Source organism: Calliphora vicina, chromosome 5 (genome assembly GCF_958450345.1).
Source record: "Calliphora vicina chromosome 5, idCalVici1.1, whole genome shotgun sequence".
Taxonomy (NCBI): domain Eukaryota; kingdom Metazoa; phylum Arthropoda; class Insecta; order Diptera; family Calliphoridae; genus Calliphora; species Calliphora vicina.
In genome coordinates, this window is record NC_088784.1 from 12,557,192 (window position 1) to 12,629,280 (window position 72,089).

At 29.7% G+C, this 72,089-nt stretch overlaps 3 protein-coding genes across 7 annotated transcripts in view; 2 read left to right on the forward strand and 1 right to left on the reverse strand.

Moving 5' to 3' along the window:
- The first annotated feature begins 2,585 nt into the window (after positions 1-2,585).
- On the forward strand, positions 2,586-49,363 carry aPKC (protein kinase C iota type). 5 transcript variants are annotated; one of them, XM_065513898.1, is made up of 9 exons: positions 2,586-2,828; positions 2,909-3,029; positions 43,565-43,615; positions 43,686-43,771; positions 43,852-44,850; positions 44,914-45,108; positions 47,972-48,087; positions 48,275-48,401; positions 48,496-49,363. In XM_065513898.1, exons 1-8 carry the CDS (start codon positions 2,658-2,660, stop codon positions 48,360-48,362), a joined length of 1,827 nt encoding a protein of 608 aa, XP_065369970.1. In that variant the 5' UTR covers positions 2,586-2,657; the 3' UTR covers positions 48,363-48,401; positions 48,496-49,363. The 5 variants fall into 5 exon arrangements, with proteins under 5 accessions (XP_065369970.1, XP_065369967.1, XP_065369968.1 ...); XM_065513895.1 differs by lacking the exons at positions 2,586-2,828; positions 2,909-3,029 and adding exons at positions 28,389-28,919; positions 32,880-33,825; XM_065513896.1 differs by lacking the exons at positions 2,586-2,828; positions 2,909-3,029 and adding exons at positions 28,389-28,901; positions 32,880-33,825.
- A 20,021-nt stretch (positions 49,364-69,384) lies between these two features.
- On the forward strand, positions 69,385-70,329 carry LOC135959937 (uncharacterized). The gene is made up of 2 exons (XM_065511086.1): positions 69,385-69,870; positions 69,931-70,329. The coding sequence occupies exons 1-2, from the start codon at positions 69,424-69,426 to the stop codon at positions 70,327-70,329; spliced, it is 846 nt and encodes a 281-aa protein (XP_065367158.1). The 5' UTR covers positions 69,385-69,423.
- Positions 70,330-70,437: 108 nt separating this feature from the next.
- LOC135961841 (fas apoptotic inhibitory molecule 1) overlaps positions 70,438-72,089 on the reverse strand; it is a 4,213-nt gene continuing 2,561 nt past the window's right edge. Inside the window, exon 3 of the mRNA XM_065513461.1 lies at positions 70,438-70,626. Coding sequence (XP_065369533.1) covers positions 70,438-70,626 — 189 coding nt within the window. The remainder of the gene's footprint in view (positions 70,627-72,089) is intronic.

The following is a 72,089-nucleotide window of genomic DNA, read 5'->3' on the forward strand; positions in this document are numbered from 1 at the left end:
ATTTGTGTAATTAAATGTTTGCAGTAGCATTTTGTGCAAGAAAAAATTAATTTTATTCGTCATTTGTAGAATTTTGACAACCACTTGTTGATTTTTCTTTTACAAAATTTCTTTGTTTACGTTTGTTTGATAGAAAAAAAGGGAGGATGCTGTTTGTAACCTAAAATCAAACAATGTTGCCACATTTATTTAGCTGATAATAAATTTGTAGAGTACGGCCGAATAGTTGGGTTTGTCCTATAAGAAAAGTATTTTAAAAATTATTGTTATATGAAAAATTACAATATTTTATACAAATTTTATGATGCATTCCAGTAAAAAATGTTAAATGTTCAAAATGATGAGTGAATTTTTTACAAAATTATTTTTAAAATTAATGAAATTGTAAATAAAAAATTAAAAATTAAAATTCTAATTTCATTATTTTAAAAATACAACACGATCGCTGTAATTTTATGGCACACAGGTCAAATAATTTGACGTCTGAAATACATACTCTTTCTTATATTACGACAATCCAATATTATTCCCTCAATGATCTTATGAATGAATCTGTCCATGAATGAAATCTGTCCATAGTTAAAAGAAACACACTGTCCAAAATTCCTCTAAATTTACCTGCTGCCACAATACAAACCTTTTATCTCTTCATATCTGTAAATTCTATTGGTTATATGACTTAAAAATGCAGGATTTTCAATAGATGACGTATATTTCGAATGCGGTTTTTGTTTTTAATAACTTATATGTCAATTTTGAAGGGTAGATATCTGTCATATAGCCTCACTTAGTTCTTGAACATTATAGTGTAAACAACATAGTTGTTTTTGCTTCGATAATGTCAAATTTTGCGTCAACAAACCGTCCTATGCGGGAAGTTTTGTTTTATTTAATTAATTTGAAAAAATTGCCACTGAAGCACACAGATTGCTTACCGAAGCTTATTAGCGAATGTGTTCCATCGGTTTCAAAACGCCCAGGACAAGCAAAAAAGTTTGAAGACTTAGAATTAGAGGCATTACTCCATGAAAATAGTTGAAAAATTCAACAAGAGCTTGCAAAATCATTGGGAGCTACTCAAGCAGCAATTTCAAAACGTTTACAAGCAGCAGCATTCATCCAAAAGCAGGGAAATTGGGTACCATAGGAATTGAAGCCGAGAGACCTTGAAATTAGATTTTGCATGTCCGAAATGAAGCTTAAACGCGATAAAAGAAAATCATTCCACACGGAATCATTACTTGTGATGGAACATGGATCCGGTACTATAACCTAAAGCCCGGCCATCCAGCCGAATCGACACCAAAGCCAAATATACATTGTGCTAAGATAATACCCTTTATTTGGTGGGCACAAAAGGGTCTTATGTATTATGAGCTGTTGAAATCTGGCCAGACCAACAAAGGGAACCTGTATTGCAATCATGAATGCAACTTATTCGTTTGAAGCGATCATTGGCCAAATGAAACCTTAATATTTCATCATGACAACGCTCGACCAATGCCAGTTGAAAATTATTTAGAAAGAAGTGGTTGTGAAGTTTTGCCTCACCCGACTTATAGTCCAGACCTTGCCCGTCCGACCACTATTTGTTTTGAGCGAAAAAGAACGCTCTCTCTGGGATACGCTTCACTTCAGAACAGAGTATTCGAATTTTTATTGATTCGTTCTTGGCTTCAAAAGATGAACAGTTCTTTTGGCTTGGATTCATATGATGTCAGAAAGTTGGGAAAAGCTCATAGAAACGATGGCCAACACTTTGGATAAATTTATATTGTACAAATGTTTCACAATGAAGCTAAAAATTTGACAAAATCCTGCATTTTAAAGTCATACACATATTGGAAAGAATGTCGTTTCTTTAACATGAAAATAAATTTATTCGAGTAGTCGATTAATCGACAATAATATTTCGAATAAATTTTTGTTTTAAATTCAAGAATGTTATTTATTCAAATTAAAATTAAATTTTTTCTCGATTATTCGAATAAATTTATTCGAGTATTCGATTAATCGACAATAATATTTCGAATAAATTTTTGTTTTAAATTCAAGAATTATTATTTATTCGAATAAAAATTTATATTTTTCTCGATTATTCGAATAAATTTATTTGAGTATTCGATTAATCGACAATAATATTTCGAATAAATTTTTGTTTTAAATTCAAGAATGTTATTTATTCGAATAAAAATTAAATTTTTTCACGATTATTCGAATAAATTTATTCGAGTATTCGATTATTCGACAATAATATTTCGAATCAATTTTTGTTTTTAATTCAAGAATGTTATTTATTCGAATAAAAATTAATTTTTTTCACGATTATTCGAATAATTTTTGTTCGAATAATCGTTCATTCAAATTTTTTTAACTGTTTAATTTTCTTATTTTTTAGTAATTTATTTGTAGTATTTATCATTTTAGTTTTAATTTTTGTTTAAAAAAATCCTAGTTTTTCATGTATATTTTGTTTCTATATCTCTTTTTTTATTTACAGTTTAACTTTAAGTTTTAAAAAGTGCATGTCTCAAAAGAGAAAACAAAAAACCTTAGTTGTTTATTATCTATTTAAAAAACCTTTATTATAATTATAATTAAACATAATATTAAAACAAAAAACAAAAATTACCACCAACATCTCTTAACACAAACCAATGCAGAAAATGCCCTCACAAATTCTACCAGATGGCGATGCGGCTGGTAATGAAATCAAAGTTAAAACCGCCTACAGTGGCGAAGTAATGATCAGTTATATTAAGGAGAACATAACCTATGAAGAGCTTTGCTATGAAATACGTAAAAATTGTCGTTTTTCCCTGGATCAAGTGAGTTTGTATTTGGATTTTTATTTTGAGATAAATAAAAAACTATAAATTAATTTTGTTGTAAATTGTTTATTTTAAAGCCATTTACCATTAAATGGGTGGATGAGGAACATGATCCCTGTACGATATCAACACAAATGGAATTGGATGAAGCCATACGTTTATATGAAATGAATCATAATCCGGAGTTGTTAATACATGGTAAGTGGCTAAGTATTTCTATATTTATTTTAGTTATTTTTTTTGTAAAAAATAAGAGAAAAGAAAACGAGTTTTAGTATTAATGTTTAAGAAAGATTTACATAAATATCAGCAATATTAAAAATTTAGGAAAAATTAAAGAAACAAGAAACTTCAATATATAAAACAGTCTTATAAACAAATATTTGTTATAGAAACAAACACATTTCTAAAGCAAACTAACTTTTTTCTATAGAAAACAGTCTTGAGAAGACTTTTTTCTACAGAAAACAGTCTTGAGATAACTTTTTCTATATTAACCAGTCTTGAGAATACATTTTTCATAGAAAACAGTCTTGAGAAGTCTTTTTTCTATAGAAAACAGTTTTGAGAAGACTTTTTTCTATAGAAAACAGTTTTGAGAAGACTTTTTTCTATAGAAAACAGTTTTGAGAAGACTTTTCTCTATAGAAAACAGTCTTGAGAAGACTTTTCTATAGAAAACTTATTGAGAATACTTTTTTCGTAGAAAACAGTATTGAGAAGATATACAGAAAACCTTCTTGAGAAAACTTTTCTAAGGAAAACAGGTTTAAGAAGACTTTTTTCTATAGAAAACAGGCTTGAGAAAAAAAACAGGATTGAGAAGACTTTTCTATAGAAAACAGTCTCGAGAAGACTTTTTTCTTTAGAAAACAGTCTTAGAAGACTTTTTTTTTATAGAAAAAAGTCGTGAGGATATTTTTTCTATATAGAACAGTATTGAGAAGTTTTTTTTCTATAGATAACATTCTTGAGACGACTTTTTTTTATAGAAAACAGGCTTGAGTAGATTTTTTCTCTAGAAACCAGTCTTGAGAAGACTTTTTTTATAGAAAACATTCTTGAGAAGACTTTTTTTATAGAAAACATTCTTGAGAAGACTTTTTTCTATAGAAAACAGTCTTGAGAAGACTTTTTTCTATAGAAAATAGTCTTGAGAAGACTTTTTTCTATAGAAAAGAGTCTTGAGAAGACTTTTTTCTATAGAAAATAGTCTTGAGAAGACTTTTTTCTATAGAAAAGAGTCTTGAGAAGACTTTTTTCTATAGAAAATAGTCTTGAGAAGACTTTTTTCTATAGAAAATAGTCTTGAGAAGACTTTTTTCTATAGAAAATAGTCTTGAGAAGACTTTTTTCTATAGAAAATAGTCTTGAGAAGACTTTTTTCTATAGAAAATAGTCTTGAGAAGACTTTTTTCTATAGAAAACACTCTTAGAAGACTTTTTTTTATAGAAAACAGTATTGAGAAGACTTTTTTCTGTAGAAAACAGTCTTAAGAAGACTTTTTTCTATAGAAAACAGTCTTAAGAAGACTTTTTTCTATAGAAAACAGTCTTAAGAAGACTTTTTTCTATAGAAAACAGTCTTAAGAAGACTTTTTTCTATAGAAAACAGTCTTAAGAAGACTTTTTTCTATAGAAAACAGTCTTAAGAAGACTTTTTTCTATAGAAAACAGTCTTAAGAAGACTTTTTTCTATAGAAGACCTTTTTCTTTAGAAACAGGTTTGAGAAGACTTTTTTTATACAAAACAGGCTTTAGAAGACTTTTATTTAGAAAACTGTCTTGAGAAGACTTTTTTCTATAGAACACAGACAAACTATGTTCAGAAGACACTCTAGAAAAGTGTCATCAGAAAACAGTCATCTATGAAAAACTGTTTTTAAAAGGCTGTCATATATAGAAAACTGTCTTCAAAAAACACTGATATATAGAAAACTATCTTCAGATGATACTCAACTGTCTGTAGAAGACACTGATCTATAATAAAACTGTAAAATTCTTCCATAGAAAACTGTAAAATTTTGTTTCACCATTTTTTTTTTAATAATGAAATTAGCGAAATCTTGTAATTATTTTGAATGTAATTTCCCAACTTTCCAAAAAAAACAACATATTTCTATGAATTTACAAAATAGTCACGATTTCCTTATTGACAACATTTCCTTGCAGTATAACAAACTTTTTCCCTTATAACCAATGTGTGTTTGCGGAAAAAGAAAACTTTTGCTTAAAACTTTTTATTTACAATTTTAAGCGTAATTTAATTTTCTACTTATTAACAAAAAACACATATCAAGATAAAACCCAGAGTTTCTAACAGATTTCTATACATTTGATATTCTTTTTCTTTCACATTTATTTTTCCAGCAAGAGAACATATAAAAACTTGCTTTTACTAAATATCTATACAAAAATATATAAAAAAAATTTACCACTTTAATGGTTTTTACTAAAATCACAATTTATGTATGAGTATGTGCTGCTCTTAACACACAAATACCAGCAAAACAACGAAAAATATCAGGGAAAATGTTTTGGATGGAAAAACTATTGTGGTCCGTTAGACAATGAAGCAAAACGTGCAGTACATTGTAGGTTTTTATATCAGAAAACACTACATTTTCCCATCTAACACACACTATCTTTTGCTCTTAATAAGTGTAAATGTATGTATGAGTTTAGTTTTATAATAATTTATTTGTTTTACTGCAAGCTGCTGCTTGCTTGCTCTGTATCCTAGATGCGGAAATGCGTCTGATGGTGATGATGATTATTATTATGATGTGCTACACTTATTCATTCTAAGCTTTATTCTTCCGACACACAGATTTTATTTTTTGTGTGTTTTTTTATTCTAATCAGCAAAAACTCTCTGCTTTTCTTTCTCTTTACTACTAATGTGGCTTAAAACAATAGATTATAAACCATAATGCTAAAGTGTAACTAAAAACTAGTTAAAACAATAGAATTTTTGTTTTAAAAGAATTTTCAACTTCAACACCGTATTTTTTTTATTTTAGCTGTTTGACTTTAAAAGTTTTGTTTTTGGGGTAATTTGGATTTTGCTCGTGGCTTGTTTAAGTTTCCTTAAATAAAACTGTTAGATTTTGTTATTTTCTTTTGGGTTTTTAACCCAAATAATTTTTGCTTAAATTATTAATTTTAATGATATGAAATTATAATGAAAGTGTAATGTATGCAGCAGCTTTATAGGATTTAAGATACAATTTTTGTGAAGCATGGAAGGAAGGTTAATTTATAATTGACTTAAAGAGACATTTAATACTTACCCAATGACAGTTTTCTATTGAAGACTGTCTTGAGACACTTACTACAGTCCTGAGAAGACTTTTTCTATAGAAAACAGTCTTGGAAAAACTTTTTTCTATAGAAAACAGTTTTGAGAAGATTTTTTTCTATAGAAAATAGTCTTGAGAAGACTTTTTTCTATAGAAAATAGACCTGAGAAGACTTTTTTCTATAGAAAATAGTCATGAGAAGACCTTTTTCTATAGAAAACAGTCTTCAGAAGACTTTTTTTCTACAGAAAACAGTCTTCAGAAGACTTTTTTCTACAGAAAACAGTCCTCAGAAGACTTTTTTCTACAGAAAACAGTCTTCAGAAGACTTTTTACTATAGAAAACTGTCCTGACAAGAATTTTTTCTATAGAAAACAGTCCAGAGAAGACTTTTTTCTATAGAATGCAGTCCTGAGAAGACTTTTTTCTATAGAATGCAGTCCTGAGAAGACTTTTTTCTATAGATAACAGTCTTGAGAAGACTTTTTCTATATAAAACAGTATCGAGAAGACTTTTTTCTATAGAAAACAGTCTTGAGAAGACTCTTTTATAGAAAATAGTCTTGAGAAGACTTTTTCTATAGAAAACAGTCTTGAGAAGAAAACAGTCTTGAGAAGACTTTTTTTTATGGATAACAGTCTTGAGAAGATTTTTTTTTATAGAAAACAGTCTTGAGAAGACTTTTTGCTATAGAAAACAGTTCTGAGAAGACTTTTTGCTATAGAAAACAGTTTTGAGAAGACTTTTTTATAGAAAACAGTTTTGAGAAGACTTTTTTATAGAAAACAGTCTTGAGAAGACTTTTCTATAGAAAACAGTCCTGAGAAGACTTTTTGCTATAGAAAACAGTTCTGAGAAGACTTTTTTCTATAGAAAACAGTTCTGAGAAGCCTTTTTTCTATAGAAAACAGTTCTGAGAAGACTTTTTTCTATAGAAAACAGTTCTGAGAAGACTTTTTTCTATAGAAAACAGTTCTGAGAAGACTTTTTTCTATAGAAAACAGTTCTGAGAAGACCTTTTTCTATAGAAAACAGTTCTGAGAAGACTTTTTTCTATAGAAAACAGTCTTGAGAAGACTTTTTTTTATGGAAAACAGTCCTGAGAAGACTTTTTTTTGCGGAAAACAGTCCTGAGAAGTCTTTTTTCTATAGAAAACAGTCCTGAGAAGTCTTTTTTCTATAGAAAACAGTCCTGAGAGAAGAAAAAATTATTCCACTCAGTCTTGAGAAGACTTTTTTCTATAGAAAACAGTCTTGAGAAGATTTTTTTCTATAGAAATGGGTCTAGTCAAGAAAGTTTTCTATACAAAATTTATTTTCAAGACAGTTTTCAATAAAAATTGTCTTCTTAAGACATTTTTCTATGAAAATGTGCCGTTTCTCAAGACAGATTTCTATGGAATGGAATCTTCTCAAGACAGTTTTCTATAGAAAGTAGTCTGATTTGATTCAGGTACATTTTCAAATTATTCCACTCAAATTTCTCTGCAAACCTCAAGCTCTGTAAGCTTTTTAATCAAATTATATTTATATATATTGTACGAATACGTATTACACAATATATAGTTTCACTTTATTAGTCCTTTGGTTGTATTTACATTTCCATACATGGAAACAATTTTTTTTATTTGTTGTATTCTCATATGGAAAATATTGTCGGTGGTAACAACTATAATGCAGTACAAATATGGAGGATGATATGGTTTTGTTGTTTTCATACTTCCTCTTCATTTTTTTTCTTCATATATTTTTTCGGTGTTTTTATAGTGTAAACGTACGTACACACACGTTGAGTACAATGATGGCGTTTAAACGTTTAAGGTACGAGCGAGTCAGTCAGTCAGAGTTAAGACTACTTGTACGTTGACAGAATACGTTAAGATAAAAACAAATTACTGGCTGGTTGTTGCTGTTATTGTTTTATTTTTGGGAAATATATATATGAATATTCTTTATTTTGTGCACTATATAAATGAAGATGAATACTTTTATATGTAACCAAGTTACCGGGTTTATGGATCCTCTTTTCTTTTCTCATGTTTTTCGTTTTATTTTGCATACATGCTGTAGTTGTTAGTATGTAAGAATTTTACTCTTTATATGTGTTTTTTTTTTCATTAATGTAAAAACTGTGTTAGTGGGCAGATTAAATATTAATTACAATGAAGTAGAAAAAAAGAAACGAAAAGGTAACGATGCTTTCCAGAGCAGAATAATGAAAATTTTATTTAATTTTATTTTTGGTAACGAAATAATCACTTGTGTAGGTAGTTGGGGCCATAATTTCAAGAGGATTTTATCCACAATATAAATATTTACAAAGGCTACGTGTGTCTTCATTTAATGTTAACAAATATTGACAATTAAATGTATGTAAGTATGAGAAAACTGTCTTGAGCAGACAATTTTCTATAGAAAACTGTCTTGAGCAGAAAATTTTCTATAGAAAACTGTCTTGAGCAGAAAATTGTCTGCTCAAGACAGTTTTCTATAGAAAATTGTCTTCTAAAGACAGTTTTCTATAGAAAATTGTCTGCTCAAGACAGTTTTCTATAGAAAATTGTCTGCTCAAGACAGTTTTCTATAGAAAATTGTCTTCTGAAGACAGTTTTTTTTATTCGAATTTCTTTATTCGAATTAAGTCTTCCGCAAAAAATGTTTAATCGGTTAAACTTTTTGTTAGAAAACTTTATTCGATTAATACAAATTTACAAAGTAAATTTATCAGTATAATAAAAAAAAATTGTGTGTAAAACTTTATTCGATTAAAACAATTGCATTCGATTATATTTTTGAAAACTTTATCCTATTAAAAATGTTTTTTAGAAAACTTTATTTTTAAAGTTTAAAAAATGTTTGTAGAAAATTTTATTCGATTAATTTTTTTTTATAATACTGATTAAAAAATTCAGTAACAAATTTTGTATAAAAAAAACTTTATTCGAATAAAATTTTTCTATAAACAAAATGTTTATATAAAACTGTTTATGTAAAACTTTATTTGATTAAAAATATTGTATAGAAAACTTTATCCGACTATTTTTTTTGAAAACTTATCCGATTAAAATTTTGGATAGAAAACTTTATTCCATTAAAAAACTTTTATTGAAAATTTTATTCGATTAAATTTTTTTTTAGAATACATACTTTATCCGATTAAAAATTTCTGTAGAAAACTTTAAAATTGTTTTAAGAAATGTATTCCAAATAAAATAGATCTACTGAATGAAACCTTTATTCGAATAAAAATTTTGTAAACTGTTAGAAAACTTTATTCGTTTAAACATTTTCTCTTAAAATTGTAACTAATTAAAAATCTTAACTTTTATTCGAACCATTCCATAGAAAATGTATCCGAATATAATTTTTTATAAGAAATATTCGATTAAAATATTGCATAGAAAACTTTATCTGATTATTTTTGTTGAAAACTTTATCCGATTAAACATTTTTTTGTCGAAAACTTTATTTGATTAAGCTTTTTTATAGAAAACTTTATTTGATTAAGCTTTTTTATAGAAAACTTTATTCGATTAAAAATAGAAAATTTTATTCGAATACAAATTTTCTATAGAAAATTTATCCGAATAAAATTATTCGATTAAAAAAAAAATTATGTATAACTTTATTCGATTAAAACTATTGTATCCGATTATTTTCTTGAAAACTATATCCGATTATTTTTTTGGAAAAATTGTTTTGAGAAAACTTTTTTTCAATAAAAAACTTAAATCGTTTTTTTTTAAATTTTATTCGTTTAAAATTTTTTTATAGGATACTTTATCCGATTAAAAATTTCAGTAGCAAATTTTGTATTAAAAAAACTTTATTCCATTAAAAATTGTATTCGATTAAAAATAGAAAACTTTATTCGAATATAATTTTTATATTGGAAATATTCGATTAAAAAATTTATATATACTTTATGCGATTAAAATTTGTTTATAGAAACATTTATTCGATTGAAAAATTTGTTGGGAAAAATTTTGTCGATTAAAATTTTTTTTAGAAAACATTATTCGATTAAAAAACTTTTATAGAAAATTTTATTCGATTAAATTTTTTGATTAAGCTTTTTTATAGAAAACTTTATAAATAAAAAATAAAAAATGTCGATAAAAAATGTTTAATCGACATTTTTTTATATAAAAATTTTATTCGATTAAATTTTTTTATAGAAAATTTTATTAAATTAAAAATTTCTGTAGAAAATTGTTTAAAAAAAAATATTCCAATTAAAATAGATTCGAATAAAAATTTTCAGTTGAAAATTTTATTCGATTAAATTGTTTTCAAGAAAATTTTATTCGATTAAATTTTTTTATAGAAAATTTTATTAAATTAAAAATTTCTGTAGAAAATTGTTTTAAAAAAAATATTCCAATTAGAATAGATTCGAATAAAAATTTTCAGTTGAAAATTTTATTCGATTAAATTTATTTGAACAAATTTATCCGATTAAAATATTTACCGGTTAAAATTTTGTTATTTTAATATTTGTTTGTTATTAATATTTGTGAAAAATATTGGAGAAAACTTCGATTCGATTAAATATTTAATCAATGAGTTTTGCTTAAATTTATTACCCTCGAAACTAGTTCTAGAGCAAACTAAAACTAATTTTCTCTGGAACCATTTTAAAACTAGTTATTTCATCAGTGATTTTTGCTTGAAATTGTCATGCTTGTAACTAGTTGCTAAAAGCAGTTGAGACAATATTATTTCTTTTGTTACCCTCATGGAAAGCCCTGACTGTCGCTGTAGCTTTTTAAAATTGGTATTAATTAAAACACAAAAAGCAAACAAACAAATTGAAATGAAATGTAAATTCATTCTTTTGTTTCATATTTTTTTTTTTAAATTTCACATACATCCTATAATTCTTTGGCCATGTTTGACAGAAATATATGTATTTTGTTAATTTCTTTTTTAGCTTTACAGCGTTTTAGTACGTTTGTTTTGTTGTTTTTTTCGTTTTGTTGTTGTTGTTTTTGACAGGGTCTTTATGAAAAAATCATTTACACCTACGGCATAATTTAGGAAGCTGCTCTTGAAGAGGCATTGAAGAGGAATAATAAAATTCTACACTCGTTTAAACCGGAATAAAAATCCATTATTGTCAGTCGTTTTTTTGTATTGTATAGTTTGTTGTTTTTGTTTGATTTGCAGTTGGTAGGAATAAAAGAGAGAGAGAGAGAGTGAGAGAGAAAAGGTCCTGCGCTTTAAAGGTTTCTCTTGTTTAATTTATATTTATTTTGTTTTGTTTTAAAAGAGCTAGTTATTTTAATTTAGAAACCTGCGTGTAATTAGCAAATCCCAGCTGATTTCAGAAAATTTGTGTTTTTTTGGTGTTTTGTTTTATTATGGTGTATGGCAATGCTTTTCTTTGTTTTCGCTCTCTATCTCTCATTCTCTCTCTCTTGTATTTCCTTGCTATAACTTACTGCTATAGCCTTAAGCTTTGGCAAACGAAAAAAACACCCACTTTTCTTTAGAAATGTTTTTCTTTGCTTGTTTGTTTTTCATCTTGGCGTGTGTCCTTTTTAGGGTTTTTTTTTTATTTTTTTACAGTTTTTACTCTGAACTTGCGCTACACTTGACAAAATTTGTCCCGGTAGTGACAGGAAGTTCATCATATTACCATTATACTCGTTCTAAATGTTTTCCATACAGGGCTAGAGCAAAATATTTGTGTAACATTGTGTTGTTGTTAGCAGCAGCAACAAACAACATTTTGCTTTTCTTGATGATAGCAATGATGATGAAGATAATTATGTATAAATATTGCTCTGGCGGGCTGGCTGAATGGCTGGGTGGCTTTTGTAAGTTTGTATGATGGTTGTTTTGTAAAAGTCACTTTTAAATAGAGTCTCCTCGAAATGTACACAAAATGAGAGCAAGTTTAGAGAAAATTACAACAATATATTGACATTGAATCTAAGATTCAATGTTGTTTTTGTTGCCTGGGAGCATAAGACTTAACTGTAATGAAGGAAAAACCATTTTTATATGCTTTTTTTTGTTGTTGCTGTTGTTTTCTTTTGATATCCTGCCAACAAAATCCAAAAACTCATACTTTCTCCTTTGGAACAATTTTCATACGGTTTTTGCTGGCTAAAACGCTTTTAGTAGAGTGTTTGTTTTTGTGTGTTTCAGTATTTTTAGCTGACGTTTTTTTTCCTACTTGCTGTAATACTCTTTAGCTGCTATTGCCAGCCACTAAAACGGAACACTCGCGCATAAGATTTTGTGGAAAATAGACGTCTATTTTTAACTGTTCAATATTAATATTGATATATAATTTTATTTGAAAAAAAAATTTGTGAAAAAAAGAAACCAACTGTAAAAGGAATTATTAAATTTAACAAAATTTATTCTAAATTCTAAAATATTAAAGAAACAGCTATCAAAATTACTACAAAATTTAATTTAATTTTCAATTATAAAAAAAATCTTAGCCTATATTAAGGCTCACATAAAATATTCATTATTAAAGCATATAAAAAGTGTGTGTGAGCGTGTTTTTTTTTTGGTTTTACAAAACATAAAGTGTTAAAGCCTATTTTAAGTGCTTTTATTTAAAGTTGTAAGTTTTTTTTAAAAGGTAATTTAAATTAAACAGCAAAATGCCTTAAAAATCATACAAAAAAATAAAAAAGTAAAGAACAAAATGAATAAAAACCGAAGTGAAAATTTAGTACTCCGTTTTTATTTTATGAATCGATAAAAGGCTTAGTCGTTTTAACATTATAGGAAAAAAAACTCCACCCAAAACTTAAACCATTTTTTTTTGGAAAAAATATATAAAAAAATAAATGTTCTAAAAACTTTATTAATTTTTAGTTATTAAATTTATTATTTTTAAGCAGTTTTTATATTAAATTTACTACATGTTGTAAATATTTCTCTCCCTGAAGCAAAATCATTTTAGCTTGTTAATAACTAAAATCCCTTAGAGATTCATTTTCTAGTACTATTTCATGTTTTTCCTAGCATATCTGTAAATTCGTTACATTCTCACATTTACTTGTAACATTTAACAGCGACAGTTAATATAAAACCCAAAAATACCATTGCCTACATGTAGGCTTTATTATTTTTTACATATTGTATAGGTTTTTTTAGGGGTAACAGCAAATTAACCTTAATCACAACACTTCTTCCATACATAGTTTTGTAATTAATATAAATATTAATTAAAAACCATAGCATACCTTAGGGATTGTTTTATCATTGTCATGGCATATGACATTTACAAAATTGCATCATACATACTACTATGATGTATTTGTTTTTATTTATTTTTTGTTTTATCAAAACTTGAAATAATATCTGACATTTCATTATTGGAAACAAAGCAAACAGTATTGTCTGGGGATTTTATTTATTAGCAAACAGCAAGCCTCCTAGTTCAAGTGCAAAAAGGGATATACTTTATTCGAATACATACTAAGTTTCTATATGTAATCAATTAAAGATGTTCAGTAGAAAACATTATTCGAATAACATTTTTTTAACGAGAACTTTATTCAAATATCAAAAATTAGCTTTAGAATACTTTATTCGAATAAAAATTTTCTTAGAAGACATTATCCGATTAAAAAATGTTCTATAGAAAACATTATCCGAATAAAAAAATTTAAATTTTCAAAATTTATCCGAATAAAAAATGTTCTATAGAAAACACTATCCGAATATATATTTTCTAATAAAACGTTAAACGAATAAAAAAATTTTTCTTAAGAAAATTTATCCGAATAAAAAATGTCAATAGAGAATGTTATCCCAATAAAAAAATTTCAATAGAGAACTTTATCCGAATAAAAATTTTCTATAAAAACTTTTTACGAATAAAAAAAAATTCTATAAAAAATTTTATTCGATTAAAAAAATGACAAAAAACTAAAACGTTAAACGAATAAAAAAATTTTCAAAAGAAAATTTATCCGAATAAAAAAATGTCAATAGAAAATGTTATCCCAATAAAAAATTTTAATAGACAACTTTATCCGAATAAAAATGTTCCATAAAAACTTTATACGAATAAAAAAAATTCTATAAAAAATTTTATACTTTATAAATAAAAATAAAAAAATAAGAATAAAAAAATTTTCTAAAGATAATTTATCATATTATATGATAAATTTTCTTAATGTCAATAGAAAATGTTATCCCAATAAAAAATTTTAATAAACAACTTTATCCGAATAAAAATTTTCTAAAAAAAATTTATCCGAATAAAAAAATTCTATAAAAAATTTTATTCGAAAAAAAAAATTATAAAAAACTAAAACGAATAAAAAAATGTCAATAGAAAATTATATCCCAATAAAAATTTTAATAAACAACTTTATCCGAATAAAAATTTTCTAAAAAAATTTTATACGCATAAAAAAATTCTATAAAAAATTTTATTCGAATAAAAAAATTACAAAAAATTTTATACTTTATAAATTTTTTTTATCGAAAATTTTATCCGATTAATTTTCTATTCGAATAAAAATTTGTTTTAGAAAATTTCATTCGAATACAAATTTTCTATAGAAAACATCCCAATAGAAAACTGTATCCGAATATAAATTATATATAAAAACGTTACACGATTAAAAAATATTCTATAGAAAACATTTTCCGAATAAAAAAATTCAATAGAAAACTTTATCCGAATAAAATTTTTTTATAAAAACTAATAAACAATTTTCTATAGAAAACTTTATACGAATACAAAATTTTTTATAGAAAACTTTATTCGAATAAAAAAATTTCAATAGAAAACTTTATCCGAATAAAAATTTTGTATAAACAATTTTATTCGAACAAAGATTTTGTGTAGAAAATTGTATCCGATTTAAAAATATCTATAGAAAACTTTATTCGATTAAAAAACTTCTATAGAAAACATTATTCGATTAACAATTGCCTAACAAAAACTTTATCCGATTATTTCTATAGAATATTAGTTTAATGTTTATCCTAATTATATTTCGAAAAAGTTATTCGAATAAAAAATTGTCTGTAAATTATTTCTATGGAAACATACGATTACAAATTTTGTACAGAAAACATTAATTGAATACAAATTATCTATAAAAAGCTTTAGCAAAATAAATATTTCCAAAAGAAATTTTTATCCGAATAAAAAATTGTCTACAGAAAATTTATAGAATTTTTTATTTATAGATTTTCTAAAGAAAAATTTATCCGAATGAAAAAATTTCAATAGAAAATTTTATCCGAATAAAAAATTTTTATATAGAAAACGTTATCCGAATAAAAATTGCAAATAAAACACTTTATTCGAATAAATTTTATCCGAATAAAAAATTTTCCGATTAAAGATTTTCTATAGAAAATTTTATTTTTTTGTTATTAGAAAAGTTATCAGAATAAAAATTGAAAAAAAAAATCTTTATTCGAATAAATTTTATCCGAATAAAAAATTTTTGTATAGAAAAGTTATCCGAATAAAAAATTGTTTATAGGCGAAAGTTTTCTATAGAAAATTTTTATTCGGATAAATTGTCTACAGAAAACATTATTCGAATAAAAATTGTCTATGATAACCTAATACATATTTTATATAGAAAACTTTATCCGAATAAAAAAATTTCCGATTAAAGATTTTTCAATAGAAATTTTTATTTATTTTGTTATTAGAAACGTTATCCGAATAATAATTGTAAATAAAAAACTTTATTCGAATAAATTTTATCCTAATAAAAAATTTTTCGATTAAAGATTTTCTATAAAAATTTTTATTTATTTTGTTATTAGAAACGTTATCCGAATAAAAATTGTAAATAAGAAACTTTATTCGAATAAATTTTATTCGAATAAAAAAAGTTTTATATAGAAAACGTTATCCGAATAAAAAATTGTTTATAGTGGAATGTTTTCTATAGACAATTTTTAATCGGATAAATTGTCTACAGAAACTTTATTCGAATAAAAATTGTCTATAATAACCTAATACAGATTTTATATAAATTTTATAAAAATGTTCTCTAGAAAACTTTATTCGAATAAAAATTGTTCAATAGAAAACTTTATTCGAATAAAAAATATTCTATAAAAACTTCAAATAAATAATTGTCTATAAAAAAGTTTATCCGAATAAAAAAATTTACTAAAGAAAAACTTTCGCCGAAATTTTACAATAGAAAACATTATTCATCCGTTATAATATTTTCCAAGAAAACTTTATCCAATTTGAATAAAAATTGTCTATAGAAAACTTTATTGGAATAAAAAATGTTCTCTAAAAACTTCAAATAAAAAATTGTCTAAAAAAAGTTTAACCGAATAGAAAACTTTATTGGAATAAAAAATGTTCTCTTAAAACTACAAAAAAACTTTATAAAAATAAAAAAAATGTTTTATAGAAAACTTTCTCTGAAATTTTTAAATAAAAAACAATGTTTATCCAAAAACTGATGTCTACTTGTAGCTGATGTCTACCTAGTTAAATAGTTCAATCGCTTGCCATATAATCCTGTCCACTACCGTTTATTAATCGTTTGGTCTGTAGATCCCTTAGAAAGTGTTGCACAATAACTCCAATAAGACTGGAAGTAGATGTTGAAACATTTATCTTTGCAAAGTAGACGATCATGCTCGCTCCAGAATTTCAATGAGTCACAGCTTAAGCTGACCATTACCGTTTATTAATCGTTCTGTCAGCAGATCACTTAGCAAGGGGTGGAGAAGCTCGAATAGAAAATTGCTCAATCACAAACTTTGAAGCTATTGCTGACAGACTTCGCCTTATCGCATCTCTCTTTGATCACAATAACTCCAATAAGACTGGGAGTTGATGTGGAAACATTGATCTTTGCAAAGTTGACGATCATGCTCGCTTAAGAATTTTAATGAGTCATAGCTTAAGCTGTATGACCATGAACAATTTCGCTCTGATATTGATATGTCTCTGTCTTCGCTGTTTCGACGTCAACAACTGCTGATGAAGCTTAGATCGGGACTTTTCCGTATGCGGTTTTTGTTTCAAGATCTTCTCTTTTGAAGTTAAAATGGAGGATCTCGTGCATCGAACTTCTTTCAAAATCTCTCTTTGATCACAAGAACTCCAATAAGACTCTGGAACTAGATGTCGAAACATTGATCTTTGCAAAGTTGACGATCATGCTCGCTCCAGAATTTTAATAAGTCACAACTTAAGCTTTATAACCATGAACAATTTCGTTATGGTATTGATCTGTTTCTGTCTTTGCTATTTTGACCTCAGCAATGGTTGTATAGCTCCAGACTTCCGTATGCGGTTTTTGCGCTTCTCTTTTGGAGTTAAAAGGCAGGATCTCGTGCATCAAACGTCTTTAAAATCCTAAGAGAACAGTTGTAGTCCGCAAGTCTTCATCGTTCGTTTTTGTAAGGTTTTGCCTGGGTGATTTCATCATAGACTTCCAAATTTTTGCTGACATTTACTGCCTTGCGCGGATTAAAGATAACAATGAGTACGTCCGTGTGGGTGATCTCACATTTTATACTCTAAAATTTATAAAAATTTCAATTTGAAATAAAATAAATCTATTATAAATTAAGTTTTTCTCCAAAATCCTTGAAATATCCATTCATTTACAAAACTCACAATAGTTTCTTACATTATTTAAACTTATACTTATTAAGAAAGAAAAAAATAAAAACGCTTAAAATCAAATTTTCAGTTCCAGCCATATTAACTATTGTTAAAGGTCGTTTATAAAGTTGCTGCCATCGTCGTTCCGTTGTTGTTATTATTGTACAATTGTAATGCATACTTTCGCTTGTTTTTGATGTTTAAAATATATTGCCTACTTAAAGGCTGCGTTATTTAACTGCTGTTCTATTTGCTATTGTGTGTATTTCTTTTTATATTTTTGGTAGTAGTTCAATTTTTTTCCTTTTAACTTTTCAATAAAATATTTTCTGAACTAGATCTTTACATCACTTAATCATCATTATTCACTTTTTCTTTATAAGAATTTTATGATATTTTTTATTTCGTTATTCCTTATTATTTATTTTTCTCTCGATTTCTGTTATTTATTCTACAGCTTAACGTTTTTCTGGTCGTGGTAGGGAGGGAGGTGTTGAGGGGGGGTTCCTTGTAATTTATACACAAAAAACAGCATTTAACATAATTGCTGCATACTTTTCGGGTGATTGAGGGATTTTTTTCTTCATTTAGTCCTTTGTTTATGAATATTTGTTGTATTCTTTAATTTTTTTGTGTGTGTGTTTGTGTGTTCGTTTTACAATTTTCTTTTTTTTGTTAAAAACTTTTGTTCATTTTGGTGTAAGAGCAGCAGTTATTTGAAGGTTTTGACGTCAATTGTTATATTAACCTGGATATAAACGATGCCAATGAAGCTAAACGAACAAAACAGACAAAAAGCACACACATACAAAGAACAACAACTGAAAAAAATTGGCAATTAAGATAAAATATTTTTTTTTAGGAAAACCTGAGAGTTTTTTTTTGTTGGACTTAAAAGTTACAACACAAATTGGTCAAAGTAATTAAATTGCTTACCAATGTAATGTAATTTAAAAGAGTTTTTATATAAAATTTAATTAAAAATTCTATATAAATCATAATTTCATTTCTTTAAAATTTCAATTTGATTTTATTTTTGTAGGTTTTTCAACTTAAATTTGTTTAAATTTTTTATATATTTTTATGTTTTTTCTTAAAGTATTTTTTTCTTAAATTTAATATTTATTAATTTTTAATTTGTTTTATAACTCTCTCAGTTTTTGTTGTTGTTGTTTTCTTTGCTCTTGTATCTTGTGATTCTAGTTGAGCATAATTGTTTTTGGTTTCTCTCAATCTACTTCCGCTCTTACTCTCTTTTTTTATATAAATTTTTCTAACTTTTATTGTCCAAAGTTGTAGAGTTGGGAAATCAGAAATGGTACCAAAAGATACTTTTTATTTACTTGGGTTGTTATAGTTCTACTGGTGTCAAGATTTATATTCTAGGGAAAAAATCGGTTGATACAGCTATCGATTGATTAAATATCTTTGTCCGAATGAAACTTGGGTCGCGTAGATCAAATTGTCGTGGGAAAAAACTTTGGTATTTTTTTGTTTGGACCAGCACCAGGGGTTGACTGCTACTCATGCAATGCATTGTGTTGAACTAGGAAAATATGTTATGGGAGGGAGGATAGAGGGAGTAGTATTTGCGGACATTTGATTTGAATTTTCCTGTATTGAAAGTGACAGGAAAGACTTCAGCAGGAAGCTTATTTCACATACTGAATGTACGGCTAAAGAACGAATTTTCCAAGTAATTTGTTGTGCGATCTACTGCCCAGTCAATCACGAATTAATAAGTCCTTACCGAAGAAAGTGTAGTGCGTGAAAAACTACGAGTTTTGTGAGCAAGTTCCCTAATTTTAGCAGAGCACACAACCGATCCACTGTCCAGTAAACCACGAATTGATAAGCCCTTGCCCAAGAACGTGTATTGCTTAAAAAACTACGAGTTTTGGGAACAAGTTCCCTAATTTCAGCAAAGTCTATTCCATGTTAGTATCGGTAGAACAGTAAAACACAACCAACATTGCAATGATCTTTCTGTGAGTCAATAGAGCAGAATACCCTACTGTCACATATAAGCACCTTCGCCCTCTTCTGTACGCGGTCGAGTAGCTCCAAAATAGACTTCGAAACACCGACCTATACATGAGAGTTGTATTCCATTTTGGGTCGGTTTAAATAGTAAGGAGATCAGATGGAGTGAAGTATTTCCTATAACGTTTTAGAAAACCAAGGCACTTGAATGTTTCCTCGACACTAGAATCATGAGCTTCTTATTCTTGAATTATTTTATTAGCATCAGCCATAAAAACAGAACAAGCAACATGATTCGTCATGCGTTTGTGTATTAACATACAACATTGAGTCTTGCGTGCATTAAAATCGACTCTATTCGCACAACCCAATTCCAATATTTTGCCTCATTGCGCCAATCTCCGACAGGCTTGGTCTATAATTGAATGAATATGAATGGCAAATGTTGCGGACATCTGTAAAAGAATAGATAGGGATGGAAGTTTGACGTGTCATTGTTCCGAAGGACCACTGAGATTAAGCTCTTTATGTCAGCGTGTCACAGATAGGACTTTCATAATGGAAAATTTTGATAAATGATCTCGTACGAAAATCGTGCGAAGAAGCATTGCAATTATACATGTACTCTTTATAATACACATGGAAAATGTACATGAATGAACCCGCACGAATTTGGTTCGAAGGACCATTTTAATTATACTCTTTACTCACGTGTTAAACCAGCGCCTATCGCAGACATTAGTCAGTGGTATTAATATTATCAATGTTCTTTTGTTTTAATAATCCACACTGAAAGTCGTAACGTTCAGGAACATTTCTAGTTTTACCAGCATTCCACAGTGAATGAGACTTTATCGACAAAAGTGGAAGTAAGTTTAACGAAGTATTACCGCAATGATATGACTTTCATAATGGAAACTATTGATAAATGATGCCGTGCGAAGGAGCATTGCAATTATACATGTACTCCTGTCTTTATAATACACATGGAAACTGTACATGAATGATCCCGTACGAATTTGATTCGAAGGACCATTTTAATTATACTCGTTACTCACGTGTTAAACCAACGCCTTTCGCTGTAAAAAATTAACGCTTTTTATAGCCAGCAGTGGTATTAATTTTATCAATGTTCTTTGGTTTTAATAATACACACTGAAAGTCGTAACGTTGAGGAACATTTCTTCTAATTAGTTACTTTGTTTTTAGTAAAGGATTCATCTAGTTATACCAGACTTGGAAGAGACTTTATCGACAAAAGTGGAAGTAAGTTTAACGATGCGAAGTATTACCGCAATTATGCTAATTTATCAAAGTAGAACCGTGGCAAGGAATAGTCTATACTGTAAAAAGGAAATGATAGACTATCGGTGAAAATCTTAATAAATCTTTAGAGGAAAAATTCCTCCGAAAGACCATCGAGTTTCGATGAACCAGCCTTGTCTTAGAAATCCACATTGAAATTCATAATATATCAAGACACGAAAATTTTTACAAATAAATTCCATTATTTACCTTAGAAAGCGACCTATACTCGTTTAACCAGGTTTACATATGAGATGGGATTTGTTAATAGAACATGCTAGGCAAACGTACAGATGCATTTTTGTGATGAAAAATTATGACGATATAATTCGTCCGAAGGACCATCTCAGTCATGCTCGTCTTACCAGTTATTCACCCCTATCGGCAATAACATGTGAAATTTTGTTCCCATGAAATATTCATTTCCCTCGAAGGGAAAATTGCTATCGGGAATATCATGATGAACTTTACATTCACAATAGTTGATTTTGTTCGTAACAGCTGTTTATTGTTTACAAAATTCCATCTAAAAATTTCACAACAAGGGGAATTTTGTTCACGTGAACAAAGTTGATGAACGAAAAAAGGAAAAGGGAAAATATTTCATGTGAAATGTTGATTCGCGATAGGGGTGATTAACACACAAACTCTCCGTCCCATATGTGGGATTCATATTCCATTTTCGGACGAATGAATCTAGCGTATATCCTATGAAGGTCGGAAGGGGAGAAATATGTCCGACACCGTCTTAAGAAACCCTAGCACCTAAAAGTTTCCTTCGCAACATCGAATATATGACGATTACAGCGGACGTCACGCTGTATTCTCGTACCTAGAATCAAAAGGTTATCTGAAACTCCAACAGTTGCGTTACCCATAACAATTGATTGCGGTGAAATTTCAAGAAGTTTGTATATCAATATGCAGCACTGAGTTTTGTGTGCGTTAAAATTAACTCGATTCAATTCAACCCATCTGGAAATTGTTATAAGGTCACGATTTATCGAGTCATCCATATTCATTCTTGAGAGTTTAATCTCAGAAAGAGTTGGTCTATGGTCAAACGAATATGAGTGACAGATATTACTGTCATCCGTGGAAGATTAAATTGAAAATTAAAACAAGTAAGAAAGTATGGTCGGTCAAGCCCGACCATATAATACCCTACACTAAGTAAAAGAGCAAAAACATTTTTCTTTTAAAATTTCAATAATTTATATTTTTGAGTGATTTTCGGAAGTGGGCCTTATATGGGGGCTATGGCCAATTATGGACCGATCATTTTGTGAGTATACCAACATTTTTAAGCGATTTATGCACGTTAAAGTGATTTTCGGAAGCGGGTCTATATGGGAGCTATGACTAATTATGGACCGATCGTAACAAAATTTGGTGACATGATCATAGATAGTTATATAGTTTCCTATATACAGGCTTTCAAGGTCAGTGATTTGATGTAAATAAAAGATTATTTATATCATTTTCAATATAATCCGACGTTTCGTTGGTATTATTTCCAACTTCTTCAGGGATTGAATTTTATTTTAATCTGGTAACATTATAAATATACAAAAGGAAAATTCTGGTCAATAACAACAATAATTATAATCTACATATTCAACAAATTTACTTACATATAATCTTTTTTGTCAAGTTTACATCATTTATAAAATATATCACAGTTTTTTTTTTTGTTTTTTGTATAAGTGGACAACACAACACAAAACTTAAAAATATTAAAATAAATGTATGCAAAAATAAATAAAATATCACAGTAAATTTGTCTTATTCGATCACAGTTGTTGTTATTACTAAAATATTGCAATGGTGTAGATTGCATTTGTATTATCTTTATCCTCTTTTGTATTTATTGCACTTTCTGATTTTTGCTGTATTCTCAAGCTCTCCAACGTATATCTCTTATTTTCCCTTTTTTCCTTATCTAAAATCTTCACTCTCTCAAAGTTTGGTTTGTGTCCGTTTTCAATGCAGTGTTGTGATAGTGCAGTTGATTGTTTTTCTCTCTTTATGTCCGCCTTATGTTCATCTATTCTCACGCCTAAATTTCTCTTTGTTGTGCCAATGTACACTTTCCCACACACCTCACTGTCTCCGCCATCACATTCAATTTGATACACTACATCACCTTGTTCTCTGCACTCAATCTTCGTCTTTGTTTGTGTAAATAAGCTGTGTATTGTTCTGTTTGGTTTATGTGCAAATATTATTTGTTGGTCTTTTATCATCTCTCTCAATTTGTTGTTCTCAGTTAGTCTTGGGATAAAAGGTATACTGTAATATTTGGCGTTGCCAGATGTGTCCTCTTTGTCATTTTCCCGTGAAGAATTATCATTACTCCCATTTTTGACCTTAATTATCAGTTTATCCACTAGATCATTTGGAAAGTCATTTTTCTTTAGTATAATCTTAATTTTCGCCATATTTCCTATTTCAAATTGTCGGTCACTCATCTTCATAACTTTGTTAATTAGATTCATCGCTGTATTCATCTTTTGTCTCATGGGTTGTGTTGAGTGGAAATTCAATAATCGTCCAGATGCAATTGGTTTCATATACCAATCTGTTATTATCCTCTGGTTATTCCTATGTATTCTCATATCAAGGTATGGTATAGAGTTGTCCGTTTCTCTCTCCAGCGTAAATTTCAACTTGTTGTGATATGAGTTAAATGTCTTTAGTATCATGTCCTCATCCTCATATTTTATTATAGCAAATAAATCATCGACATATTTTGTGATGAGTTTTATTTTAATATTTTTCTCCTGTAGCTCCGCTAATGTTTGATCCAGTAGGCAGTCCAATATTATATCAGCAACTGTCGGTGATAAAGGGTTTCCCATTGGCATACCATATGTCTGGTGGTATAATTTGTCGTCATGTACAAAATAATTATTGTCATTCAAGCAGAATTGAAGTATCTTCAGAAATTGTGTTCTTGGTATTTTGGTGTGATTCTGTAGTGAACTCCATTTTGCCATAATATTGCTTATAGCTAGGTGTATAGGTATGTTTGTAAATAACGATACCACGTCCAAAGATATAAGGATCTCATCTTCGTCCAATGTAAGTGTATCCAGTTTCATCTTTAATTCCAGGGAGTTCCTTATATTATATTTTTCCTGTATAATATTCTTCAATATCTTCCCAATATGTTTCGATAATTCGTAACAGGGTACTCCTACCGATGATGATATTGGACGAAGTGGATTGTTTAGTTTATGGATTTTAGGAAGTCCATAAAGCCTGGGGGCCGTTGCTGCGTTTGATGTTAATACTCTCTTATCATAAATACTTATATATTCTTTCTTATATAGGTCCATAATAAGATTGTTGTTTGCCCTCTGTAATTTTTGTGTCGGGTCTATCAAAATTCGTTTGTATGTGTTTCTATCTTTCAATAACTCATCCATTCTCTCGTAGTAGTCCTTTTTGTACATTAAAACTGTCTTGTTTCCCTTGTCTGCTTTAGTTATGATTATCTTATCCTTATATCGTTTCAAGAATCTTCTTGTATCGTCATAAATGTTTAGTATGAATTTATCTTTGTCATTATTCTTCATTGTTCTTCGGTGCGTCATAATTCTGTTTGCTATCTTAGATCTGATGATATCCTTTTCTCTATCATCCGTGAGGGTTTGTACCCATTGTTCCAAATCTGCTATCAATCCGATCGTAGAAAAATTCCCGTTACTGATTGGTAAAGCAAATTTTGAACCTAGAGAAAGAATCCATTTGCTATCATCGGGAATATTTATTGTCGTATTATTAACAAACCATTCAGGGTTGAATGTTATGTTATATTCCTTAAATTTTCTCTTCTTCAAATTTTCAATCTTGGACAAATGTGATCCCTTATTCTCCATGGTGATATTTCTATATCTAGATTGTTGTCCCATCATAAAGGATTCGTATTCATTCCCACTTATGGATCGTGTAATTAGTCGTCTCATTTCAGCCATCTCCTTCTTCAAATCATTCAAATTGTAATTTGTTTCCCTAATTTCCAGACTCAGTATCTTCATGTGAAATTTATGTTCAACCTTATATAATTTCTGTGATATCCTCGTCGATGTGAATAACTGTCTTGTGATCTTCGTCGTGTTTATCAAATGTGTCGGTGTAAGACCCTTCTTCCTGCAGGTTAACAGATATTTAAGTCGTTCAGTTTGTTTTCCTAGCTTTTTCATACTCCTACAATATCTCTTAAGTAATAAGCAGGTGTCCACGTTGTACTTTTGCTTGATACGATTAAAAAAACTCATCTTATTGCTTGTTAAACAATCAAATTCGGCGGGCCCTCCGATTATTTTATATGTATAATTGTTAATCGACCTTTTCTTTAATTTTCATAGATAGTTATATAGTTTCCTATATACAGGCTTTCAAGGTCAGTGATTTGATGTAAATAAAAGATTATTTATATCATTTTCAATATAATCCGACGTTTCGTTGGTATTATTTCCAACTTCTTCAGGGATTGAATTTTATTTTAATCTGGTAACATTATAAATATACAAAAGGAAAATTCTGGTCAATAACAACAATAATTATAATCTACATATTCAACAAATTTACTTACATATAATCTTTTTTGTCAAGTTTACATCATTTATAAAATATATCACAGTTTTTTTTTTTTTGTTTTTTGTATAAGTGGACAACACAACACAAAACTTAAAAATATTAAAATAAATGTATGCAAAAATAAATAAAATATCACAGTAAATTTGTCTTATTCGATCACAGTTGTTGTTATTACTAAAATATTGCAATGGTGTAGATTGCATTTGTATTATCTTTTGTATATATAAAACTTATTTGCAGCGAAATTTGTGTAGATACATATATAAATTAAACATTTATGACCGATAAAGTCCAATTTCGAGAGGACATTTGTATGGGGGCTAGGTGAAATAATGGACTGATTTCAGCCAGTTTCAGTAGGCCTTATATGTACCAAATTTTATCGAAATATCTTCAAAATTGCGACCTGTACTCTGCGCACAAGGTTTACATGGATATCCAGCCAGACGGACGGACATCGTTTCAGAAAGTGATTCTAAGTCGATCGGTATACTTTAAGGTTGGTGTTAGACCAATATTTTTGGGCGTTACACACATCTGCACAAACGCATAATACCCTCCCCACTATGGTGGTGTAGGGTATAAAAAGGGAAGGAGAAAGAACAGAGCCCTGGGGGACTCCAGAGCTCAATATGTCTATAGGAATCTTTGGTCTATAAGTTCCGTTATTCTTATCCGATATTCTCTTTGAGAGCTTCCAGATTACGCGGCTTGTTCTCATAGACTAGCGATTTTAAAAAAAATCCTAAAGAAAAAAATCGGTATTGGCTTCCTGAAGGAGAATCTTCAAAATATTGATTTATGTTGAGGCTGAGTGCTGTCCTCTGTGGAAACATTTATTCTCTGGTCCCAATTCATCAATTTCCAGTAATAAAACCTCGTTGACAATGATTCTGTATCCCTCACCAGTCCCAGTATCCGTCGTTCTCGAATAATTAGGTCCGATGACATCTCCGGTGTAAAACTTTGATAATGGATTCTCAGAGCAAAATTTGTTTGTTTCATGATAAATTTCGACCGTAATTCAATATGATTCCGTTTTTTCAGCACCAGAACACTCAAATGAAATTGAGAAATTTAATCAATTCTTTAGGATAGTGAGATGATTACTAGATCCAATCTGTCGCATTCAGACATTCAAAAAAGTCACACAATAGGGTTCCCATTATCTCAGATTGTATATGTTGGTCTACAATTCAGTGTCTTTATATATTTGGACAGAGAAGAAGAAAATGCTCTTATGGATGACAACCGAACTTCAGCTGGCTTGTCAAAGGGCAACCACAAATTTCTGAGTGCAAATTTGGTAACAGAAAATTATAGCTCCCAGTTGTAATACTATTTTGAGTCATTTATGACACGATTCTCAGGTCCATATCCCGAAATTTTGATGATAATTAATACATGTCCGTAAGATAGTTTTAAGAACTTTTGAATGTTTATGTATATCAGTTCTTAAGTTCTTAATTTTGTAAAAATTCCAAACGGAACACCAACCTTAACCTTACTCAAGATGAAGGGTAATGGATTCCAAAAAATGTACTTAAAACTTGAAAAGTACTTTAACCCAAAAAAGTGTTTTTTGCTTGGAAAATGTAACAACTTTTTGAAAACTATAAATTTCTCAAACTCATTTCCTCACATAAGCTCTCACTTCAACTTTCTTTCTCTCTCCAACTCATTTAAATTGAGCAAAGTTTACAAAACTCTCTTTATGATTTTTGGGGGATAATTTTACATCATCTCTCTCTCTGGAGACTAAGTAGTAGTATGTGTTTGTTTTTTCCACAATGTTGACTTTTCATTTGACATTCCTTTACAACACTGTGCTGTGTGCGAGTTTTATGTTACGGATTTCAAAAAAATCAGCTCAACAACAACGACAACAACAATATTAACAACAGTGGCAGCCAAAGGAAGGAGTAGCAGGAGCAGTGGCAACAACAACAAAAACAGTAATAACATCTGCAATGCATTATTAATCGTTCGAATTGTACCTCTTCTTATACTTTTGACTTTGCCAACCGCAAAATATTTGTGTGTTTTTTTTTTTTTTTGGATTTAAAATTTTTGTATTCTTGCTTGTGCTCTCCTTCATCTTCAGCGTCTTTACCATCAACCACATTACTCGTACTTGTTTATTGTAATCATTTATCACCACAGCCACATCACTGAATGGATATTAAAGGAAGAGGTATCCAACCAAACGAAAACTACTTGAATTTGAAAAGAGAAGATTTCACAGATTTCAATCTGTGTAGCAAGCAGTACATAGATTTATGCACAACATTATTATTTTATTTAATTTCAGTTTTTATTATTTCATTTCTTTTGCCTTACTTATGTTGTATTGATAAAGTGAAAATTTGGCTGGAACAAAAATATAATAAAAAGAGAAAATATTGAATCAAAAAATATGCAAAAAAAAGAAAGAAAAGTGGTTTAAGTGCCAAGATGGACAAAATGTGAATTTTAGTTTTATTGTGAGTGGTGTTTTGTAATTGCATTATATCTATAGAAAAAAAAGCCAAAGAAATATTACACAATTATTAGTCTACCAAAAAAAAGGTGTGGTTTTACCAACAAGAAAACCCCTCAACATAAAAAATGAAAATCTTAAATTAATATTAAAACAACAGCAAGAAAAGCTAAAAGGAAATTATAACTAAAGAAAACAAAACTAAATGAACTCAAGGAATTATACAATTTAGTTTAAGCAAAAAAAAAAAATAATAAAAGAAGCTGCTGCTGCACTTAAGCATCTTTGTGGTTTGAAACGCTTACAACAAAATACAACATAACATAATTGTAAAACATGGCTTGGGGTTATTGGAGTGCTACCACGGTGGATCGTGGTCGTTCTCCACGCCGTAATACCCAATCCACACCTTTACCCATCAACCTACAACAGCCCGAGGAAGAACCTTGTGTTACCACCACCACCACAGCTGCTGCTGCAGCGGCGGCGGTAACACAACCCTCTACAACTACAAATGCCTCGAACACATGTCCTAACACACCCTCGGGCACCCAGGCCAATTTATGCTATAGCCCCACATGTCGCAGTCGCTGCAGTAGTCCGTGTCCGGGCAGTCCTTGTCCCGGCAGCCCTTGTGGCTCTATAACACCGCCTCCGCCTCCGCCTCCGCCACATCCACTAACATCGTCACAACAGTATCTACATCAGCATTCGAATAAGAATTGTCCAGCTGCTCAGCAAATGTTTGCAGCGGACGATTATCCTTCGCGTCGTCAATCGCTGGATCGTTTGGATAGTCCTCAGGTATGGACTTATACTAAGGTATCGTAAATTGTTCCCCCCCTTCGTTAATGAATATAATAATTTATGTCATTTTCTATATTTAACTACTATTTAAAAATGGATGAAAAGAGTAGCGAAAAAAGCAAGAAGTAATAACGGTTCTTCCTTTCTTCGAAATTTTATAAATTTTAAGGCATACTTTTAGGCAGTTAACTTAATTTATTTACAGCCAAAACTACCAGTTGATTTTAGAGAAAATAACGGCAATTTTAAATAAAGGGTCTTTCATTAACCGATTCCTATCTTTAAATTTATGTGTGAATGTGAGATATCGAAATTTTTGATTCCTTTGAAAGGCCTATCTATCGATGACATTATGTATGGAATATAACATCGTGAATATGTTCGACGCGGCTTCGAGGGTGGCGCACATCCGAAATATAAAATTTTCCATGACTCTGGCGCATAATCAGGTTGAATTTGCGCGATGGCATGGATTATGTTGGCTTTGAGGGCCGCAGTTTGTGGCTTATTTGCATAGACCCGCGACTTAATACAATGAGCTGTGTGCACCGTAGCGCCATCCTGTTGAAACCACATGTCGTTGGTGTCCAAAAGAAGTTGGTAATCGTCCTCATATAGTGTTGGCCATTGACGGTGATGGCGTAGCCAAGTCGTTCACAAAGAAATATGGACTTATGACGCCGCCACCAAAGATTAACTTTTTCTGGATGCATCTCATGTGGATTGGTATCGTCTTAAATTCGAGAATTTTGTTTGTTGACTTACACTTTCATCCAGAAATGGACATCATTGAAGATGATTTTTTGATGAAAATTAGCGGAGCGTTTCATTTGCACTTGTTGTTGAATGATATATCCATGCATGGCGATTTTGGCAAAGCGTACTGAATAAATGAAAGCCAATTTGACAGATGTAGCTTTAACAATATGGCCGATATCAACTGTCAAAAGAAAAATTATTTATATTAAATTATTAATTTAAATGAATTTACTTTTAGAAATAATTTAATTCTATTAAATATAATAATGAATTCATTATAAATGAATTTATAAATAAAGTTGTAGTTTTGAAACAAGGAATCAAAATTGTATCGTTGAAACTTTATTAAACTCAAAAAGCTCTCAAAACAGATCAGAAGATTTTGAGGGAAAAGGGGAATTTTAAAACAAGAAATCGTTGAAATTTCATTAACAAGTAGAGTTGTACCGAATATTAAACTTAATTCTCATAAAATGCGACTTTATAATCAGCTTTGCCAGATTATAAAATAGAGAACTGTATAAAATTCATAGCGAATATGTAGAGTTATACCGAATATTCGTATACCGATTAAGTGGATACATTAAGAAATCTTATGAATGGAAGCATCGTCTTTTGTAAACATTCCTTGATGTAAATTTCGGTATTTATAGAGCCCTTTTGTAACAAATGTTTGGCTTCTTTTGCTTTTGGGTCCTAAACTTTTCTACAACATTCCCTCGAGCATCAGCAACATAAAAATATTGTCCCGGAAGCTGGTCCCAGTCTTGCTGGCCCTGTTTTTCTTAGTGAGTAAGACTTATTCTTCAGACATTAACAAGTAGAGGGAGGGGTGCCTCAGTAAAGATTGTCAAACATCAGGGTTCCTTCTTTTGCATGGGCGTCTGTAATAGGAGAGAAACTGTAAAATGTCCATTGTCCGGCATTCTTAGTCTTGTTTTTATCGATTTAACACACCAATTACTGATTTAATATCAGCCTGTCTAAAGCCCAGATATCTGTTAGTATCTGAACAAATTTATTGTACTTTTAATAGTAGATATTTAATCAGTAAGAAGTGTGAGGAAAATTATCTGTAATGCATTTCCCCAAAGTGATGAATGTTTCGCTATCACAACAAAAATGGATTAAATAGCTTTTTGTGGTGATAGTTATAAATCTGAATATCCCTGTCAGATATTCGTTAGTAACTGACTCAATTCGCTGTTCGTTTAATATATGATATTTCAGACTGTAGGTAGAGTCAATTAAAACTCTCCTAAATAAAGTTTAATTTAACGCACTTATTTCGTGTATTTATTCCTTTAATCATACAAAATTTACTTCTCTCCGTCATGCATGATGATTATTTTTGGCTCTTTGGTAATCACACAAATTAGGAATTAAATAGCAGCCATGACTATCGGTATAAAACTGAATGTCCCTATTAGAACTGAATCAATTCCCTATTATTTTAATATTTGGTCCTATTTTTATACCCTTCAGCTTCGTGAGAAGGGTATATAAAAGTTTGTCATCCCATTTGTAATTTCCACAATATAATTTTCCGACCCTATAAAGTATATATATTTTGGATCGATTAAGCCATGTCCGTCTGTCTATCTGTTCGTCTGTCTCTTGAAATCAAAGCCCACAAATAACTTACATACACGATTCATACATTAATATCTCCGGAATTCTTCCGGCTCGGTTGCTATTTAAATTCGAGAAAATCGGTCCACAAATGGCTGAGATATAAGGAAAAAACCAGGACAACCTCGATTTTTGACCTATAACTGGATTACCAAAGATATCTAATTATAGACATTTCAAAGATCTTTGCAACGACGTATATAAGACCATAGTTGGACCTACAATGGGTCGAAATCGGAAAAAATGTTTTTTAACCCGAATTTTTTTTCACCAAAAGTTTTTTTTCGCTAAATATTAAAATAAATTGAAAAAAAAATTTAATTTTAAAACAATTCGAAAAATTTTTTTTCCTAAAAATGAAAAAAACAACTTTGAAAAAAATAAAATATTTTGTTTACCTAAAAATATTTAAAATTTTTATTTTGAAGTATAATTTGGTGAAGGGTATATAAGAATCCTGTAACTGTTTATACGAATGAAACTATGAATGTCTCGCTACATCAGGTTTATACGCCTGGAAATCGTCATTCTAAACTACCAAACATTTTGTCCTTTTAAGCAGAGTTGGGATTTTATTGATTTAAGAAATATTTGAAATAATAAACTATTTTAAATTTTCACTCCTTTTGAAATCAATTTGGAAATGATCATTGTTTTTTTTTTGGAGAATTTTAGTTTTGCTTTATTTTTATCTACATGTGTAGACGAAATTTTAACAAAATCGGACATATAGAATTTTAAAAAATTCTATTGGCAACATTGATTTCAATATAAAGATAATTATCCTAAAAGTATGCTACAAAATGAATATCAATATTATTGCGAATGAATAAATATTAAATTTTTGGTAAAATTGTAGCTTTTTTAATAAATGATTGCCTAATTATCCTAAAAGTATGCTACAAAATAAATATAAATATTATTGCGAACTATCTTTAAAGTAATTAATTTTAGTGCTGCCCACTTTGAGGCTGCTAAGGCTCGATTAAACAAATAGTTTTAAATAAATAATAAATCTTAGGTAAAGTGTCTACAAAATTCATTTTAATGTTTTTGCGAAAAATTATGAATTTTATATTAATGTGCTGCCCACTTGGAGGCTTAATAATTATTTTAAAATAAATTATAAATTTTGGCAAACTGCTGCCTACTTTAAGGCTGGTGTGATTTATAAATGCCTATTTTGAGGCTTGTCTCGTAAAATAACAACATTTAAATATAGAAATTTCCTAAAACAGTTAACATCTTGCTTTTTTTCAACTCTTTTCAAACTTTTAAGCATCACTTCATAACTTCTCTTCATACTAATTTGGATATAATTTTGTCTGTTGTTTTTTATACTTTTTTTTTTAAAAACAATGCGATTTTGCAAAATTTTTCATGGCATCCTGCATTATTTAATCCAAAAACAAAAAAAAAATTCTATTGAAAATATAAACTTGTTTAAAAACTGGATCATGCCTTTTGAAAACCTTGTACTATTGTTAATCATTAAAACTCATTGGACACCACTCCACTCCACAACACACTTTAACTTCATCGCCTGCAAAACAAACGTTTTATTTTGTGTTTAAATTACAAAAGTCCAAATATTTTGATATACAGGCCAATCAACTATCAGACATTATGTGCCGCGGTGCGGTGGTCTCTTCCATACAATCAGCCAATAATACATTGACGCGTGGCGTCTCACTGCACAGTCGCAGCGGCAGTGCCCATGGCAGCATACATGGTGGCGGCAGTCATCATGGCAGCCATGGTGCGGTGGGACCGGGCAGTGCCCACGGCTCGATGGGCTGTTTGCAGGGCAGCACGGGCCATCTGGTGAATGTGGTGCACGGCAGCAGTGGTAGTGTGGGCATGTTGGCCGGTGGTCCTATTGACACGGGCGATTATGATGTACCACATCCACATCCTTATACACATCATTATATGCAAACATCATCGTCGATAACACCGCCACATTCCACTATGAGTTTGATAGGCTCTAGGCCAGGATCAGCTGGTCCATGTCCGGGTCATGATTCTGGCTCCGATTCTAGCCAAGGTTGCGGCTCCATAATGGCCAGCGGTGTGGGCGGTCACATTGGTCATATGTCGGCACATTTGGTGGGCATGGCCGGCGGTCATCATCATACTCACAGTGGCGGCAGTGGTTCGTTGGGACGTTGTTCGAGTCGCTGTCACAATACCACCACTACTACCACCGATGATTCAGGGGGCGGTAGTGGTGGTAGTGTTTTTGGCAGTGGCCCCTGTATGGGGGGCCTAGAGCAGGCCACATCTCATCAGCATCATCACATCGTTAGGCACGGCAGTGCCGGCAGTGGTCTCAATGGTTGTGGCAGTGGTGGCAGCGGAGGACGTAACAGTTCTCTCAGCACCATACACAATGGTCATGGCCATCATCAATATCATCACGAGTGCATACATTATGAACGTCTGCCCATACCAGTGCCCATACCCACTGTGCCAACTACACATCAGCAATTGCAATCGGAGGAGGAAATTGAACCGGCGTATGCAACAGGTAAACGTATGTGAGAGAATTGGTAAATTTCAATAAATTATGTTTTTTTTTTTGTCTTTTTTCGTTTCAATAATGTTTAATTGTAGCTAGTTTAAGGTTTTTGATTGATAAGTATTTTTTCTGTTAATTACTCATTCTGTTGTTGATTATTTGTTGTTGTTATTACAAAATAGACCATTCTTTATTTTTGTTTATTTGTTATACTTTACTTACCTTCTTTCTTAATTTCCATATTTGTTTGTAATTGATAACAAACTGAACTGAACAAAAGAACTGTGTTCCTTCCGCCATAAGCCTATGTAGGGGCTAATCTTATCTATTAAAGGTAACTGGGTATATTCCCCTACATTTACTCTTATTATTATTATTTACTCTTCTCTCTTGCTAGAGAGCCGGCTGATAACAAAAAACAAAAAAAAACAATATAAACTAAACATTTGTGTCGTCATTTTCCTGCATAATTTATTCAGTCTATTTTCTACATTTTCATTAAACAGTTTTAATTTATAATGAATTGAAAACAATTTTTTTGTTTAATTGAAAAATGTGTTGAAAATTTAGTTTTTTCTTTTGTGTGTTTTTGAAAAATATTTGTAATAATTAATGGCTGCATTTGTTAGAGAACATTTCATAGAGAAACGTAAAGTAATTATTTGTTTTATTAACAAACTTATTAACAGAAAATAGAAAAAATATAGTAAAATTATTCAAGTGAAAACTGCAACTAGAAAAAATCTAAACGTATAATTTATTAACACTGAGTTTTCAATAATTTTCAGAGTGATTTTCCTAGAAATTCATTGCTAAAGTGAAACTAAATTGTGGAAAAGCCTAATTATTTTATATAAATCTATATTTAAAGTGATATACTAACCAGGATGAACGAGTCCTTTAAACATTTGCAAATTAATTTCCTCTATAACAACAATTTATTCTAAGAATTGAAAGCAACTGTCTACAAAGTGTCATAATTTTACCCAATAAGAATTTTTACTGGAATTCAAGTTGAAAGCAAGTGTAATTCAAGTCTTGAATTATAGTGAAGCAATTGAATATAGTTTTTATATCAATATGAAAAATATAAAAGTTTTCAAATGTTTTTCAAGTTTAAAATATAATTAAATTTGCATTCAAGTCAAATTCCAACAAAATTTTCAAATGCTGGAATTTTTGGTGCTTTGGTGCTTATTGGGAGGATTCACACTGTTTTCAGCCGGGATATACTAACCAGGAAATCTCCTGTCTGCAAATTTGCTTGCCATCTGTTCAGAAATGCTACCGGAAAATAATTTTTAAGAGTTTGAATGAAAATCACTCTAACATTATTTGAAAACTGAATGATTTTCATACAAACTTTTGAAAATTCCGATTGTGTTTCTGAATTAGGGACTTAATCACTTTATTTTTTTGTTGGAAGAAAAGGAGAAATTCGTAAAAGATGACCTTTGTACTCAAAAGTGTCTTGACCTAGATTTAATAGACTTGTCTCCAATGCCCCCAAAAATATGCTTCACTTTTTTTTATTTATTTGATATCAATAACAATATATTATGCATAGATATAGTAATTCTTTTTATTATTCATTGAACTTTGATATCTGCAAAATTTCCTGCTTTTTGGATTATAAAAATAATTCGCGTCACAATCATATTTAACTTTTCTTTTTAGTCACTTTTATTTTCTTCGTAAAATAAATGTTTGATTAAATTGTATTTCATTTTAAAGTTTAACAAACTTTTTTTTCATTGTTTATCAAATTTAGTTTATTAGTGTTATTATATTCTTCATATAAATTGTTATTATTATATACTCAATTATATTAGAATATTTTATCTTTGATATTTTCATACTAAATCCCTTATATACAAAAATTGAATAAATCAATGCACAGTGGTTTAGAAATATTTTAGCTTGGATATAATTCGGTAGTTCGTGAAGGATTGAATATATGCAAATGAGGTTTTTCAGTCCTTGATACTTTGATGAACGGTATATATTTCTCTTGGTTAATATTTCTTTCTTGTATAAAAATATAATTCTAGGTTGGAGAATGATATAAGTTTGCCATACCGTTTGTAATTCTGGTTGGTTACAGATATTGGAATCGATATAGCCATTATGGTGGGTCACCCGTATATGAAGACATTTTTTAAATTATAAATATTTTCATGTCACCAAGTTTGGCTGCAATCGGAAATTATTTTCTGCCTCCGGTTTCATGTTGAATTTTTAAAAAATGTAATTAAAAAAGGCAATAGAGCATGATATGCAAGTTTATTCCAGATAGCTGTATTTATTTGTAAAAATAGAAATCAATTGTAATTACATATAACATATTAAATATTTAGAGAAAAAAAGTACTACAAAAATGTTGTTTTGTTTCACAAAGTTGATGTTGCTTTACTCTGCTTCGACTGCTCTCTTTAACGCCTGAGTATGATAGGGGCTGAAATAGCTCAATTCCTCCGTTTTTTTTTCTTCTTCAATAAACAGAAGAAGATTTTTTTCATCTTCGGATTTTAATATAGGTGATTCAGTAATATTTTCAACCCATTTCAAAAGGCCATAGTATGACGTAGCATTAAAATTTATCGTTGGTATCCGAAACAGCCGTAATTTATTTGACGATGTGAATCTACTTTTCAAAATTCAATGGACAGCTAATTCACGAATATGTTGTTGGGGATATGTTAACATTACAATTAAAAAGTTTTCAGGATGTGCTAACTAACGGTTTATTTCAATCACTGGCCCGACAAACCTTTAAAGTTGTTGGTAAATATCTTCTAAGTTTGATTAGTTCAAAAAGGTGTCGAGGTCCGTCTTTACAGCTGGGAAGAGTTTTTATAGAAAACCACACAGGAGCGTAAACCTTTTCAAAATATATTGCAAGAGTTGTTAGATTTGTTATCAACTGAAATATATAGATTAAGGTCTGCACTTATATCTTCTACGCAAAGCTCTGGTAAGTTCGTGGGAATTGGTTGAAGCTTCACTATTGGCCTTTTTTAAAGTTTTCAAGTTCTTTGCCAATTTCTCCTAAAAATGTTTGTGGTCTTGATGTTCCACCATCAATATGTTGAAACAGGTATCTGAATGGCAGTTCATTCATATGCAACATACAAATATTTTTTCTAATAAACGAATATTCAATTAAAAAATTTAGTATGCAAGAAAAAGATTTAAATGGTAGTAATTGTAATTGATCTGTTTCTTCACAATCTGACTGATCATATTCATGTTCAGATGCACTGCTCAATATATATATCTGGCTACTTATAGTCATTTGTGTAATGCAAGTACATTTCAGAAAATCTTTGCACTTACATGCCGAACTATCAAACAAAGTCTTGCTTTCACAAAGGATCTATTCCAACTTTTCTTTAAGAATTTTCGGGTGAGACTTTAAAAGATTTTTACATTTTAAATGATATGTTCGTATCATAACCTTCATTCGTCTAACAGATACTAAAGCTATTGACGATTTCTCTCATATTTATATCAGTTTTCCAATAACGATGGCTTCTATTTCTTTATATGTTGGCTCTTTTTTAGTTTCCCTCTGATATTTAATGCTAAGTATGGTCCACTCATAAAATTTCATAAGATCTGCATAGGTTGGCAATATATTATTTTTTAAATTACACAAAACAAAAAAATAAGGGACACTTCCAACTATTCCACTTCTCGATTATGAAAACCAAATAAATAATAGCACTTTCCCCTAATCTATCGAAATATGTAGAAAACTCGATTTTTAGGGTATTTCTATAAAAAAAGTAATATGTAAATATCTGTTCTGCTGAAATGTAACAGTAAGAATCCGGATTTGAATGGTAAAAGTTTATATTGGTATCAGTAGTTAATATTATTTCGCATAAAAATTTATTATTAATGTGGTGTAAAAAATTTACTTTTTCCAAAAATTCAATCGCGATCCGGAGGCAGTAAAACTTAAAACAATGCAATAAAATTTTAAATATATATTAGCTACACCATTTGGCACATTTTTATCTCTGAGCCTTTCAAAAATGTCCGTCTGTCAGTTGAAATCAACATTCCGAAGGCCCCAAATAAATTTCATACATGAGATTTAAGCAAACGACTACCTCGATTTGTTACCTATTTTTATACCCTTCACCTTCGTGAGAAGGGTATATATAAGTTTGTCATTCCGTTTGTAATTTCCACAATATAATTTTCCGACCCTATAAAGTATATATATTCTGGATCCTTATAGATAGCGGAGTCGATAAAGCCATGTCCGTGGGTCTGTCTGTCTGTTGAAATAACTTACATACACGATTCATACATCAATATCTCCGGAATTCTTCCGGTTCGGTTGATATTTAAAAACGAGAAAATTGGTCCACAAATGCCTGAGATATAAGGAAAAAACCAGGACAACCTCGATTTTTGACCTATTTCTGGATTACTAAAGGTAGGGTCACACATGACAAATATTTGACGAAAAAGACGTAACCACTAAATAAAATACATTTGAATTCTTTTATTTATTGTCAAAAACTTATTTTACTTAGGATGATTCAAAACAAAAAAAATTGTTTTATTTTATTTGATTCTGTTTGATCTTACAAAACACTTGTTAGAGTAAACACGTCAAACAAATGTGTGCTAAAAAAAGTGGTTACGCTTTTTTGAGTAAATATTTGCCATGTGTGACCCTACCTTAAGTCATTAATATAGACAATATGGATATCTAATGATAGATATTTCAAAGACCTTTGCAACGACGTATATAAGACCATAGTAAATTGGGCCTACAATGGGTCAAAATCGGAAAAAATATTTTGTAATCCGAATTTTTTTTTTACCAAGTTGTTTTTTTTGCTAAATATTAAAAAAAATTCTAAAATCAAAAAAAATAATTCGAAATTTTTTTTTTCCAAAAAATAAAAAAAAAGAAGAACTGGTAAAAAATTAAATTTTGTTTACCTAAAAACATTTAAATATTTTATTTTGAAGTATAATTTGGTGAAGGGTATATAAGATTCGGCATAGCCGAATATAGCTCTCTTACTTGTCTTACTTACTTGAGGTCGGGTCAATAAGTCCGTGGCTTTTCGAATAAAACAGTAATTTTATTTTTCAAAATGAGAGATAATTTCTTTCCGCCGCGTCTGATGAAATCATCAGGTTTGGAAACAAGAAATAGTCACTCGAGGCAAAAACCCGGAGAATAGGACGTTGGAGGGAGCAATTCGTAGCCTAATTCTTGGATTTTCATTGCCGTGGTGAAAAATAACTTTTTTCTTGGCATTTTTTTTTTTTGAAATCCTTATTAAATCGAGTAAGTTGGCATAATATTCGCCATTGATTATTTTACCCTTTTGAAGGTAGTAAATGTGGATTATACAATAAAAAAAAACGGTCGCCATGACAAACCCATCTTGGCCTCTTTGGCACCGATTAACCCCGAATAAATCCAATGTTTTGACTGCTGTTTGGTCTCTGAAGTATTGTGGTGTACCCACATTTCGTACACGGTTACGAAACGAAGCAAAACGTCGTCCATATTGCGGTTGAACAACACCAAACACTCCTGCGAAGTTGTCCAACGATTGCGTTTGTGGTCGATTGTGAGCAAATGCGTAAAGCTTTCTCATACTCAAGTGATCATTCAAAATTGAAACCACTGGGTCGTGTGAGATTTATAAGGCTTCCGTAATCTCTCGCACTTTCAATCTTCGATCAGCCAACCTAATCCATATAGTGAATTTTTTCAATTGTTTCGGGTGTAGAGATCTCAACTGGGCGTCCAAAGTGATCGGCATCTTTCGTAATTCAGTAAACCTTTTTTTTTACCACTGAAATTGATGGTGCAGAGTTCTCATATTATTTATCAAGCTTAGGCTAGGTTTGAGTGATGGATTTTTTTCCCCAAAAAATAATGCTTAATGAGAGGACGAAATTCTATTTTCCAATTTCCCAATTCCTCAAGTCAAGAGGTAGTCTGCTATCAATGGCTGTAAAACACAAACTAAATGACGCAGCTTGTTTAAATTTAGAGATTAGAGATCTGAGAGATGCCTGTTGGCAGGAGCAGTGTTGCCTTTTCAGTTAAGAGCCGGTGAAGGGTATATTAGATTTGAATATAGCACTTTTACATGTTTGTTTTAAGTCTAATTTAAGATCTGCTTTCAAACATTTTTATTTTCAAATCAATCTCAAATTGATTTCTAATGAGATAATCAATTCTTTGTTTAAGTTTAAGAATGTTTGGAGTATTATCAATATAAACTGACTTAATTTTTAACTTTTATAGAAAATGATTTGAATAAAATAAATTTTTTTTAATATAAAATTGAGCAGACTTAAAGCGGCCTAACTCTTAAACATAGAGAAACATAGAGAGAAAGAAAAAACTGAAAATAATCACACATACGAGTGTGGTTTTTGTTTTCACATTGTTTTGTTTACTAATACTGTCTTAACACTTTGGTTTTTGGCAACTGAGTTAGGTCTTTGAGAGAAAAATTTCCAATCTTAAATGCAAATATAATTTTAGGTTTGAATATAACTGGAGTAAAACAAATTGAGGTAAACCACATTTATTTAACAATTTTTCTTTTCAAATCCATCTCAAATTGATTTTAAATGAGAAAAATGAGGTTTGAAAACTGTTTGAGAATTATGATGTTTGATATCAATTGAAAATATTGTTCGTCTTTGGGTTTATTGGGTGATTGTTCTTATTCTTATTTCCCTCTTGAGGAGACTTCAAAATCGTTTGGGAATAATGTGGTTTGATGTTGATGTTGTTGTTGTTGTGGCTGATAATGTCATAATATATGTATGTATGACTAGGCGCGATCACTGCACGATCACTTGAAATAAATACGTACATATGAATAAAATTGAGACTGTATTTCATTGTGTATAATAGTATGTAGTAGCAAGAAAAGTATTGGACAATTTATTAAACAATTAAACTGTATTGTATTTGTTTATTGCCCATACATATGTACAGTCATGGCTGCTCTCCTTCTTCTTCATCTACATCTGAACCAATAATTCCCCAAACAATAAGAACGAGTAGTGAGTATGATTGAGCATGAGTGAGTGAGTGTGTTGGCTTCTCCTGATGTTTCATACATATAAGTATTTTTGTTTAGGGGTCTCTTTTCACTTTTGATGACCCATTCTATACAGTTTTAACGAAAATTTTCGTCAATGCACAGTTATTTATTGTAGATATAACGGGCGACGGTTCTAAATTTCCACTCTCTATTACTAATCTTAAATGAAAAGAAAAAAAAATTTGAAAAAAAAAATATAAAAACAATAATTCTAATCTTTAGTGTTTTTGTTTGATTTCAATAATAACAAAATAATAAATAATAACTAATATTTACCTTTAGAATTATGATTTGTGGCTTTGATGTGTTTAAAAATAAACAAAACCATTTTTGTGTGTGCTAAATAGTATTTTCACAAAGATTTTAGTTTTAAAAAAGTAGATTTCAAACGTTTTTCTTTTTTTGTCTTTAATTGAAAAACCACATCACAAAGAGTTTGTAATTTTTTTTTTGCTGTGAAATTTGTTTGTTTTTTAAACAAATTTGTTTTTCTCTATATTCATAATGATTATTTGGAGTGGAATTTGTGATGCAGCCACCATTTATGGTGTACAGACTTCAGCATTTTTTATGTGCGGCGGTGCTGGTTGTTAGTATTTATATTTTTATATTCATATTTTATTTTAAGCTATTAATTTGTTTTAAATTCAATTTTTTTTTTATTATTTTCTTAATTTGTTTATGAACTTTATTTAAGCTTTTGACCTTTTTGCTGTGTAATTTATCTCTTTTTTTTTGGTTGTTGTTTTGCCTGACTTCTTTTTCAAAAGCCATTTCATATATTTCATTTACAATATATCTAAATATTTTTTATGACCTTGATTTAATCTTCTGCATAAAATATTTATATTCAATTGATATTTAATTTTTTGTGGTTGTCAGTTTTTTTTTAATTTTTTTATCATTTAAAATTGAATTTTTTTTTTATCATTTGATAAAATGCTAATTGTATTATTGGGATTTTTCTTATAGTAAAACAAAACAGCAGTAGGAATTTTGTGTTGCGTTTTATTTATTTACTTTAGTTTCATGATTTATTTATGTTTATTTCTTGTATAAATAACCAGCATGGGATTTTAAACAAAAGCAATCAATGTATTGGAAAAAATGCGCTGTTTGCCTTCCCAGTTAACATTCTGGCTTGATAGCAAATTGAGAATGATTTTGAATCATTCCAATTTCAGTTCTAGTTCAGTTCTAGTTCCGTTCAGTTCTAGTTCAGTTCTAGTTCAGTTCTAGTTCAGTTCTAGTTCAGTTCTAGTTCAGTTCCAGTTCAGTTCTAGTTCAGTTCTAGTTCAGTTCTAGTTCAGTTCTAGTTCAGTTCTAGTTCAGTTCTAGTTCAGTTCTAGTTCAGTTCTAGTTCAGTTCTAGTTCAGTTCTAGTTCAGTTCTAGTTCAGTTCTAGTTCAGTTCTAGTTCAGTTCTAGTTCAGTTCTAGTTCAGTTCTAGTTCAGTTCTAGTTCAGTTCTAGTTCAGTTCTAGTTCAGTTCTAGTTCAGTTCTAGTTCAGTTCTAGTTCAGTTCTAGTTCAGTTCTAGTTCAGTTCTAGTTCAGTTCTAGTTCAGTTCTAGTTCAGTTCTAGTTCAGTTCTAGTTCAGTTCTAGTTCAGTTCTAGTTCAGTTCTAGTTCAGTTCTAGTTCAGTTCTAGTTCAGTTCTAGTTCAGTTCTAGTTCAGTTCTAGTTCAGTTCTAGTTCAGTTCTAGTTCAGTTCTAGTTCAGTTCTAGTTCAGTTCTAGTTCAGTTCTAGTTCAGTTCTAGTTCAGTTCTAGTTCAGTTCTAGTTCAGTTCTAGTTCAGTTCTAGTTCAGTTCTAGTTCAGTTCTAGTTCAGTTCTAGTTCAGTTCTAGTTCAGTTCTAGTTCAGTTCTAGTTCAGTTCTAGTTCAGTTCTAGTTCAGTTCTAGTTCAGTTCTAGTTCAGTTCTAGTTCAGGTTCTAGTTCAGATTCTAGTTCAGGTTCTAGTTCAGGTTCTAGTTCAGGTTCTTGTTCGGGTTCTAGTTCAGGTTCTAGTTCAGGTTCTAGTTCAGGTTCTGGTTCAGCTTCTTGTTCGGGTTCTAGTTCAGGTTCTAGTTCAGGTTCTAGTTCAGGTTCTAGTTCAGGTTCTAGTTCAGGTTCTAGTTCAGGTTCTAGGTCATGTTCTAGTTCAGGTTCTAGTTAAAACTTTTTTTTCACCAAACATTTTTTTCAATTCAAATTTTTTCCACCAACATTTTTATTCATCATAAATTTAAATCAAATTATATTTAGTAATTATAATTATAATCAGTTGCATAAAAAAATGTAAATATTTAAGCTAGAGATTTAACTTTGAAATGAATTAGGTTGGAAAAATCAAACGTATTTCAAATTAAATTCAGTTCAAACTACTTCTTTTCAGACGACAATGCTATCCTATTAATAGGCCGGGTTTTTAATATTCATAATCATATTTAAGGTCAATTTACTTATATTAATTTAATTTCAAACACTAAAACTCGTTGTTTTCTCTTTATTTTTTTAAATATAAATTAAAACTATTTCATTTTATAAAACAAAATAAAATGAACAAATATTAAAAATGCATGAACGTTGATCAGTTTTTTAAAAATAAATTATTTCCAACAAGAAAATAAACAAACATTTCTTCTTTTCCTTTTATCAATAGTTTTTCCAAATGTTCCTGCAGCTCCTGGTCTATTATGTGACGGTGAAGATCGTAAGTTACTTACACATAATTTCAAAACTTAAATAATTCAATTTTTCTCTGTTATTTTTCCATACAACAGGCAGCATTTATCGACGGGGTGCCAGAAGATGGCGCAAACTGTATAGGGTTAATGGTCATATATTCCAAGCTAAACGTTTTAATAGAGTAAGCACAATTGTTTTCCTTTTATTTATTTTTATTAAATTTAATTTGTTGTTCATTTTTTTTTGTATTCATTCATTTAGCGTGCATTTTGTGCTTATTGCCAAGATCGCATCTGGGGTTTGGGACGTCAAGGTTTCAAGTGCATACAATGCAAACTGTTGGTACACAAAAAATGTCATAAATTGGTGAAGAAACCCTGTTCGAACGAAGATGTCAAACCGTTGGTGCCCAAGGGTGTCGACGATGACTTCTCCGAACAGCTACCACAAATGCCACCACCCATACCCGACTATCCACCCATACATCCGGGTGCCGATGAGTCCTGCATCTCCTCGGATCCTGAGTATATGGCCTCGGCATCGAGTGGCGGTGTGGGCGGCCATATGGGCTCGCAAAATAAAGAGGAAATCGAAATGGGATCACAGCGTCAATTCTCGTTGGATGATTTCGAGTTGATACGTGTCATTGGTCGCGGCAGTTATGCCAAGGTGTTGATGGTGGAGCTGAAAAAGACTAGGCGCATTTATGCCATGAAAGTTATTAAAAAGGCCTTGGTAACCGATGACGAGGACATTGATTGGGTGCAAACGGAGAAACATGTTTTCGAAACAGCCTCAAATCATCCATTTCTGGTGGGTTTACATTCGTGCTTCCAGACGCCATCACGTCTATTCTTTGTTATTGAATTTGTGCGCGGCGGTGATCTTATGTATCACATGCAACGTCAGCGACGTTTGCCCGAGGAGCATGCCCGTTTCTATGCGGCCGAAATCAGTTTGGCTTTGAATTTCTTGCATGAGAAGGGCATTATCTATCGTGATCTGAAATTGGACAATGTGTTGTTGGATCATGAGGGTCATATTAAACTAACCGATTATGGCATGTGCAAAGAGGGTATACGTCCCGGTGACACCACTTCCACATTCTGTGGCACACCCAATTATATAGCTCCAGAAATTCTAAGGGGCGAAGATTATGGTTTCTCCGTAGATTGGTGGGCCTTGGGTGTCTTGCTGTATGAAATGTTGGCGGGTCGCAGTCCCTTCGATATAGCCGGGGCTTCTGAAAATCCCGATCAGGTAGAGTTCCTTGGCTTTTTTTAAAGAATTTGTTTATAATTAAATTATATATTTTTTTAATAGAATACTGAGGATTATCTGTTCCAAGTGATTTTGGAGAAAACCATACGTATACCACGTTCTTTAAGTGTTAAAGCTGCTTCGGTACTCAAAGGTTTCTTAAACAAAAATCCAGCCGATCGTTTGGGCTGCCATCGTGAGACCGCCTTTATGGATATTAAAAATCATCCCTTCTTCAAGGTTATCGACTGGGAAATGGTAAGTTTGTTATGTTATTTATATAACTTTCTTTTCGTTTATAACAGCCGAGTGAAATTTTGATGATTATAAATATTTTATTTGTTTTACTTGATTATTTGTTATGATTTTTATAATAATGTTTCAATTATATGTGTCTGTAATAAAACGCAAAAATCAATATATATCTATATACATACAAACAAACATATATGAAATTCCCCCCAATTTATAAGATTGCACGTAAGGAAGTACCACCACCATATATACCTACATTTGATCCTGGCGATCCTTTTATGACAACAAATTTTGACATTCAATTTACCAGAGAACCGGCTGAATTGACGCCAGATGATCCGTAAGTTTATTTGTTTAGTTGAACTGTGTGTGGTAAAGATTTTATAGCCTTCACACAAAACATGTTGTTTAAACAGCTTCCTTAATATTCGTTATTTTTTTTTTCTGTCTCTCTTAAATAACTTATAAACTTTTTTAAATGAATGTCTTAAAATGTGTTGAATGTTTGTGTTGATTTCTTTAAATTTTTTAGTTTCTTTACCTATTTGATTTTCTAAAATATTTCATTTCTTAGCTGGGTTGAAGTACTGATTCAAAAAAGAAGATTTGGGTCTTCAATTTTTAAATTTAACATTCAATTTAGATGAACAAATATACAGTGTACAGTGCTTAAGTATTTCAGTTAAATTTTGTTTTCTTACACAATGTTTTTATAGATATTAAACTGATTATACAAATAAATTTAAAACTTTCTATTAAAAAATAAAGAGAAATTTGAAAAAATTTTCAAAATTATATATTTCCACCTTTAATTTGATTCGAATTTTCTCATAGGAATACTTTTTGTATTCAGTAGTGTGTGGCATGGTATCTAGTTCAGTTCTAGTTCAGTTCTAGTTCAGTTCTAGTTCAGTTCTAGTTCAGCTTCTAGTTCAGCTTCTAGTTCAGCTTCTAGTTCAGTTCTAGTTCAGTTCTAGTTCAGTTCTAGTTCAGTTCTAGTTCAGTTCTAGTTCAGTTCTAGTTCAGTTCTAGTTCAGTTCTAGTTCAGTTCTAGTTCAGTTCTAGTTCAGTTCTAGTTCAGTTCTAGTTCAGTTCTAGTTCAGTTCTAGTTCAGTTCTAGTTCAGTTCTAGTTCAGTTTTAGTTCAGTTCTAGTTCAGTTCTAGTTCAGTTCTAGTTCAGTTCTAGTTCAGTTCTAGTTCAGTTCTAGTTCAGTTCTAGTTCAGTTCTAGTTCAGTTCTAGTTCAGTTCTAGTTCAGTTCTAGTTCAGTTCTAGTTCAGTTCTAGTTCAGTTCTAGTTCAGTTCTAGTTCAGTTCTAGTTCAGTTCTAGTTCAGTTCTAGTTCAGTTCTAGTTCAGTTCTAGTTCAGTTCTAGTTCAGTTCTAGTTCAGTTCTAGTTCAGTTCTAGTTCAGTTCTAGTTCAGTTCTAGTTCAGTTCTAGTTCAGTTCTAGTTCAGTTCTAGTTCAGTTCTAGTTCAGTTCTAGTTCAGTTCTAGTTCAGTTCTAGTTCAGTTCTAGTTCAGTTCTAGTTCAGTTCTAGTTCAGTTCTAGTTCAGTTCTAGTTCAGTTCTAGTTCAGTTCTAGTTCAGTTCTAGTTCAGTTCTAGTTCAGTTCTAGTTCAGTTCTAGTTCAGTTCTAGTTCAGTTCTAGTTCAGTTCTAGTTCAGTTCTAGTTCAGTTCTAGTTCAGTTCTAGTTCAGGTTCTGGTTCAGCTTCTAGTTCAGGTTCTAATTCAGGTTCTAGTTCAGGTTATAGCTCAGGTTCTAGTTCAGCCTCTAATTCAGCTTCAAGTTCAGGTTCTAGTTCAAGTTCAGGTTCTGGTTCAGCTTCTAGTTCAGGCTCTAGTTCAGGATCTAGTTCAAGTTCTAGTTTAGGTTCTAGTTCAGGTTCTAGCTCAGCCTCTAGTTCAGCATCTAGTTCAGGTTCAAGTTCAGTTTCTAGTTCAGGTTCTAGTTCAGCCTCTAGTTCAGCTTCTAGTTCAGGTTCTGGTTCAGCTTCTTGTTCAGGCTCCAGTTCAGTGCTAGTTAAAGTTCAGTTATAATTCCTTCCTTTGACGAATAGTTAAAATGGTTGCTTATTATTATATAAAGTGCTTGAAATAGAACCTGTTACGAGATTAGTTCTGTATAAGTGCGTTTACCTGTAGGGGAAGGATAGAAACGATTTAAATTTTGTTTAATTATACTTTTTCTTGAATAGATTTCGATTATCGATTATATCTTTTTAGTTTTTTTTCAATTACAACTATTTGCAAACATTCAATTGACATTCAATATATTACTCTAAAACACAATACTACTACTGCTTTTAATTGAGTTTCTTTAAATAAAACCAAAATGAATATAAATGTTACTTGTTTCTAAATATAACTATTTTAAATAATCTTAACCGGAAGCATGTTTATAAACCCCAATCCCATTTAATTTTATAAACAAAATGAATGTCTGGCTTTAAACCATATTTATTAAGCAAACATATAAATGTTTACATTAAGTCTACTCAAAAAGGTCAACTACTAAATCAAATAGGGTATGTTAAATGGATCATAAACAAATTCAATATAAAAAACAATTACAAATCATCTTCCTAGTGCATTCACATAAACAAAAATCTAAGAATATCTTTTAAACTTTTAATAATCATCAATTTTTCATTATTATGTTTTATTATTCTTATATTTATTTTCCAATTAAGTTTGAAAATTTTTTATTTTTATATTAATTTTGTTACTAAATTGTTAAATTTATTGTTTTATTTTTATTAATTTTATAAAAAAAATTCCTCATTCATTCATGCTTTACTTTCATGTTCATAATGATTAAAAATCAAAAACAAAACAAAAAAAAAATTGCTTCAAAATAAACAAAAGCTTGCCTATAAGCAAGTTACACCACCATTTAAGCCACGTTTAGATTCAGATCGTGATTTGGCCAATTTCCCACCAGAATTTACAGGCGAAGCGGTACAATTAACACCAGATGATGAGTAAGTTGTAGATACAATATTTCTTTTGGTAGATTTATTTTGAAAAACTAATAACTAATATTTAAATGTTTCTTTTAATATTTTTAAAATATATTATAAAAAAAAAACTAAATTTCAGTGCTTTTTGGGGTTTTATATTAATTGTTTTTTTCATATCTTGTGTTTTTATTTATAAAAAAAATTATAGTCGTGTTATTGATAATATAGATCAATCAGAGTTTGAAGGTTTCGAATATGTTAATCCATTGCTAATGTCTTTGGAAGACGAAGTTTGACATCACGAGTTTTGTGACTTACATCCCTATAATATGCGTGTAAGTATTTACATAATATGAGTGATCTTCAGCTGGAAGATCAAACATTCTGCAGTTTAATTAAAATATGTTTTTTGTTTTAAATTTATTGCAGCTTTATGGCGAAGATTCCAGTGACTACGATTCAGTTGCTGATGATTTAAGTTTATTACGTTTAAATGCTCCTAATAATAATTTAATTACACATTTAAATAATTATACTAATAACGATCACCAACAACCACAACAGCCACAACAACAATTACATCAACATCATCATTTACATCATGAGCAATTACATTCGCATGATCCTCAATATCAAGAACAACATCAGCAGCAGCATCATCCACAACAACAACAGCAGCAACCACAACAACATTCACATAATGGTAACAATAATAATACACATAATGCAAACAATAATAAAAGTTTATTACAGCACATGTTTTGCCTTCCATTAAACTAATCTAAACGAAATATTGAACAAAAAACCAAACCAAAATCAAACAAAACAATATGTTCTATTAACAACTACTATTAACAACTAAACAGCAACATCTACCCGAACATCATGAATTCAGAAACAGAAAGAAAGAATGAAAGAAAGAAAAGTATTGAAATTCTAACTATAACTACTAACTACCATTGTATTTCCATACTACAAAAACAAAACAAATTCCATTTATCATCATTTTAAACTAAGAGAGGAAGGACACTTTAAAAGCAAAATAGTAAGAAAACAAAAAATCACTCAGTATAAAAAAGATTTCAAGAAAGTAACAAAATATATTAAATATTTATAATAATAATAATAAAACAAAACACACAACAACAAAAAAAAGTATGTAATAATAAAACGTTAACGTAAAAGACATGTATGTACACATTTTTCTATTCCACAACAACGCATTAACTCTTAAGATTATATAGATTCGTTTATAATGATGCATAATGAGCCTAAAGTTTATTAAGAACAAAACAAATTACAGTATAAAATATTTAGTTGTAACGATACATATTATTATTATTGTTATTTGAAAACAGTTCTAGAGTTAAGTTAAAAAAATGAGACTAAAATATATAAAGCTTTGAAAATTTACTGAAATCTAGGAAAATTCTAGTTCAAGTTCTGTTCTAGTTCAAGTTCAAGTTCAAGTTCAAGTTCTGTTCTAGTTCAAGTTCTGTTCTAGTTCAAGTTCTGTTCTAGTTCTAGTTCTGTTCTAGTTCTGTTCTAGTTCTGTTCTAGTTCTGTTCTAGTTCTGTTCTAGTTCTGTTCTAGTTCTGTTCTAGTTCTGTTCTAGTTCTGTTCTAGTTCTGTTCTAGTTCTGTTCTAGTTCTGTTCTAGTTCTGTTCTAGTTCTGTTCTAGTTCTGTTCTAGTTCTGTTCTAGTTCTGTTCTAGTTCTGTTCTAGTTCTGTTCTAGTTCTGTTCTAGTTCTGTTCTAGTTCTGTTCTAGTTCTGTTCTAGTTCTGTTCTAGTTCTGTTCTAGTTCTGTTCTAGTTCTGTTCTAGTTCTGTTCTAGTTCTGTTCTAGTTCTGTTCTAGTTCTGTTCTAGTTCTGTTCTAGTTCTGTTCTAGTTCTGTTCTGTTCTAGTTCTGTTCTAGTTCTGTTCTAGTTCTGTTCTAGTTCTGTTCTAGTTCTGTTCTAGTTCTGTTCTAGTTCTGTTCTAGTTCTGTTCTAGTTCTGTTCTAGTTCTGTTCTAGTTCTGTTCTAGTTCTGTTCTAGTTCTGTTCTAGTTCTGTTCTAGTTCTGTTCTAGTTCTGTTCTAGTTCTGTTCTGTTCTAGTTCTGTTCTAGTTCTGTTCTAGTTCTGTTCTAGTTCTGTTCTAGTTCTGTTCTAGTTCTGTTCTGTTCTGTTTTAGTTCTAGTTCTGTTCTAGTTCTGTTCTAGTTCTGTTCTAGTTCTGTTCTAGTTCTGTTCTAGTTCTGTTCTAGTTCTGTTCTAGTTCTGTTCTAGTTCTGTTCTAGTTCTGTTCTAGTTCTGTTCTAGTTCTGTTCTAGTTCTGTTCTGTTTTAGTTCTAGTTCTGTTCTAGTTCTGTTCTAGTTCTGTTCTAGTTCTGTTCTAGTTCTGTTCTAGTTCTGTTCTAGTTCTGTTCTAGTTCTGTTCTAGTTCTGTTCTAGTTCTGTTCTAGTTCTGTTCTAGTTCTGTTCTAGTTCTGTTCTAGTTCTGTTCTAGTTCTGTTCTAGTTCTGTTCTAGTTCTGTTCTAGTTCTGTTCTAGTTCTGTTCTAGTTCTGTTCTAGTTCTGTTCTAGTTCTGTTCTAGTTCTGTTCTAGTTCTGTTCTAGTTCTGTTCTAGTTCTGTTCTAGTTCTGTTCTAGTTCTGTTCTAGTTCTGTTCTAGTTCTGTTCTAGTTCTGTTCTAGTTCTGTTCTAGTTCTGTTCTAGTTCTGTTCTAGTTCTGTTCTAGTTCTGTTCTAGTTCTGTTCTAGTTCTGTTCTAGTTCTGTTCTAGTTCTGTTCTAGTTCTGTTCTAGTTCTGTTCTAGTTCTGTTCTAGTTCTGTTCTAGTTCTGTTCTAGTTCTGTTCTAGTTCTGTTCTAGTTCTGTTCTAGTTCTGTTCTAGTTCTGTTCTAGTTCTGTTCTAGTTCTGTTCTAGTTCTGTTCTAGTTCTGTTCTAGTTCTGTTCTAGTTCTGTTCTAGTTCTGTTCTAGTTCTGTTCTAGTTCTGTTCTAGTTCTGTTCTAGTTCTGTTCTAGTTCTGTTCTAGTTCTGTTCTAGTTCTGTTCTAGTTCTGTTCTAGTTCTGTTCTAGTTCTGTTCTAGTTCTGTTCTAGTTCTGTTCTAGTTCTGTTCTAGTTCTGTTCTAGTTCTGTTCTAGTTCTGTTCTAGTTCTGTTCTAGTTCTGTTCTAGTTCTGTTCTAGTTCTGTTCTAGTTCTAGTTCTGTTCTAGTTCTGTTCTAGTTCTGTTCTAGTTCTGTTCTAGTTCTGTTCTAGTTCTGTTCTAGTTCTGTTCTAGTTCTGTTCTAGTTCTGTTCTAGTTCTGTTCTAGTTCTGTTCTAGTTCTGTTCTAGTTCTGTTCTAGTTCTGTTCTAGTTCTGTTCTAGTTCTGTTCTAGTTCTGTTCTAGTTCTGTTCTAGTTCTGTTCTAGTTCTGTTCTAGTTCTGTTCTAGTTCTGTTCTAGTTCTGTTCTAGTTCTGTTCTAGTTCTGTTCTAGTTCTGTTCTAGTTCTGTTCTAGTTCTGTTCTAGTTCTGTTCTAGTTCTGTTCTAGTTCTGTTCTAGTTCTGTTCTAGTTCTGTTCTAGTTCTGTTCTAGTTCTGTTCTAGTTCTGTTCTAGTTCTGTTCTAGTTCTGTTCTAGTTCTGTTCTAGTTCTGTTCTAGTTCTGTTCTAGTTCTGTTCTAGTTCTGTTCTAGTTCTGTTCTAGTTCTAGTTCTGTTCTAGTTCTGTTCTAGTTCTGTTCTAGTTCTGTTCTAGTTCTGTTCTATTCTAGTTCTGTTCTAGTTCTGTTCTAGTTCTGTTCTAGTTCTGTTCTAGTTCTGTTCTAGTTCTGTTCTAGTTCTGTTCTAGTTCTGTTCTAGTTCTGTTCTAGTTCTGTTCTAGTTCTGTTCTAGTTCTGTTCTAGTTCTGTTCTAGTTCTGTTCTAGTTCTGTTCTAGTTCTGTTCTAGTTCTGTTCTAGTTCTGTTCTAGTTCTGTTCTAGTTCTGTTCTAGTTCTGTTCTAGTTCTGTTCTAGTTCTGTTCTAGTTCTGTTCTAGTTCTGTTCTAGTTATGTTCTAGTTATGTTCTAGTTCTGTTCTAGTTCTGTTCTAGTTCTGTTCTAGTTCTGTTCTAGTTCTGTTCTGTTCTGTTCTGTTCTGTTCTGTTCTGTTCTGTTCTGTTCTGTTCTGTTCTAGTTCTGTTCTAGTTCTGTTCTGTTCTAGTTCTGTTCTAGTTCTGTTCTAGTTCTGTTCTAGTTCTGTTCTAGTTCTGTTCTAGTTCTGTTCTAGTTCTGTTCTAGTTCTGTTCTAGTTCTGTTCTAGTTCTGTTCTAGTTCTGTTCTTTTCTTTTTATTCTATAACTCGCCTGTGAGGGTTGTAGTTCCATTTTGCAATTGAAGGGTTTTCCTATAATAATCTTTCAATATGACAGAATAGCGAATACCATTGACGGAGACATGGGGTCAAAAATATCACTTCTAACAGAAATGTGATTAAAATTTATTGATTTGAATAAGATGTGATATTTTCGTGGATGATGACTATAGCCATGTTACGGTCAATGGCGTTCGCTCTCTTGCCATGTTGAAAGATTATTTTTGGTTCAGTTTTTGAGGATGCAATTGAGTCTATTGGAAAACATGAGGGTTAGTTGCTGTCCAATATCTGTTTGACAGATATTTTGACATTGCTACATCATTAAGCTTAAGAGTTTATGGAGTTTAGCTTAGATCTATTTGAAATAGTTTCAAGAAGGTGGCTATTGAAAAATCAAACCAAAACTCCGTTTTATTAATGTGTCATTTGGGTTAATATGCTGATTAAATAAATTACAAATAATATTGTTTTGGGATTGTTTTGAAGCCTGGTATTAAAGTAGATTCAATTTAACAAGATCCATTTGTGTGTTGATATCAAATTTCTAAATTAAAATTAGATAACTTAAGGAGCTTAATTTCGGAAATTTCAGCAAAATCTATTTTTTAGTTGAATTAAGAGTCCTCAAAGTTCTTAGAAACTTAGGACCTGGGAAACAAGTTTAACATTTTTGTATGAATAATTTTAAATTTATTTTTCGGGTCATACACATTTCTAAATTCTCTTTCTTTTTTAGCCCAGAACTGTTTTCAAATAATTCGTGAAAAATTTAAAACAAAACAAATTCTCTTTCTATGATGAATTAACTGAAAAAAATGAAGTATATAAAGGACTTTACTAATGCAATAGCTTATGATTAAAAACAACAACAAAAACAAAAAAAACTAATAAGTTTTTATATGTTACAAATTATTATTAAATGTCTGTATTATTGTGTGAGTATTTTTTTTAAAAAAAACTAGTTTAAAAAAAAAATTAAGTATATAAATAAAAATCTTTATTCTAAATAAAAACAAAAAACAAACAAAAAAAAAAACGTTTTCCGTCTCAATATTTTAATTAATTTATAAAGTTTAATTGCAAACAAAATCTATATATTTGAAAGCAAAACAAAATTATACCCCCTTGTATTGTTTAATAAGACTCTAAAGTAAATAAATTAATAAAGATTTTGAAACAACATTCCTTTTAACAACTATTTAACTTTTAAAACTAATTTAATAGTTTATATTCTAATTATTCTTTGTTTCTATGTGTATGTACTTATAACAAACAAAAAAATCATTTTAAAGTTTTGTTTTTAATTTTTATGTTCTACATATATATGTTATTATTTAAGATTACTTCATATATACATAATATATTTTTTTATTATTTTAAATAAAAAATCATCTATTTCTCATTAAAGAAAATTAGTTATACCAAAAATGTTTATGAAATTTTATTAAAAACAAAAATTGGCTGTATGTTAAATATAAATATCCTTCACTTTAGAAAAATATCTTCAAAAAAAAAAGAAAGCTGAGTTTTAAATCGTTAGCGAGGTAATTCAGTTTGTTAGATAGGCGATTGCAATTGTAATGTGTTATAAATTTAAAATGTGTTTGTAGTTTTTTTAGCAATTGAATAAAATAAATAAGGAAATAACATTGAATTTGTTGTTGCGAGTTAAACAAATAAAATTCGAGAACATTTCATTTGATTTCAATAATAAGAAAGAATCAACTCAAATTGTGTTCGAGTAGGGTACATATCTGTCATTTATTTTCACTTAATTACTTTGTGTGTAATTTTTTAAGTCATGGAAATATAACCATATACGGACACCAGTACGTGATAAAAGACTAAAAAGAAAAGATCCTTGTCTCCCAGTTTTGACCAAAGTCATGCACTTTTTTTTATGGGCCCCCAAAGATTTGGTTCCTCGGTTTAATTTTTGCAACAAAGTGATCATTTTCTCAGGCTCATATCTTGCAAAAAATTCGGAATTTTGAAAAAAATTCATCTTCAGGATAAAAATCGCAAAAAACTTTAAAAAATTCAAAATAAATTTTAAAGCAGCCTGAGAGTATGCTTTAGTTTATAATAATTTAATAGTTTATGGCCCAAAACACATAATTTCTTACTAACTTATATTGACCTACCTAATCGGTGTTAAGAATCATTCCTAGGAAATTCGTATGTTCTAGAAAGTTGTTTATTGGGATCTTATGTACATTTTTGTAGTTGATTGTTTCCTTGAATTTTGAACGGTTTGCTACCTATGAACCTGAACAGGGGAAAAAAGGAAAAAAACTAATTCTTTAATTCTGAGAAAATGATTACTTTTTTGCAAAAATTACACCGAGGCTCCAAATCTTTGGGGGCCCATAAAAAAAGTGCTTGACTTTGGGCAATACTGGGAGACACGGGACTTTTTTTGGTCTTTTATCACGTAGTGGAGTCCGTATATGGTTATATTTTTTCATGTTGCACTGTGTTATTGAACATTATAGTGTAAACAACTTAGTTTTTTTTGCTTTGAAAATGCCGAATTTTGTATTAACAAATCGTCATATGCTAGAAGTTTTGCTTTACTTCTTTAATTTAAAAAAAAAGTGCCGCAGAAGCACACAGATTGCTCACCAAAGCTTATGGTGAATGTGTTTCATGGGTTTCAACCTACGAGAGATGGTTTGTGCGGTTCAGAAGTGGTGATTTTTACATGGAAGACAAAAATAGCCCAGGCCAGCAAAAAAAAAGTTTGAAGGACAAGAATTGGAGGCATTACTATTCCATGAAGATTTTTCAAAACTGAACAAGAGCTTTCAAAATCATTTGGAGCTACACATTCAGTAATTTCAAAACGTTTGCGATCAGCAATATTCATCTAACAGCAGGGAAATTGGGTACCATACGAATTGAAGCTGAGAGACCTTTAAAGACGATTTTGTATGTCTGAAATGCTGCTTGAACGCTATAAAAGAAAATCATATTGCACCGAATCAAAACTTGCGAAGAAAAACTGGTCCATTACAATAACACGAAGCGTTAGTGATCGTATGTGAACCCCAGACAACCACCTGAATCGACACCAAAGCCAAATATCCATGGTGCTAATGCAATTCTCTGTATTTGGTGGCAGCAAACGAGTTCTATCTATTATAAGCTGCTGATAACATCACAGGGAACCTGTACCGAACTCATCAGCTTCGTTTGAAGCGATCATTGCGGCTAAACATGAAACCGCAATATTCCATTATGACAAAGTTAGGCAACATGTTGTAATAATACCTGCTAAAAACTATTTATAATGAAGTGGTTGGGAAGTTTTGCCTCAGTCTCCTTATAGCCCAGACATTGCCCCGTCCGACTACTATTTGTTTCGATCGATGCAGAACTCTCTCTCTCTGGGATACGCTTCACTTTGGGACAGAGTATCCGATATTTACATTTTATTTGGCTGAAAATATTTTTAAAAGATTTTTGCTCGTTAAAGAGATTTTCGGAAGTGAGTCTTATTTGAGAGCTATGACTATTTATGGAGCGAATTAATTTTTTTTAAATTGTTTTTGAAAATTAAAAAATTTTTTTTTTCGAATTTGTTAATTTTTTTTGAAATTGTTTATTTTTAAATTTTTTTTTTGAAATTTATTATTGAAACAAATTTTATGAAAAAAAAAATTTTGGGTAAAAAAATATTCGGGTTTAAAAAATATTTTTTTTCCGATTTTCATCCATTGTAGGTCCAAATTACTATAGCCTTATATACATCGTTGCAATGGACTTTGAAAAATCTATCATTAGGTATCCATATTGCCTATATTATTGACTTAGTAATCCAGATATAGATCAATAGGACAAAAATCGAGGTTGTCCTGGTTTTTTCCTTATATCTCAGCTATTTGTGGGCCGATTTTAAAAAGCTACCTATCTACAGCGGATATATTGATGTATAAATCATGAATGTAAGTTATTTTGGGGCTACGGAAAGTTGATTTCAACAGGCAGACAGACGGACGTGGCTTAATCGACTCAAAAATTAAATGAAATTTTACAATAATATAGATTTTTGTTTTGTTGAAAATAAAAAAAGTTAAAACAAATTTAGAGATTTTTAATCAGGAATCCCGTAATTCCTAAAAAAGTGTTGAAAAATTCCAAAAATGAGAATATTTAGTTTATAGGCTATAATATCCATACCAGGGGTGGGGTTATCGGAACCATTTACAGAATAATTAACAACATATTGGACCATCTAAAATGGGTTACTATATTTTGATATAAACTAAGCGATTTGAGAATTTTTGCCCTAAAGTTGAATTTTATATAAAAAATAGGAGTTTTTTGGATGGACCTGGTCCCCGCGGTTTCAATAAATTTCAAATTTGTTTTCATTTAAAATATTTAATGTAAAATTAGCTTTTCAAAAAGTATAAATTCCTAATATATCTTCTAAGAAATTTTTTAGATAATTTAAAAAGCATAAAAGTACTTTTTTCCCCAAAAACTAGCGAAAAATTTACTTTTTATACAATTCACCTTCGTGAGAAGGGTATATATAAGTTTGTCATTCCGTTTGTAATTTCCACAATATAATTTTCCGACCCTATAAAGTATGTATATATATTCTGGATTCTTAAAGATAGCGGAGTCGATGTCTTCGGGATCCAAAACTTCAATAATTCTTTCAGACATGCTTTCGATAGGTTTCCTATTTAAAATCAGCAAAATCGGTCCACTAATGGCTGAGATATGAGGAAAAAAAACAAGGAAAACCTCGATTTTTGACCTATATCTGGATTTCTACTTAAGTCATTAATATGGACAATATGGATATCTAATGATAGATATTTCATAGACCTTTGCAACGCGTCGTATATGATACCATAGTAAGTTGAACCTACAATGGGTAAAAATCGTGAAAAATATTTTTAACCCGATATTTTTTTTCACCAACAAAAAATTTAAAAAACAAAATTTTTTTTAAACTTTAAAAAAAAAAAATTTTTCACCAAAAAAAAAATTGAAAAAACAAATTTTTTTTAAAATTTTAAAAAATCCCGATATCTCCTGGATCCAAATCTTCAATAATTCTGTCAGACATGCTTTCGAGAAGTTTCCTATTTAAAATCAGCAAAATCGGTCCACTAATGGCTGAGATATGAGGAAAAAACCAGGACAACCTCGATTTTTGACCTATGTCTGGATTTCTAAGTCATTAATATAGACAATATGGATATCTAATGATAGATATTTCATAGACCTTCGCAACGCGTCGTATATAAGACCATACATAGTAAGTTGGACGTACAATGGGTAAAAATCGGGAAAAATATATTTTAACCCAAAATATTTTTAACAAAAAAAAAAAAATTTAAAAACAAAACTTTTTTTAAAATTTAAAAAAAAAATTGAAAAAACCAAAATTTTTTTAAAATTTAAAAAAATTATAAAATTGAAAAACAAAAATTTAAAATATGTAATTCGAAAAAAAAATTGCCAACAAATTGAAAAAAAAGACTGGAAAAAAAAATTAAAATTTTGAAAATTTAATTTTCCAATATTTTTTAACCCGACATTTTTTTCACCAAAAAAAAAAAATTGAAAAAACAAAAATTTTTTTAAAATTTGAAAAAAAAAAATTTTAAATTTAGAAAAAAAAATTTCCAATAAATTTAAAAACAATATTTTAAAATATGTAATTCGAAAAAAAAAATTGCCAAAAAATTTAAAAAAAGACTGGAAAAAAAATTTGGTTTACCTAAAAATATTTAAAATTTGTATTTTGAAGTATAATTTGGTGAAGGGTATATAAGATTCGGCACAGCCGAGTATAGTTCTCTTAATTGTTTAAATTCAAATGCATATAACTTTGGAGTCAGTCACGATTTTAAAACAGTTCTTTTTTTGGTTTGAAATATACATTTGTTGTTTGTTCAATAAAATAAAAATGGAGAAAATCGGGAAATATTTGGTCCAGCTCTTATCAAAACACTGGAGTAGGGTGGGTAAAAATTTTGAAAATTTAATTTTCCAATATTTTTTAACCCGAAATTTTTTTTAACCAAAAAAAAAAAAATTAAAAAACAAAAATTTTTTTTAAAATTTAAAAAAAAAAAATTTTAAATTTAGAAAAAAAAAATATCCAAAAAATTTAAAAATTCAAAAAAAAAATTTCTAAAAAATTCAAAAAAAAACTGGAAAAAAATTTTTTTTTACCTAAAAATATTTAAAATTTGTATTTTGAAGTATAATTTGGTGAAGGGTATATAAATTCAAATGCATATGACTTTGGAGTCAGTCACGATTTTAAAACAGTTCTTTTTTTGGTTTGAAATATACATTTGTGGTTTGTTCAATAAAATAAAAATGGAGAAAATCGGGAAATGTTTGGTCCAGCTGTTATCAAAAAACTGGAGTAGGGTGGGTAAAAATGTTCAAAATTTAATTTTCAAATGCGAATATTTCCTAAGTTATAAGAGATAATTGATAGCTACGAACGAGGTTTTTGGTAGTAGTGCTCGAAGAGGAGATTCTATTTGTGTATTTTTTTTCCAAATCGTTTAAAAAATTGAAGATTCCAGAGGTGTCCTACTTTGGGGACCACTGGCTGCACTCCTGGTGGGTCCATGCTGTCGAAATTCAAATCTTAAACTCATCAGCACTTCTTTGCGCATATCAAATTTCATACAAATCGAACTAAGGGTTTAGAAGTTATATATTTAATTCCACATAATTTAATTCCGGCGTTGATCCACAAATCCATTGGATTAAGTGAAGTTGGATTAGCTGGGCAGTTGAATACAGTCTAATTTTAGATTACCTAGAACTAATTTGTGCAAAATTTTATCAGGACTGCTCAAACAGTATTCCGGGGGACATTTGTGTGGGACCTAGATGAAATCATGGTCCCATATTGCCCATTTTCAACACCAAACAAATCTTATCAACGGAGAGAATTTATGGACAGACAGATGGACGGACGGACGGACGGACATAGCTGGATCGTCATAGAATCTTATGAGGACCTCGAATATATACACAAATATGGGTCTGTGAAAACGGAATGATAAAATCAATATATCTTCCATCTTTTTATATGGTGTATATAAAAATGTTGATATTTTTAAATAAATTTTAAGAATTTTCTAGGGCAATGATCAGGGGCAATTATATGTATATGTTATGGTGGAGGTTATATTTACATAAAATATTTTCAAAATTTAAATTATGTATATTTATTAAGGCCATGTTCTGTAAATCGAGATTTTTCAAAACCAAATTTAATGAAACGAAATAAATAAAACGAAAAGATCTTGGGTTCTATGAACAGATACGATTTACAGAGCTGGAACATTTATTATGTTTACCAACAAAAAAAGAAATACAAAAAAAGTTAATATAAATTAAAATATATTTGAAAAAAAACACACATAAATTTAATTAAATATAAATGAAAATAAAAGAAAGAAAACAAATTAATAAACTGTGTTGTTTGTTACTGCATTATTAAAACAAAATAACAAATAAATTTATAGTTAAAAAATTTTTAGCAAAAACCAAGAAAAAAAAAAGAAACAAAAAATCAAAGCACCTTTGTAAATGATGACTTATATTTATTAAAAATTAAAAAAGCAAAAAAAATAATTTAAATGACTTAAAACTTACAAAACATTTTTAAAGAAAAGGGCACTTAAAAAGCAAGACCAGTGAAAAAAGCCAAGTCTTTTTTTTAACTCAAGTAGTCAAGTAATCTAAAAGAATTATATTATATATATATACACACACTAAAAACAAAAATAAACAAATTCTAAACTTTAACATTTAAGATTTGAAAATTTTAAACAAGAAAACAAAAAACAAAAAGCTTTACTGAGTATTATTTTATTACAAATTTTGATTTTTATTTAAGTTCTCAAATTATTACAAATATATTAATCCCTGTCCCTTTGAAACCTAAAATCTAACATTTACTTTATAGTTTTGTTTTGTTTTTTTCTAGAAAACCCGAATAAAAGTTTAGGAATTTCACCATAAATTGAAGTAATAAAATTGAACAGAAAACCATTAATTAATAATGAAATAATTAATTATAACAAACAATAACAAAAAAAAATTGTTATAAAACAATAATATTAACTTGAAATAAAAACTGAAATTAAGTCATACAATATAAATTGTATAAAAGTGTTTTATTTGAAAAATTAATTTGAAAATCGGATACAAAAGTGATTACAACTTTCCTTGGATTATTTAAAAGCTCCCAGCTAGGTTAGGTTGCATGGCCAGCCACTCATCAAGCAGCTCACTTGGGAAACGGAAAAAAATAACCATATACGGACACCATTTCGTGATAAAAGACCAAAAAAATAAAGACCCGTGTCTCCCAATTTTACCCAAAGTCATGCACTTTTTTTTATGGGCCCACAAAAATTTGGGGCCTTTGTTCATTTTTGCAAAAAAGTGTTAATTTTCTCAGGCTCATATCTTGCAAACAGTTTGGAATTTGGATTTAATCTCTGAGACAAAGTTGTAGCCCTTGTCATAAAGAACAAAAATTGTGCACATATCATAATCAAAAAAACTTCATCTTCAAGATCAAAATCGCAAAAAACAGGGGCCTCGGTGTAATTTTTGCAAAAAAGTGATCATTTTCTCAGGCTCATATCTTGAAAACAGTTCGGAATTTGGATTTAATCTCTGAGACAAAGTTGTAGCCCTTGTCATAAAGAACAAAAAATGTGAACATATTAAATCAAAAAAACCAAATCTTCAAGATCAAAATCACAAAAAACAGGGGCCTCGGTGTAATTTTTGCAAAAAAGTGTTAATTTTCTCAGGCTCATATCTTGCAAACAGTTTGGAATTTTGATTAACTCTCTGCGGCAAAGTTGTAGCCCTTGTCATAAAGAACAAAAATTGTGCACATATAAAATCAAAAAAACTTCATCTTCAAGATGAAAATCGCAAAAAACCTGGGGCCTCGGTGTAATTTTTGCAAAAAAGTGTTAATTTTCTCAGGCTCATATCTTGCAAACAGTTCGGAATTTGGATTTAATCTCTGAGGCAAAGTTGTAGCCCTTGTCATAAAGAACAAAAATTGTGAACATATTAAATCAAAAAAACTTCATCTTCAAGATCAAAATCGCAAAAAAACTGGGGCCTCGGTGTCATTTTTGGAAAAAAGTGATTTAATCTCTGAGGCAAAGTTGTAGCCCTTGTCATAAAGAACAAAAATTGTGCACATATAAAATCAAAAAAACTTCATGTTCAAGATCAAAATCGCAAAAAAACTGGGGCCTCGGTGTTATTTTTGCAAAAAAGTGTTAATTTTCTCAGACTCATATCTTGCAAACAGTTTGGAATTTTGATTAACTCTCTAAGGCAAAGTTGTAGCCCTTGTCATAAAGAACAAAAATTGTGCACATATAAAATCAAAAAAACTTCATCTTCAAGATCAAAATCGCAAAAAAACTGGGGCCTCGGTGTAATTTTTGCAAAAAAGTGATAATTTTCTCAGGCTCATATCTTGAAAACAGTTCGGAATTTGGATTTAATCTCTGAGGCAAAGTTGTAGCCCTTGTTATAAAGAACAAAAAATGTGAACATATTAAATCAAAAAAACTTCATCTTCAAGATCAAAATCGCAAAAAAACAGGGGCCTCGGTGTAATTTTTGCAAAAAAGTGATCATTTTCTCAGGCTCATATCTTGCAAACAGTTCGGAATTTTGATTTAATCTCTGAGGCAAAGTTGTAGCCCTTGTCATAAAGAACAAAAATTGTGCACATATAAAATCAAAAAACTTCATCTTCAAGATCAAAATCGCAAAAAAACTGGGGCCTCGGTGTAATTTTTGCAAAAAAGTGTTAATTTTCTCAGGCTCATATCTTGCAAACAGTTCGGAATTTGGATTTAATCTCTGAGGCAAAGTTGTAGCCCTTGTCATAAAGATCAAAAATTGTGAACATATTAAATCAAAAAAAACTTCATCTTAAAGATCAAAATCGCAAAAAACTTTCGAAATAAATTTAGAAATAATTTTTATTTTAAACCAGCCTAAAAGTATGCTTTAGCTTATAATAATTTAATAGTTTATGGTCCAAAACCGAGCCGGAAGAATTCCGGAGATATTGATATATGAATTTGGGGGCTTTGGAAAGTTGATTGCAACAGACAGACAGACTTAAGAAAACTTCACAAGAAAAAGTCTAACGCGGTCAAATCGCACGATCTTGCTGGCCAGAAATGGTCCTCATCGTAAACTAGACGAACGTAAACTTCGAACGTTGCCCGAACAGAACACACAGTTTGTTAAAACAATTTTATCATTTGAATCATGGTGAATAAATGACAGCCAATTCGACAGATGTAGCTTAAACAATATAGCCGCTATCAACCAGCAAAGTTCGATAGTTCCTATTGAAGACCCTTTATTAAAAATGCTTACAAATATACATATTTTTTATTATTGTAGAATTCTTTGTAGAGTTAGGTTGTGATTATTTCCGAATTGAAAAGTCATAAAAAATGAAAATAGTATTGACTCATCGTTTGTAATTTTTTATACAACTGTAAAAACTTAAAGTGTATGGGCATAATAACCAACGAAAATTAGGGAAATCTCAGGGAAATATCCTAGTACAAAGACATGGTTGTAATAGAAAATAAACTCACGAAAATTAGGGAAATCTCAGGGCAATATCCTCGTACAAAGCCATGTATATAAAAGAAAATAAACACAATTTGATTTGATCAATGATCAGTTGGTCAGCAAACGTTGCAGAGTAAGGTTGTGATATTTTTAAATTAAAAACAAAATAATAGTTTTATCAAGTTCACAAAAAGTTTATGATAATAGCGTAAAGTTAGTGTGTTGGTAAGATTGTTAACTTTTTATACAATACAACTGAATGAATGATATATATATTAGGGTGGCCCTATAATGAGAGTTTACTTTATATTAAGACAACATTTCTTACAACGTTTGTCTTAGATCTTGCCGCTGTTAACATGGATCAAAAGATTAAAAGGAACTTGTTAGGATTTATGGATTTTTATTATAATACTTATTTAATATCATATGTATGTATGAATGACAATTAAAAGAAAATTTCATAGTTTTAACAAATAAATAATTTGTTTGTCCTTTGACCCCGCTTAAGTAGGACAATAGTTTTGATAAAAATGATAACTTAACATAAAGCTAGCATTCATATTATGGGCTCAGAGAGAAATATACAAACTCTTCTGCCTATCAAAGACCTAACTCAGTTAACAAAAACCTAAATGTTGAGAATGTATTAGTAAATAAAACTATGATGGGGCCTCCCTAATATATGCACATAGAAAATACGATCAGTCTCATTACGTGCTTGCTAAAGCAAGGTTGTGCGTTTTTCTTAATAAATAAAAAAACATGTAAGAGTTTTATATATTTTGCTAATTTTTAGTTTAAATTTAGCTAATATTTACACCACATTATTTGAACAAAATGTTTTCAACTGCTAAAAGTTCGCCATAATAAAATTATTTAAAATTTATTAGTATTACAAAAAAAGGGAAATCCCATTTTAATATACTATACACAAACTTCAAATAAAAAAGCACACCAAGAAAATATTTTAAAATCGGCTGTTATCTGTTATTGTGAAATTGCTGCAAAATTTTGTAGTAAAAATATTTTGTGTGTATATAAAACAGCTCTGTAAAAAGCAGAGCTGTTTATATACAAATTCTTTTGAGAAAATTACAATAATTTTTCATTGATAAAGTGAAAAAAAATTAAATGTTTTAACCTAGGGTAACACAGAGACGAGACGTAATTATCAAAAACCTAACTCTCGCAAACAATAAAATACAAGTTAATCAATATATTTTGTTGTTGTAGCAGACATATGAGTTGTGTTATTTTTTGTTTGACAATAATTCTCTATGGTTGTGACGCTCTCAACTAAAATGAACAAAAACGATATTTTTTAGCGAAATTACCAACAGGCAATTTCTTAATTTATCTGTGTTACACTAACACAATCACCCCTATCGTGAAAAACATGGGAAATTTATGTTCCCATGAAATATCCATTTCCCTCTAAGGGAAAATTGCTATCGTGATATTCCCCTGAACTTTTCATTCACAATAGTTGATTTTGTTCGTAACAGCAGTTTATTGTTTACAAAATTGCATCTAAAAATTTCCCATGTTGGGGAATTTTTTCACGTGAACAAAGTTCATGAACGAAAAATGGGAAAAGGGAACACATTTCATGTGAAATATTAATTTGCGATAGTGGTGAATGTGTCTGTTGTCCGCCAAATAACTTACATAAATGATTCATACACCAATATATCCGCTATAGTAACGCTTCAGTTGCCATTTAAAATCGAGAAATTCGGCTCACATTTCTCACGATTACCTCGATTTTTTTTAACTAATTTTGATCTGGATTACTAAGTCTTTAATATAGACAATATGGTTATCTAATTATAGACATTTCAAAGACCTTTCCAACGACATATATGTATAATGCCATAGTAATTCGAACCTACAATGGCTCAAAATCGGAAAAATATTTTTTAACCGAGTTTTTTTTTTACAGAAAAAAAATTTTATGGAAAATTTTTAAAACATTTTTTACTCATCTTTTTTTTTCACTAAAAAATTTGTTTGACTAAAAAAAATTCCAAAAAGAAATTTACTTTTTTTTAAAAAAAATGTTTTCAAAATTTATCTTAATTTGATGAAGAGTATATAAGATTCGGCACAGCCAAATATTGCTCACTTACTTGTTTTAAACTAAATTATTTTTCACCAAATTTTTGTTTCTATCATTTTTATATATGTATGTAAGTTTGTCATTCCGATTTTAATTTCCACAATATAATTTTCCGACCCTATAAAGTATATATATTCTGGATCCTTATAGATAGCGGAGTCGATTAAGCCATGCCCGTCTGTCTGTCTGTTGAAATCAATTTTCTGAAGACCCCAGATATCTTCGGGATCCAAATCTTCAATAATTCTGTCAGACATGCTTTCGAGAATTTTTCTATTTAAAATCAGCTAAATCGGTCCACAAATGGCTGAGATATGAGGAAAAAACCAAGACAACCTCGATTTTTGACCTATTTTTGACCTACATATATCTGGATTACTAAGACATTAATATAGACAATATGGATATCTAATGATAGATATTTCAAAGACATTTGCAACGACGTATATAAGACCATAGTAAGTTGGACCTACAATGGGTCAAAATCGGAAAAAAAATTTTTAACCCGAATTTTTTTTTGTGAAAAAAAAATGAAAAAACAAAAAAAAAAATTTTTAAAATTTAAAAAAAAAAAATTTAAAATAACAATCGAAAAAATGAAAAAAACAACTGGAAAAAAAATTAAATTTTGTTTACCTAAAAATATTTTGAAGTATAATTTGGTGAAGGGTATATAAGATTCGGCACAGCCGAATATAGCACTCTTACTTGTTTTAACTAATTTTGATCTGGATTACTAAGTCTTTAATATAGACAATATCTAATTATAGACTAATTAACGCCATAGTAATTCGAACCTACAATGGCTCAAAATCAGGAAAATATTTTTTAGCCGATTTTTTTTTATAGAAAAAAATTTTTCCATAAAAATTTTTTTACAATAAAACATTTTTCACTAAAAAATTTGTTTGACTAAAAAAATTTCCAAAACAAATTTACTTTTTTTTAAAAAAATATATTCAATATTTATCTTAAAGTATAATTTGATTATATAAGATTCGGCACAGCCAAATATAGCTCACTTACTTGTTTTAAACTAAATTCTTTTTCACCAAATTTTTGTTTCTATCATTTTTATATATATATGTAAGTTTGTCATTCCGATTTTAATTTCCACAATATAATTTTCCGACCCTATAAAGTATTTATATTCTGGCTCCTTATAGATAGCGGAGTCGATTAAGCCATGTCCGTCTGTCTGTTGAAATCAATTTTCTGAAGACCCCAGATATCTTCGGGATCCAAATCTTCAATAATTCTGTCAGACATGCTTTCGAAAAGTTTCCTATTTAAAATCAGCAAAATCGGTTCACAAATGGCTGAGATATGAGGAAAAAACCAGGACAACCTCGATTTTTGAACTATATCTGGATTACTAAGTTATTCATATAGACAATATGGATATCTAATGATAGATATTTCAAAGACCTTTGCAACGAACATAGTAAGTTGGACCTACAATGGGTCAAAATCGCAAAAAATATTTTTTAACCCAAATTTTTTTCACAAAAAAAAAATTATTAAAAATTAAAAAACCAAAAAAAATTTTAATATTTAAAAAAATAAAATTTAATAAAAGCAAAATTTTTAAATTTAAAATAACAATTCGAAAAAAATGTTTTTCCAAAAAATGAAAAAAAAAATGTTTACCTAAAAATATTTAAAATTTGTATTTTGAAGTATAATTTGGTGAAGGGTATATAAGATTCGACACAGCCGAATATAGCTCTCTTACTAGTTTTTTTTTTAAATTTCATCAACTTTTTAATTCACTAAAATTTAAGTTTTAAAAAAAAATCTATAGAAAAGTCTAAATATCATTAATTTTGCTATAGAAATATTTGAATATCGTATTCTTTCTATATAAAATTCTAAATATCCTAAGTTATTAAAATTTCAAAGTCTTAATATCGTATTAGTTCTTTAAAAAAGTCTGAATATTGTAAGTTATTCTATAGAAAAGACTCAATATCGTAAATTTTTCAATAGAAAAGTCGGAGTATCGTAAGTTTTGCTATAGAAAAGTCGGAGTATCGTAAATTTTTCTATAGAAAAGTAAATTATTTTATAGAAAAGTCTGAATATCATTAATTTAGCTATAGAAATATTTGAATATCGTATTTTTTCTATATAAAATTCAAAATATCCTAAGTTATTAAAATTTCAAAGTCTTAATATCGTATTTTTTCTTTAAAAAAGTCAGAATATCGTAAGTTATTCTATAGAAAAGTCTCATTATTTTAAATTTGTTGGAATATTTTCAATTTAAATATAGAAAAGTTTGAATATCGTAAAGTTTTCCGTAGAAAAATCTCAATATCGTAAAGTTTTCTATAGAACAGTCTCAATATCGTAAATTTTTCGATAGAAAAGTCGGAATATCTTTAATTTAAATATGGAAAACTTTGAATATCTTAAGTTTTTATATAGAAAAGTCTCAATATTGTAAGTTCTGCTATAGAAAAATCAGAGTATCGTAAATTTTTCTATAGAAAAGTAAGTTATTTTATAGAAAAGTCTAAATATCATTAATTTTGCTATAGAAATAATTGAATATCGTATTTTTTCTATATAAAATTCTAAATATCCTAAGTTATTAATATTTAAAAGTTTTAATATCGTATTTTTTCTATAGAAAAGTCAGAATATCGTAAGTTATTCTATAGAAAAGTCTCAATATCTTTAATTTTTAGGAATATCTTCAATTTAAATATAGAAAAGTTTGAATATCGTAAAGTTTTCCATAGAAAAATCTCAATATCGTAAAGTTTTCCATAGAACAGTAAATTTTTCGATAGAAAAGTCGGAATATCTTTAATTTAAATATAGAAAATTTTGTATATCTTATGGTTTTCTATAGAAACGTCTCAATATCGTAAATTTTTCGATAGAAGTGCACCAAAGATGGCGTATGTGTTAGTAAGATCTAGAATATTCGAATTTTGACTGTTAAAGAATAATCTAGAGTGCAGATGACAGTGTTATAAATAGTGGCAGCGGTTGCAGTCGTGAGTCAGTTTATCAGAGACGCTTTTCGAATAAACATCAACTGAGTGCCTTAAAGTGTGTTGTGTTTTTCAAGTAAATTCGTGTACATTATAAATTGTGTCTGTATTTCTGAGAATTTATAAACGTGTATGAAAAACATTGAGTGGCTATTTAATTCTGCTGTTGTTGTACATTTTAAATAAATAAAGAGTTGTTACAATTTCTAAACTACTAAACGGCTTTTATTTGCAATCAAAAGTATCCGGTTTATTTAAAGGAAATAAACCAGCGCTTTGAAAAGGTTAAAACGTAACAATATGTAAGTCTAAAAATCCTAAGTTTTGCTAAATATCTTAAATTTGTCTATAGAAACATCTGAATATCTGAACAAGTAAGAAAGTGTGGTCGGTCAAGCCCGAACATATAATACCCTACACTAAGTAAAAGAGCAAAAACATTTTTCTTTTAAAATTTCAATAATTTATATTTTTGAGTGATTTTCGGAAGTGGGCCTTATATGGGGGCTATGACCAATTATGGACCGATCACCATGAAATTAGGTCGTGTGATTTATGTCTATATGAAAGTTTACTATGTTCAATTTTGTGTGTTTACCAACATTTTTAAGCGATTTATGCACGTTAAAGTGATTTTCGGAAGCGGGTCTATATGGGAGCTATGACTAATTATGGACCGATTGTAACAAAATTTGGTGACATGAATTTTGTATATATGAAACTTATTTGGAGCGAACTTTGTGGAGATACATTTATAAATTAAACATTTATGACCGATAAAGTCCAATTTCGGAAGGACATTTGTATGGGGGCTAGGTGAAATAATGGACCGATTTCAGCCAGTTTCAATAGGCTTGGTCCTTGAGCCGAAAAAATAATATGTACCAAATTTGATCCAAATACCTTCAAAATTGCGACCTGTACTCTGCGCACAAAGTTTACATGGACAGCCAACCAGACGGACAGACGGACATCGTTTAATCGACTCAGAATGTGATTCTAAGTCGATCGGTATAATTTAAGGTGGACTAATATTTTTGGGCGTTACAAACATCTGCACAAACGCATAATACCCTCCCCACTATGGTGGTGTAGGGTATAAATATTATAAGATTTTCTATATAGTTCAAATATCGTAAGTTATATCGGTGTTTTATTATATAAAACTATTTAAGTATCCATAATGAAAATAAACATTTTAAATAGAACATTTTTATAATCCTCTATTTACAGTTCCCCATTAAAGTTTACCCATAAAAAAAAAAAATTCAAAATCATGCTGGCTCATGTATACCAACAACCAAAACCATTTGAAAAATTTACCTACGACAGTCTGGTCAGAAAGAAATCTTCATTGGAAAGTGAATATATACTATTGGACAATACGCAGTATAAAGAAATCTGGTTAGTTATGGATCTATATAGTCAAATTGAACCGCCACTTTTGTCCCCCCATATACTGAGAAAAAATGAAGCTAGAAATGTAAAATTCATAACAGACACTATGCAACAGGTGGAAGCAGATAACAGTTATTATAAATATAACTTAAATAACTGTCACATACGAAAAACCAGTAATGCTCGTAAACTTAAGGCAATCAAGGAAAAACTATATGATTTTACTGTATGGCAGCAATCGGAAAGATCTTTAACACCTAGTGATAAGGAACGCATTGAAAATATCTTAGATATTGATTACTTTCAAGCACAGCATGATAAAAAGGTAGGAAAATGTGGAGAAATATTTGACAGTATTTACCATAAAGTTTCAATCTCCCACTAGGTTTACATTGGCTTCACTCCTTACGTCCACAATGAATCAAACAATTGCATGGAAAAACTAGCTGACACAATATTTTCTCAGGCCATTTACGATTGTAGTGAGTTTGCAACAGTAACACCTTGTTTTGCCACGATTTCTGGTGGTTCTGAACATATTATAAAGATGAACGATATTTACGGTATTACCCAACCAAATACAGTAAGCATTATGATGACAGATGCCGATAATAGCTGGCAAGCTACATGTTTAGGTCAGTTGGCAAACGATGGCATTCACTTTACTGCACCACCCTATATCGGCAATCAGAATTTAAGTGATGGAAATCTTCTGATAAATATGCAGGTATTGGATAGAATAGCAGGTCTACCAACCGGTGACATTAAATTTGTCTATGTTTAATTAATTTTTCACTTTATTTCTAATAAATTATATATTTTTTATAGTATTCTTAAAAAGATCACAATTTGTTTTATTTTTTTTTTATATTTTATAAGTTTAAAAGGCTTTTCATGCTGATAAAATTGAACAGGGTTCTTGCATTATTTCTTGAATTTTCGCCTCGGGTATTTCAACTTGATTGGCCAGTAGTGTGTGTACAATGCCACTTAGTTTGTGGCCGCTCGAACGGGTTTGGAGTCGAAATTCGACATCGTTTTCATGGACCACAGTGTCGGTGCCACCATCAACAAAATCGGCCTGGAAAGAAGAGCATAATGTTAAACAAAAATAAAAAATTATTCTTTAAAATACAAATTTTAAATATTTTTAGGTAAATTTTTTTTTTTTTTTTTTAATTTTTTGGAAATTTTTTTTTTCGAATTGTTATTTTTTTTTTAAATTTTAAATTTTTTTTAAATTTCAAATTTTAAATTTTTTTTTTAAAAATATTTTTCCGATTTTGATCCATTGTAGGTCCAACTTACTATGGTCTTATATACGTCGTTGCAAATGACTTTGAAATATCTATCATTAGATATCCATATTGTCTATATTAATGTCTTAGTAATCCAGATATAGGTAAAAAATCGAGGTTGTTCTGGTTTTTTCCTCATATCTCTGCCATTTGTGGACCGATTTTGCTGATTTTAAATACGAAACTTCTCGAAAGCATGTCTGACAGAATTATTGAAGATTTGGATCCCGAAGATATCTGGGGTGTTCAGAAAATTGATTTCAACAGACAGACGGACAGACGGACATGGCTTAATCGACTCCGCTCTATAAGGATCCAGAATATATATACTTTATAGGGTCGAAAAATTATATTGTGGAAATTACAAACGGAATGACAAACTTATATATACCCTTCTCACGAAGTTGATGGGTATAATAAACAAAAATATGAATAACGTAAATTTGTTCAATAAAATAGAATAATTTCGAAAGTCTTTCCTTAGAAAAATATGAATATGGTAAATTTTTCAATGGAAAAGTCTGAATATTGGAAGTTTTTCTATAGAAAAGTCTAAATATCGTAAATTTTGATGTAGAAAATTTTTAAAATCTTCAATTTTTCTAAAGGAAAATATTTATATTTAAAAGTTTTCTATTGATAAGTCGGAATATCGTAAATTTATTTTTATAGGATTTTCAGAATATCGTAAATTTGTCAATAGAAAATTTTGAATCTCTTAAAGTTTTCTATAGATAAGTCGGAATATTGTAGATATTATTAAAAAAGCCAGCATATCGTAAATTGTTCCGCAGAAAAGTCAGAGTATCGTAAAATTTTCTTTAGAAAAGTCGGAATATCGTAAACTTGTCTATAAGAATATTTTTTAAAGACAGCATATCGTAATTTTTTTAAATAGGAAAATTAGAATATCGTAATTTTTTCATAAATAGGTTTGAGTATCTTAAATTTATCTATAGAAGGTCAGAAAACTTTTCTTTAAAATCACAATGAAATCAGACTTTTCTATTGAAAAATTTATAATTGTTCAAAAAAATAGTCTGAATGTCGTTAAACTTTCTTTAGAAAAGTATGAATATCGTAAATTTTTCTATGGAAAAACCTATCGTAAATTTTCTATGAGAAAATATTGTAAATTTATCTATAGAAAAAATATCGTAAATTTTTCTATAGAGAAAAAATATAAAAATAAATAAAAAAAATTGTTTAAAACAAAAATATCGTAAATTTTTCTAAGCAGAAAATA

Excerpts from the sequence above, each read along its gene's own strand:
- aPKC (XM_065513895.1), top strand. The coding sequence starts at position 28,434 with ATGGCTTGGGGTTATTGGAGTGCTACCACGGTGGATCGTGGTCGTTCT. Across the intron at positions 28,920-32,879 it reads AGGTATGGACTTATACTAAG|TCCAAATATTTTGATATACA; the intron begins GTATCGTAAATT and ends AAATTACAAAAG. Across the intron at positions 33,826-43,564 it reads TGAACCGGCGTATGCAACAG|TTTTTCCAAATGTTCCTGCA; the intron begins GTAAACGTATGT and ends TTTTATCAATAG.
- LOC135959937 (XM_065511086.1), top strand. The coding sequence starts at position 69,424 with ATGCTGGCTCATGTATACCAACAACCAAAACCATTTGAAAAATTTACC. Across the intron at positions 69,871-69,930 it reads AAGCACAGCATGATAAAAAG|GTTTACATTGGCTTCACTCC; the intron begins GTAGGAAAATGT and ends ATCTCCCACTAG.